A 72,089-nucleotide genomic window follows, 5' to 3' on the forward strand; every position below is an offset into this window, starting at 1 on the left:
ATTCATTTGGATGCATTTGACTGGAAAAGGTCATGTAGATCCAGCTCAACCCCTAAATGACAGATCATGCCCACACACCATCAATATATCAAACAGGAACACATTTCCTTGGTTACAATGCATTCATAGGCCAAAAATCACTCTCTGTCCTCAGCACACCAAACACCCATTATGTTGTGGTCATGACTATTTCGGTCATTTTGCAGAGATGCTTTCCCCATCTGCCTAAAATATTAAATTTCTGCCTCCTGCTCCCACTCACATTCCTGCTCCAATATTTCCTTCAGGATGTCTCTCTTCTTAGGAATGTGCAAAAAAAATGCAGGCACTTATCACATGAGGCACATCATGACGAGAAACACCCACCCTTCTCATGAAGTACCACCTCCCTCCTATCCATCTTCCTGAAGTACATGCCAGCGATCATCTGCAACCACTTCACACAAAGCTAAATAATTCTTCCTTCATTCTGAAACCACCAACAAAGAGCTTCCTTGGCCAGGGAAACAGAGCATACACTGAATCCAGATGCCCAGAACAAGAAGAGGAACCATAATGTTCATATAATCTCTAGAAGCAAATAGTCCTTCTCCACTCCAGCACCCCGACCTGATTTTTGCAATAACACAGCATGATAGACCTTTCCACTTCACATTACTGTCAGTGAATATTTTATAGTGATCAGTCAGCCTCTGCAAACCCATGGAAAATACCTTTTCCTACTGGCAAAGACTAGTCATGTGTGTTTATCCTTTACAACCCTTTAAAGCCAGCACCAACACATTTCCAGACATGATGGAGCAGAAACCTCCCCATTTCAAATCTCTGTGACAACATTTGCTGTAGCTGATCTCCCAAGCCCAGCTGGTGAGCTCATGATAAGCAGTAAGATGCCAGAGGTAATGGTGGCATTGTTGCCCACTTGGCTGGGCACATTCATGGTTATGCTCTTCTCTTGTAGCTCTGGGCTCTGCTCACATCTGGCCACTGACAGTGACCATCCAATTCTGCACCACTACGTACATCCCACCAGTTGTTGCTGCCTATGTGAGTCCTGAAACAAAAATTTCATCAAGTAAAACTGTTTCACGCAAGTGCTCCACAAAATTTGATCTCATCTTCCTACCGCATCATTTCCTACATCTGTATCACCTCAGTATCCAATGTCTTAGGAAACCCCAGATACAAATTCTTCTGCTTGCCCAACTACAAATGCATGTGCATAATCCCATCCATGTTAATGAATCTCATAATCATAGCACTTAGCAGCATGTCCTCCATCTGCTGCCCAATAGTAATTTGAAAATGGTGCCAGGAACATTAATGGATGGCAGGAAAGGATGTGAATCATGGGAGTTTGGCAGTTTAATACACTTACCCCTCCAGAGCAGTATTCCTGTAGTTTCAGAAAGGCATCGCACAATGAACAATTTGTGAAGCACAGAATAGAGCAAGGAACTGCTGGACCTCAGGACATGTCCCAAGTTCTGAGAAAACAGTGTATGCACAAGGATTGTCAAGAGAAGCATTTTAGACTAGCATAACAAGGAGGGTGGACCAGAGAGTTTGATATAGTGTGTACAATGTACAAATACATATACAGAAAAATACCATCACTGTACAGACACGGCCAAAGCTCTAAAAAGTCAATGCCTTTTCTAGCTGGCCCAAAGATATTCTTCAAAATTTAGAGAAAGATGTGAATAGTAGAGAGGGAGAAAACTGCAACCTGTCTTCCCAGTTGATATCTAGGATTAAATCTGGAATAGTTTTTTTCCCCATTGAGCTATATGACTATATTGTGACAGGTATACCATTTGAATCTACTCTTTCATGGTGGGGAGAAACATAGTTTAATCAACTCTCTGTGAGAGTAAGGCCTCTCTCTGGCTATATTAATATGCATACTGGTGTACAGCAAGCATGATTTGAAGCAAAGGTCTGCAGAGAATTAACATTCCAGATAAACACTTGGGTTTTGCCTCATGCAGCACCAGGATGAATGGGCTGTTGTTAGGTTGAATTATTTTCTTGTTACCAAGCAGGTCTCCCAGTAGCACTTGCAAAGATAAGGGGATCAGATCTCCAAATTCAGGGTGAAAGCTGATCACTAGATCATGATGGAAATTATTCTCTTGCTTTCAAGGTATCAGGTAGTGGCCATTACTGCAGGCTATTGTGTATGTTTGGAGACATAAAAAATACCCTGTTTTCTTCATCCCTAATACTGAGATTGATGCCATCCCATTAATACGCCCTTCTTAACTTTTCTCACTTTTCTTCATTTGATATGTAACTTTACACTTTGCTTTGCTTGACACTTTACTATGTAACCTATATCCCAAGAAGAACACAAGTGACTGTGGGTCATACTTGTTTGGTAGCAGGTCTGGCAGCCGATCGTCTTCCAAGTTGTCCATACAGGATATGTAGCTGGTTGGCATATAGCAATTTCTACCTTGTAAATCTGAGGTCTCCTCCTTTATCACATTGCTTCACAACAGAGATAAGTGTGTCCTGCAAACACATTTCTGTTCATCTGAATCTTTTTAAGGATTTGCTTTGACTGTGCTCCTTCCTTTTTCGTGTTTGCTTTCCACAGTTATCCTAGGGAACACATTTTCTGGTAGGAATATTCACCAAGTGTGAATTTAGCGTGAAAACACATTTCAAACTCATAATAACAACAACTTACATCACAAAATAATTCCAGAAAGTTACACTCACCCACTTGGGAAAAGAAACATATCACATCATCAGAATATCAACATCTCTCAAGGAACTGGCTACAAATGAGACACAGAGCACAGATTATTCCAATAAATTATTTAGCAAGTCTGAACAATAAATCCACATGTAAATATTGTGATCTCTTCTCAGTTAATCTATAAAGACAAATTATTTAGCTATGTGTCATATGAATTATTCAGCCAAATACCTGGAAAATAAGTGAGATGCAAAACATTTGCTCTTAAAGAAGTCCTCCTTTTAATCAACTAATCTTGTCAGCAAGTTGGCTTCTGACAAAGGAAAAATGGAAAGAGAATGAAGCAGAACAGTTTCTTCCTGAAGAGCATTGCTACATGTCAGCAACATCCTTGTTTTAAATCCGGAGAAGTAGTCTTTGAATGCTAGTAACATTCTTAAATCTTTCTTCAAGTTTGTAAAGTTATGCCTAGGATCCAGACGCTACATCTCAAAATTCTGCAGGGATGCTTAAGGTCATAGTTAACATGTTTCTCAAAGAGATTCAAGAAATTAGCAAAAAAGGTTACTCATGCAGCTCCATTTGTTTCCTCTGTTGGATCACAAACTCTATTTCCCTCTTCTTGCACCTCTCCTGAGTTGTATCACAGCACCCCACTAAGGAAAAGATTAATACATCTAGTGACTCTCTCTTTCAAAACCACATTGAAATGCTTCTCCAAGAAAAGCAGCCTGCATCTCCCTTGAGCAATGAAGTCTGCCATCTGGTAGGTTTGTTCTTTATAGTCATTTAAAGGGTATTAGATCTTCTTTTGTATGCAGAGAATTAGGTGGCGGAAGGACTTAGCATTCCATTTAAGAAAAAAAAAAAAAAAGGAGAAAAAACAGTTCGGAAAGTCATTGTGTCCAGAGAAGAATATTAGAGAGACACTAAGTAGAAAGACAAAAGGCAAGCTGGCATCAGCTCCTTTAAAAGCTGTAAATCATTCCGACTCCTCGGGTGGCTGGTTAAGTTCATTGTTATTGGGTAATTATTGTCCTTCGTTAGAACCTAACCTTCTAAACATATTTTGAAACAAAATCATCCAAAACAAGCAGCCAGGAAGACCTAATGGTGTCAAGGGGGAGTCATAGAAAAATTATGTTCAAACAGAGCCTTTAAAGAAACCCATAACTTTCCATTTGCGTAGCTAAATTGCTTATCTTTGGAAAATTAGGGCTTTTCCAAGCTGTTTTCTTTGGTCACTGAGGAAGTGTTGAAAGTAGCTGGTTCCTAAGGAAGAAAAAGCCTTTAGACAAGGTTTTTGGTTTACCCTGGAGACTTTCGATGACCCTCTAACCTGGAAACTAATGGAGCAGGCTAATGCTTCCAAATCTGTTGTTTCAGCAGATGCCAGGAGCGCTTGCCTGGGTGGAGTGCCCCTTCTGTGAAGTGGATGCTGTTTGCAGACTCTTCCAGCTCGAGGGATCAGGTAAATCCAAACAGAGAGTGAAGAGGCAGCAAATCTATGGGCATGCTAGAAATTCAGGAGACCTGTGCAAGTTCTGATAATCTAAAGCAAATGATATACGGTGATTGATGGCATGCTATTGATTGATTGCAAAGACATAGACCAGCAGCTTCCAAAACAGGCTTCACAACCCTAGAAGGTTTAAACAGGGCCATAAACCTAAGTCAGATTTAGGTTAATTTTATTTTAATGCTGTTTAATGCTGATAGTTGTGGTCATTTTAAGTATGTCTGTAAGTGAGGATTTAAGAAAAAGAAAAGTTGAAAACATTGAGCTAAATAGTGTAACCACAAAATGCAGAAGAGCCCTGAAATTGAAACCCACTGTAGCACCTGCGCTGGTAAAGTGTCCAGTGCCACACAGAGCAGCCCTGAGCTAAGTTCTCTACAAATGTGGCAAAAAGTAGTAGCCAGCAGGAGTGCCGTTTTGTGGCATCTGGGAGCCTCACACTGCAAACTCATCCAGACTTGCAGGACACAGCTGGCCCAGCTGCCTACCTGAAACTACATAGTCACCTCAGGGCTCGTGTAAGTCAGAAACTCTCTAAAATGGGAATTCAATTGTTCTTGAATCATGGCAAAGATACAAAAAGGCCTCAGAAAAATACTATACATCCACTTGAAGTGCTGACCCAGCACAGGGCAACACCTACACCTCAAAGCAGATCCATGTAAGCCAACCAGAAGAACCAGATGCAAATTGGAGAAGCCCCTCAGCTCACATCACTACCTGTAGGGAAAAATAACCCTGTAACTAGCAGCAGCAGCAGTAGATCTCCAAACCCTTCCACTATTCCTCCAGATTCACAGACAGTCAGATTCCTACCAGACTCTTGTGTCAGCAGGTCATAAAAAGTTTTAAGTCGCCTTTTCTTTTTCTGGTGTTCTGGAAGAAGTTGTACTAACAATGAGCCACTGCTTGACAGCTCTAAATCCCAAGCTGTTGGGATACAGTGTGACTTCCAACATATTGCTTCCAGCCCCCACCACCCACTGGGAATGGCCTGGCAGGGGGAGCAGCACAGCCTGTTAGGAGGAGCCTTAGTCTAACAAAGAGATCACTTATTCCCTGCACTCAGCTAAAGGGCAGCACCCACATCAGTCAATGCATGGAAACCAGTTCAGCTTCTTGCAGGTCAAGAGATCGGAAGAGTGGTGATGACTTTACACAGTTTTTGTGCTGTGTGGCCCAAATTAAAGGATGTCGAATGAAAGACACCACATCCAGAAAGGATGGTGTGTTTTTTTACCTCAAACTGCAGTTTCAGACCCTTGCAGGAAAGCTAACCCTAGAGGGCTGAAGAAGGAAGAAAAAAATTAAACGCCACCAACTGCTGTCATTGGACCTGGCTTCGCTCCAAGGTCTGTCAGAGCTGAGATTGATTAGGATATATGGTATCCTGGAAACAGTCGGTACCTTCAGCTGGTTATAAAGCCATTTTAATTGTCTCGCTACAACCATGGCAACCATACTCCCAACCACAGCCTCCGGGAGGGGAGACGGGCTGTTGGAGGACAGTCCTGTGCCTATAGACCACATCTGATGACGATGCAGTGATTCAGATGGATAAACGCCAGAAGGGACCAAATTTGGAGAAGGAAACAAAGCCAGTACTATAATACATAGTAAATCATTATCACAGCTAACATTAGGCATAATCATTTAAACGAACTTTTGGTATTACACAGGGAGGCCCCCATTATGACAATCCCTTCAGCTCTTATCCCACGAACAACCCCTTCAGTGTTGCACACCCATGCGTGGGGTATGCAGGGCCACGTTCCCTGCACAGCAGCAAGGGATGAAGATGCGTGGCCTCGAAAGCATATCAGGGAGTGAAGTCTGAAGGGAAGGGGAAAGGGTGTAAGTAGGAGCTCTGCAGCCAAGGAAAGACAGGTATTTTAATAAAAAGTCACTCTCCTCCTTCCAGTAAGTTTTTGATACTAATATCAGAAAGATCTGTGTTATTCTTTCTTATTTTCTGAGCCCGAAGCCCTGGCATCTGAAGCCTCTGTGATTCTCATGCTCAGTGCATGTTAATACCCCTTACCTTCTCTGGTACAAGCAGCACCATAGCATGACCAGATTTTCTGACCCAAAAGTCCTTGTATCAGCTGTGAATTGACCCCTTTTGCTGCTGCCTGATTTGTGTGAGAGTGGAGCCTGCCATCGGCCAGCTTGCCCATGCCTGCTTGGACCGAGGAGCTATGCTGCCTGGGTTTTCCTTCAGGACATGTAGCCATGGGACTTTATGTATTGCGAGATGCTTCACAAAACCACCTTTTAAGATAATCAAATATCTGCAAATGAATTGGAAACTCTTCTCTTCCCTGTCTCTGAAGGGACATTACTCAGTTGAATGCAACCAGAAAATTGAAGGACTGAGAATTTTCAATCAGGACTGAGGTGATTAATTGTCTTGGAGCACTCAAAAGGTCACCTGTAGAGCAAACAACAAGCTATGACATCTCACGATTCACAACGAGAGGTGTGTCCAGGAGGGACAGCAGCAATCCACAGAGAGAAGAGAGGTGGGAAAGGTCAAATTTACAACACTAAATTCACAAGGTTAATAACACCTTAGCATGATGCATGTTTATCTGATTCCTTCACTTTGGCTTAGCCAGCACGGCTGTCCCTGCTTCTGATGGTACCCTCCAACAGAGGCAAAAGAATTTGGTTTCTTTTAATCTATAGCAAAAATGTTTATGGTAAGACACACCATTGTATACATGCTGTGTGGATGGGCAGTTGCCACTGCTCAGCTGATGCACTGACTTGTTAAGGCACATGAAAAAAGCAGCATACACACCATGAAGAAGCAAGGTGAGAGCTGCATCTCTTGCACACAGCTCTATGGGCAGATGCAGAAGACGGGCACATACGTGTGCAAGCACTGCTGTAGACACCCACTTTGTGGAAACCACACATCTAACCTGGGTGCCTTTGGCCATAATAACAGATCAGAATTTGGGATAGGCTCAAGGCAGGGGCTTCTCTGATGCAGCAGTGCTGGCACTGGGGGCTTGCACATGGTCCCCTCCCAAGAAACCTGGGGCGGCACGTGCAGCTGGTGCCACCCAGGGCCTCAGCACCAGCACATCTCAGCGAGCCTCCTAACCATGGGTTTTCATCTTGATTTGTCACTATCTCTGTGAGGAGCAGGAGCAAAGCCTCACCACACTCTGCAAGGCACGATGGGGGCTGAAGACAGACGGTGTGTCCCACCATACCCACAGGGCTGGGTGCAGCCCCTGTGTGTCACCGAGGCACATCTGCCACCCAGGACTGCACAGATCCTGTGGTGGAGACAGAAGCTTGTGCTTTTCTTCCTTGTGGCCACAAAACCCAAAATAAATAGTTGTTTCTGCAAAACTCAAAATAGCTTTAAAACATCTTTTATTCTGACAGCAGTCACCCCCTGTCCCTGCTCTTCACCCTGCCTTTTGCAGCTCCTGGTGCAGCAACTCAGGAAAAAGTGCAGGCAGCAATGCTCATGGTAAGTGGAGAGTAGAAGTGGAAGCAAAGGGAAAGGTCCCTTGGTGGCACCGCACTGTCCCCACCAACCTCCCTGTAAGATTCTGGTGCCGTAAGGTACGGAGGGCAGCAGCAGCAGCAGTTTCTCTGTTTTATCCAGTGGAGCAGCTTGCCCAGCCCCATGGCTAGATCCTGCCACATCCCAACCATCACCTGCACTGCCCAAGTGCCTGATGGGGTACACAGGCTCCCTAATATCACCCTGGGGTTCTAGTCACAAGGACATCTTCTTCCTAAACATTTCCTGCAATTCCCAGTGTTACTGGGAAGTCAGTTTTAACATCTACCCTATAAATCTCCCCTTACAGCTGTTCTGTCCTCAGAAAAGAATAACTCGCTATTACGAGTCTGGGAACAAAAGTGCCAGAAACAAATGGCCAGCCCATTGCCACGGCAGAGTTTGTTCTCAGAACATCATGTCTTTATGCCCTGAAGCTATATATTGCATACATAGGTTTAAATGGATAGCTACATTTTATACACACTAGCAAAAGGAGCGTTTAAAAAGCACCCAGTGTGTAAAAGCTTACAGCTCAGGAGCAGCTCCCGAAGGAGAGCTGACACAACCACTTTTTGGGTGGCTGTTGAGTTGGGGTCCATGCCCATAACCCTGGCACTGGAAAATATCCTGGTAGATAAACTCTGTATATCTATATCTATATCTATATATATCCTTTGGGAAGGAGCTACCTTCAGCCCCAAGTGGGTTCACTGAGTATTGGCACAGATCCGTCCCATCTACTGTCCTGGGTGCATGAAGAGCTGAACGCAGCTGTGCCAGCATTGTCCCACTGCCCGAATTCGATTACCTTCATCATTGCCCGCAGAAACAGGCAGGTGTCTTCCCTTGAATCAGCAGCAGCTGACATTTTTCTCCCCACCAGCCCAGCATGAATCACCCTGAAATGGAGGCCAAGCTCCTCGTCTCCTCACAACTCAATGTTAGCCTGAGCAGAGGAGATCAAAGAGGAGGTTACACATCGCCTGCTCGTCCCCTGCCCACTGCTGGCCGGGCAGAGGCCCCAGCGCCTTCAGCCTGGCCGTGCCGAGACACCCCGGGTGCTCCGCGTGCCCTGGGCCCTCCCCGTGTGCTGGCGCTGGTTTCACAGGACCTCACACGATCCAAATGGTGGAAGGGCCTCGCGTGGCTGACACCCACCTCCCCTTCAGTGCCCACGCTGCTCCATGGTGCTGGAAGTGCCGCTCTTGGGAAAGGCACCAGGAAAGGCCTGTTCCGGCAGCCGTGGTGCGTGTCCCTCCTCGGAGCTCCGCTTCCCCCGGGGCCAAGAGAAGAGGGGACCCCCATGGCTGCATCTCTGCTGGCTGAACCCGCAGCTCCGATCGCTGGGTGCGCAGAGGGAGGAAGGCAGGTCTCGGCCCCCCTCACACCCCTCAGCGCCTGCCTTTGAGCTGCTTCCCAGGGGGATGCCCAGCAGCAGGGAGGACCATGCCCCTTCGTGCAGCCCTCAGGGCCGTGTCCCCCCACCACTTCTTCCCAGGATCCTGCCACGAGAGTGCCTCACCCCACCGCCACGTTCTCTGCCTCTTTCCCCAGCAACACAACTACAAGCAGAGCTTCGAACGCTCCCCTGACAGCCTCTCTCCAGGGGGTTCGAGGTGGGCTCCTGACAGCCCCCTGGCAGGGGGGAGCCCCTTACACAGCCCCACATCGTCTGCCTGCCAGCCCCAGCTCTGTGGCCGCTCTGGACAAGGTGGTGACGGGATGCTGCCCACCGGAGAGTGTGTCCCTGCCGGGGGCAGGGGATGCAGCTCGGAAACTCACCCTGGGGTGAAACACCCGCCCCCGCCCCCCCCCAAGAATCCTCCCAAAAAGAACAAAAAAAAAGTTTGTCCTCCCGAATTCAGCATTTTCTCAGCAGGGACTGCTGCGGGGAGGGGCCGGGAGCCCGTGTCAGCCCCGCACCTGTGAGCAGGGCAAGGGGGGATCCGCTCCAGGGGAGTGTCCCCTCCCGGGCCCCCCTGTCCCGCGCGTGGGCCGGGGCTGGGTGGGGCCCCGCGGTTCCACGCGTGTCCGCAGAAAGTGCGGGGACAGCGAGGGCTGCCGGCCCCACTCCCCCCTTCTCCGCGGGGCGGCCCGGGGCGCGGCGGGGGGCCGTGCCGAGCCGTGCCGTGCCGTGCCGTGCCGGGGGGGCCGTGGCTGCGCGCCGCCCCGCCGGCGCTGCCGGGGGAGTGGTTTCCCCGCGCTGGCAGCGGCGGGGCCGGTCTGCGGGCGGGGAGGTGCCGCGGCGGCGGCGGTGCCAGCGCCGGCCCGGGAGGATGCGGACGCGCTGACGGAGCTGCCGGCTCCCCTCTGCCGCCGTGCATGGGCGGCGGGCGGCTGCCGCCTCGCCTCGCCTGCCCCGCCGGTGAGCCGGGCCGGGGGACGGGGGGTCTGCGCCGGGCTCGGGGGAGGTGCGGGTGGCGGGGTCCGGCGGCAGCCCGCGGAAGGGCCGCCACCTGTAAGTGCTCCGCTTGCTGCCCCGAGGCGTCCCGGACCCCGGGAAGCTGCGTCCCGCCGCCGCGGGGCAGCGGGGCCGGTGGCCGGAGCCGGGCCGGGGCGGGCGGGGAGCGGGGAGCGGAGCCGGAGCCGGAGCCGGCCGAGCGCGGTCCGGGAGAAGTGTTTCACTTCCCCGCCCGGCTGCGGGGAGTTACGGGGGAAGGCAGGGCAGAACGTGCGCCTCTGCGGTGGTTGATTCTCCAGGTGCTTTTATTTGTGAGGAAAGGATGTTAAGGAGAATTCGCTGAAAAACGGGTTCTCCTTTAAAAAAAACCCCACCCAACTCTTTCGGCAGCCGAAAGGGCTGTGTGAAGGAATCCTGGTGAATGAGCGTAGCGCTGAGGGAGTTGTTGGTTTGTGGTCTGCGATCGCCTCAGCTGTTCGTTTATTCATTTTTTTTTTCAAGGCAACTTTTGAGGCGAGGAAGCGGGTAACAAAGCGCAAGTTTAAGACAGTGATGCTTTTGCTTGCAGCCTAGCTGAACTGGGTAAAAGAACACTAAAATCCTGCTTTTTCCATCAGGTAGCAAATACCATGCATATGGTTACTTGTAGAGAAAGAAAGAGCCTACTTTGCTCTGTAAATGAGGACTATGTTTCACTCTGAGCAAGGGGTGTGAATATTTCCCTGCTGCCAAATGAACATACCACAAAAATTTTCTTGTCATTTGGGACAGAGCCGTGTTTGTAGATCTCTGAATGTGGCTACAGTCGCGGAGGGGAGTTAGGTTAGCCTGGATGTAGCATTAACCCCTCAAGCCACAATAAGCAATATACAGAGAGAAATTTGTTTCCATTCGTTTTTTCCTGACTGAGATCTTTACTGCAGTCGTATAGTCAGTGGTACAGTGAAGGGAGCCCTCCTGGCTGTAGTTTCAAATCCTGCTGAAAGACCCAGAAGTTGGTGTTCGACATCTGTCCCGTAGCCTGGCTCTCAGCACAATGCCTCCTTATGAGTAGCCTGAAAATGAAGGTGAAGCGGGGAAATCTGCCTACACACAACCAGGCTCAAGCCAGTGTTTTCCATCTCTTAAATTTAATGAGCAACAAATTTTGTGCCCAGAAAAGAATCCAGCTCACAGCTCAGGATTTTGATAATTAATATTCCATTTAAAAACATGTTTTCAGAGTCAACATTATGATAACAGACAGAAAACAAGCAAACAGGGAATGACTTGACCTGGTTTCCTTGCTTTCCCGATCTAGCCTGACAATTTGTCGATCAAGTGGAATTTCCTCTAACGTCTCTGGTACATTACTTTAGCAGAAGAGATGAGTGTGCAAATATAGTCACTACTTTCCCTCCCTTCTCACAATGATCTCTTTGTATTAAGCAACAGGCTTTTGCATAGATCAGGTATCAACCCCACAGTGTCACAGGCTGAAATTAATCCTTCTCTCTCATTTCTGAAATTATGTCCCTGTGCTTGAGCCTATTTAACCACATCTGTCTATTTTGGAGGGGTCAGTCAGAGAAGCCTTGATCCGGGGCGGATCCTATGCCATGTAAGGCAGGAGGAGCCCTGTCAGGACTTCAAGGAGACCAGCATCTGCCTCAGCAACAGCCCTTCCCTTTGCTCCTCAGGCGTGTATACATTCTCTAGAAAAATCTGTAAATGAATATTTCCTGTATTTTCTGTCTTCAAAGGAAGGCTTTATTGCAACCCCCAGGAAAACTGCTGAGCGGTAACAACCAGGTAGAATGAAGAAGACTGATTGATACCAACAGGTCCTTAAAACCTTGTCTCAGTCCCCTGTTTCAGCCTTTGTCTCTCTTTGATCGCAAGTCCTTAGGGGCTGGGATCACCTCTCCTTCATGGTTCGGGGAGAGTGTGACCAGTACCATCCTCTGCAGAGCAGATACCAGTGCTGGAAGAAGCTGTGGTCCAGCAGGACAATCCCCTGCTCTCATCAGGGTGCATTGACTGATCCCACAGCGTTTTGCCCTATAGTGCCCATGTCCCTATAGGACTAGGAGAAAATAGTTCAAGTCCAGCTCCTCTGATGAGACCACTGCAACTTCTGTAAGATGTAACCTGAATTTTCAGCTGAGTCCTGTCTCTGAGATGTATACGCATAAACTGCCACTGTGCAAATATTTAGGAGACCTCTAGATCCGGAAGGTGCATTATAATTGGTTGGCAGGAAGACTCATAGTCTTATTAATGCATATTGCTCTCAGTGTTAATGAGTCATTCCAAAAAAAAACATACTGCATTTTTATTTTTTAAATAATTTCTTTATTTTAGCCGTGTATTGTCCTCACCCTCCATTGTGCCCATTCCTGCTGCAATAGCACGTGGTGTTCTCATATCTTCCATCTCAGACTAGGCAACTTCCCATACTTGGAAATTCAATTAAGGTGACAGAGTTTTAATTCCTAGAGAAAAGGAGCTGCGTCTCTGGTGTTAGGTTGTGATGTCGTGACACCTGCAGTTGTGCTGTTAATTACCAAGAGGGAACATTAAAAGTCTCTTCATTGTCTTTGTTCTCTTAGGAGTGTCTAGTGGGTGTTTGTTTGCTTGTTTTTGAAATCTAACACTTCTGCTGCGTTGGCTTTACTAAATTCTCTACTAACTAAATGCTCAATATTGCATCATATTACAGCACTGATAGCACCATATTCTAATTTCCCCAAAGTTACAAGGAAAGAACTAGTTTATCTTTTAAGTAAATACTGTTCTACCTGACTGTACATAATCTCTTACCCTATTCTGTTACCTAGAAATGAGCCCAGTGATAGACTGTCCAGAGTATTCTTTCACAGTGCCAGAAAGACGTCGGACATTTTGCAATCCATTTCCCATGACACTTCCATCTAAGAATCACCTACTCTGTGTTGATGCTCTAAGATCTGTTTTTTCCCATTCACCTTCTGCTCGAGGGACTATTGCCTGAATTCAGGACCATCCAGAAATACCCAGGGAATAGTAGAAAGAAGCACAGGAAGCCAGTTTTCATCTGTCACCAATTTCCACAGGTGCTGTAAGGTGAGGGACAATCGTGGTGTGAAATATGAGGGATGAGAGAATTGTCATCTTCCGGAGAAGATCCTAGAAACAAAACCATTTCTTTCTGAGATCCTTTAGTAACGGTTGCTCTGAGTTAGAAGGAATTATATACTTATTTGTAAGGTGCTGCCTTCGTAAGGTTGTTTTGAGAAATTGAAGCCAATGCAAGGTTTACTGCGTGAGCAGAGCTCAGAAACACTCTGCTCAGCACAGGCATTTCTGATCCCGAAAGCACGTTCTCAGATGAGAGTATTTGCACCGCTAAAAACATTTAACAGCTTCTTGAGGCTTATCTCTAATTTTGATGAGGCTGTTTTCTTAATGAGGTCCTCTCACATTAATTAGCTGCTGAATATGATGTTAAAAAAAAGTAAATCCAAACTTTCATTTGGTGCATGGTTCCATGAGGACTCTGTGGAGATTTCCATGATACCAAGGTCTACCGGCGTTCAGAGGAGCTGGCTTAGTCATTCTTCCCATCTGCTCTGCTTCTTCCTCCCTCCACTGCTCTGCACATGCTTCCTGGCTGTCTGCTCCTCATCCCTATCTCCGAGCATCCTGGCTGGCTGCCCTGCTCTCCTCCCTTGCCGTACCTATCCCTTGTGGCATCTTCTGCAAGAAAGCTCAGGTAGTTTAGTGCTGAGATCAAAGAGCTGAAATAAATGAGCTTCTTTAAAGCAGCCAGGAAAAAGAAAAACTAAAAAGAACAACCCACCCAGTAGCAAGCAGCACTGCAGACATCATCTGCAAAAAACTTTCAGTTAAATCACCCCAAATCATGAGATTGCTTTAAAAATTGTGATAGTTAGGCACATTTTAGTTCTTTTTCCTTCTTCTTTGACCATTTATGAGTCAATTTTCTAGCTTCTTTTTGCAAACAGGGCCAGTAGGAACTTGGACAAGTACAACAAACTGGAAATTGAGAAGCTGAGGATGTCAGAAGAACAACGGTTCCCTGATGCCTCACTGTGCAACACCAGGAGTCAAGGAGGCTGAGTTAAGAGTGACCTGCCAGTACCATGCCCTTTGTGGGCCTGTGTTTTCTAGTGTTGGTAGTCCACAGATGAGTGTTTGAGAAATTCCCCAGGGTGATATTTACCCCAGTAGCTTCTTTGGAGCAGGAACAGTAAAAACTGCAGCTCGCTGCGAAGTTAGCGGTGAGAGGCAGCATGGTCTGGAAATAGCAGCCTCCTACCCCTTTTCGCTCTCCCCAACTACGTGCTGTGTCTCATGCTGAAATGCCTGCTCCTCCACATCGAGAGTCATTTCATCTTGCTGCTTCCTGAGAGAGATCAACATCTTCTACAGAGCACACGCTGCCAAGGAGAGGAAGGCAGCTTTGGCCTGCGGAGAGCAGAACTCAAGTACTGCGTGGGTGGCCAAAGACAAGAGCTTCTGAAATGAGGGAACAGAACAGATCTCTAATCTCCAGACTCTGACACATATCACACTTTTCTCAGTTGCTTAGGAAAGAGATTTGCATCCAAAAAGAAGTGGGAGGTTTAAATAGGAGTTCATACACACGCGCATTTATCTTCTGTGGTCCATGCGGTAATTTACATTTCGCTAGTCCCATGGAATCCACAACACTTCATAAAGTGCATCCATTACAAATGTGCAACCAGGGGAAACAAAGAAGCTGTCCAAGTTCCTATCCACAGTGTCCAAAAGCTGAGCTCAGTAGGCAGTCATGGAAATTGGAGGCTGCAGGGTGTCACTGAGGTAAGTGCTTATTTTGGGTTGTGCCAAGATGCTGAAAGCGGTGTCCCACCCTCAGCAGAGGTAGTGGGCATGGTTCTACATATGGATGGTCCAGGACACCTCTGTGGCCTGAAGCACTGCAGGGTCTAAGCCATAGCTCCATCCTCCTAGGACACTAACATAGACTAAAGCATAGAAAAGTTGGATCCACAGAAGCACCTGGCCCTAGAAGATGCCAACTGAGATTTCGTTGCAGGGACATGCACCTTCTGGTGCCGTGTGAGCAGCCCCTTCATGGCTTCATCTGCCACAACAACCATAGCTCTGTCCTAGATCTCCCACTCATCCACCCTGGCTGAACTGACAGCCCGATCTGCTGCAGCAAAGTGGCCCAAATAAGACACCCTTTCTTCTAGGGGGAAAAACCTCCTTGGGCCTGTTTGTTTATTGGGAATTGCTGAGCAGGGTTTACTGTGTCGTGTCGAAATTTTCCACTTCACAAAAATCAAGCAGTAGACCATTGCTCCTCCTGCCTAACACCATTCTTATGCATGCCCTGTCCCAATTTTCCTTGTAATCAATAGCAGGGGTTTCTTTTTGTAGCACACACAAAGACTACACTCCTTGAATGAAGAAAAGTTTGCATTTATCCAGAGGCTTTAGTAGGGTGAAGCGGGGGGGACCGGACGCCCAAGGCTGAACTCCTGGTTTGTTTGAGGCACTATCTGAAATCAGTGGGAACCGCATGTGCTGCAACTGCATGGGCAAACTCCCAGAGCTTGGTCTTTACAGTCTTCCTGCATGCAAGGCTGAGCCTGCAGAGCTGTGTGGGGGATGTCTCTCCACCACAATTTAAATACAGGGCTGGTAAAGCCCCTGGGAATGTCCCGTTGAAATAAGAAGGGGAAGGCTCCTGTTTCTGCGGTGCCAGAAAAATGGTAAATTGGCATGCGGAGCAGTGGTGCCAGGCCAATTTCTACCACCTATCTACACTTACCTGTTAGAAGGTGCACCTTCAATGTGGTATCGTTAGGCTGTTATCATAATGTATCCATGAGTGCTCAGTGGGGGGAACGATTAACTCGGGAAGCCCAGGAGGGGAGGAGGCTGTCCTGCAGCCCCTGCTAATCAGGGGCTGTCCCATCAGCCCTGGCACCCTGAGGTCAGGTCTCCCTCTGCCACCCAGTTGTCTCCAACACTGTGACAGCTGGGAGAGGAGGGGTGATGCTTTCAGAGTAGAAGGCATCTCTAAATAAAAGTGACCTGGTGTTGGAGGTGCTGCTGCCTCCCGGGGAAGCATTCGAGGCCCGGTGCCTCTGAAACACAGGGCTCCTTTATCCAGTGGCCGATCTGTGGGCTGCTAGGATTGCAACCTGTGGCCGGTTCCTATTTCTGTTTTGCCCGATGAAGCGTACTTGCCTTAAAAACATCTACTTTGCAATTCACAGTGGATTTATTCCAAGGAAAGGCCTCTGCTGCTGTGCATGGTAGAGTCCTCTCCCCACACAGCAAGGCCAAGCACGACACAGGAGAGACAGCCAGGCTGGGCTTCCCACACACCCCAGCTGGCCAGAATTGCTGCACAACATCCTGCTTCTGCTCCCTGGCGCCGGTTGTCCTCCTGTGGGTGGTGAGACCACCCCACCATGACAGACCATGTCCTTGTGGTGTAGAAACTCCAGATACACAATGGTGCTTTCCAAAGTGGGAGAGAAGCCCAGAGAGCACCTTTCGGTACCTGGGCTTTTGGCCAAGCAGCACAGGTGGAAATCCATCCGTTTGTGTGGGGTGGGAGACTGAGGGCCCTTGATCTGGGCAAACGGGCCACCAGTGAAGCATTGCTTGGTCTCACTGGTGGAACATGCTCTCTTATCATTCCCTTGGTTGTATCTCCTCACACTTCACTTGGTGCTATGGCTCCTAAAGTGGCAGGACATGATCAGCTCTTGGAGTAGTCCCTAAATCAACTGTTCTTTACTTGGAGGTGTAGCAGGGCTCTCCAAGCCCAGAGGAGGGGCGGACAGGCAGCATCACTGGTTTCTGAGATTTGAGACTTCTTGTTTGCTGTTAGTAGCAGCACAACTGTGTTGGTACTCCTGGAGCCAGAGAAGAAACTGGTTATCAAGCTGAGGCAAAGGAGGGCAAGTTATTTTGGGGGTGGAAGAGGGTTAGGTTGGGAGAGGGTGCATTGAGTAAATGGGGTCCAGGCTGGGCTAATCAGCAAAACAGCAAAGGTGGGTAAAAGTAAGAAGGGACAAGAAGAGATAGGCGTTACTCAAGTGATTTCCAGACTGTTTCTACTGCAGTAAAGGCTCGTTGCATGGTCTCAGTAGCCGTGCCTTGTTTTTAAAAGATTAAGCAGTATCATAGAAGGAAGGGTATTAGTTTATGTTTCCTCTAGTGTCAGCCAAAGAAGATAATCACATCTGTTAGGTAGATAAAGTGAGTATTTCCTCTTCAGAGAATAAATACATTCTGGTAGTTTTATATACTGGAAACACTGAACTCTTCAACAATCTTGAACTGTGAAGAAGTTTTTCTGTTTTTAAATATGGCCATGGGGCTGGGAGAAGGGACTTCTTCCATGCCGCAGTCCTTAAGTGATTTTCTTTTTATCACAGCTGAGCTCCAGGGGCTGACATCCCCTCTCAAACATTGCATGCACCATAGGACAGACTTGCCCAAAACATTGGAGAGGAGATTGGTCTTGGATCAGTTCAATCCGGAAGTCCTTTGCTGAGACTGGAAAAGCAATGGATGTGGGTTTAATTCATTCAGTACTGCGTGGATCCTTACATACCTCTGAAGATACCTCTAAACGGCAACTGGCCTGGCTTGGATTCCAACCAGTGGCCATGTGGTGCCTGGTCCATTATCTCTTATACCATTTTGTCTCTCATTGACAGATGACTCGGTGTAATAACTGTTGTTATTACATCCAGTCTTTTCTAAAGGAGAGATTGAAGGTAGACAAGCTCGTGATGAATTTTCATAGGCTTAATAGTAGTGGTTTTGTAATGGGTAGTGGGATAAAAATCTTCTTCCCAGAGTATTGGATAACATGGTATATCTGGTTTCCATACAAGAGACAAGCACTGAGTGTAGTCATGAATTTTTAAGGGACAAAAAATTAACATCTCTGAAGTTGGTTTGATTATTGGTTAGGAAGGAAAATTGCTAGAGAAGCATTAAACCTTCTGAATTGAATCCTGGGGATGGAGATGTGATTTCCTGCTTCCCTAATTTGCAATAAGCATGGCCTGTGGCATGAGAAGAAACTCCAGAATGCAATGCACAATTTTTCCTCTGTCACTGTTTTTGAATAAAATCAGTGTGCAGTTAATCCAGTGTTATAAATCTTGGTAGGAAGGCTTCCAGAGCAGGTAGATTTGTTTAATCACTTGGGCTGGAATCCAAACCACTGGAGGATATAAAATATATACACTAGTGCCATTCACTTCACTGAAAACACCTTTTTCCCATCCAAGGAAATAGCTGTGGCTGGCATGAATACATATTTGGCAAGCTGTAGAGCTAAACAAATTTCTCAGAAAATCATCTTTGGCCAAGATACTGACTATATTTCAGCACTGTAACCCCTCAAGCTCTTCAGCTAAGACTTTCTGAGAGAGAAGTCATCAGAAATCAGTGATTCACACTTCGAAATGGTGGGAACCTCACCTCTGCTCACCAGGCTCCCTGTCCTGATACCAGTCAGAGTATTACCCTCAGTTTGGAGTAGACCTTTGCAACAATCCCATCTCCTGTGATATCTGAAAGAAACGTGCAGTAATGTAACCCTAAGATATCCTTCTTTCAGCGTATTTTGTCTTTTTTGTGTCTTGACCAGTAGCTTCTTGAGCAGGAATCTTGTTCTTTGATGTTTTGAACCGTGTCTCACTAAGCACACTGATCCTGCCAAATAAGGGTATACATTTTTATTTTCTGATTTTCCAACTATCATCAAAATTCCTGTATGGGAGAATTTCAGAGTGTCCCAGTTTCAGCAGTTTTTATATAGCTTACACTAAGGAATAAGATTTAGCATCACAAAAAGAGTCAGATTGCAAGGTATTTCAGCTAAGAGCTTTGGGTGTTTTCGGAACATTAATTGCCTTGGTAATTCACAAGGTATACTATGAGCTGCATCCTTAGTGAGATCAAGTCACATCTGGCATTGAAAATTATACAGGCCTTCACAGTACGAGTTTCTGCAGCAAGTTTTCGGTAGTATTCTCTCATAGTGGTCACTGCCAGCGTTGTCACTTTGGTTGCATGCTCTGACTGTTTTATTGTCTCTTTCAGGCATTTTTAGGATTTGACAGAATTTGCACGACACTTCATCGACGACGTGAACGCCTGCAGCAAGGACAGTTTTTGGAAGTGACATCTGTTGATGTGATTGAAGGTAACATGCTCTCTTCTGCCATTGCCCTGTACTTGCTGTTTATCCCCCACGGAGCCTCATGCTCTGGTCGGGCATCCCCTTTCGCTGTCCGTCCTGGTTCATGAGGTGAGAGCAGGATCAGGCCTCAGTTTGGTGCATGTCTGAGCATCTTCCAGGTTGATCCTTGCTTCAAATAACAACTCTTCCTAACCGTGGCTCAGCCTGTCCCATAAAATGTGGTTTTGTCCCTCTTCTTAAGGAAATCTTTGCTTGCGTCATGCAACCTGCCTATTTTCCATAGCCACATAAGCACTTCACGTTTTTGAATCCTGAAGCTGGTCTTCATTCAAATACTGTTTTGCCACATTTCACAGGTCAGTTTTGCCCTCTGTTCAAAACCTAAAATAAAAATGTCTGTATTGTTTCTGAGTACTTTCTCATGGTAGGTGGTTTAGCACTTGTCAACTTATATATTGCTCTGTATGTTATTAACCTTGTTAGTGCCATCACAAACAGCAGAAAGCAAGCTGTGCATTTGCTCCATGCCCCTGGAAAAAGATCAGCATAGTGTGGTCCTGCAACTGCAGCAGTTGCATTTAAGATAATCTTCTCTAAATGTAGTTTTCTCACAGAAAAGCAAGAACAGATTTTGCTTTTTTGTTCCTAATTGGTATATTTGCGCTTAATTAAACCTAGGGGAAGTAAATGCATTTCTTAATTCACTGCCACAGGAATTTTAAGGTTCAGAGTAGGTGACTCATCCACCAGAACAGAATTTATTTGTTTGTAAATGCTGTTTGTTGCCTTGTTTTGCATCACTATGGCTGGTGTATGTCACTGGTGATATCAGCATCTACCATACATAAAATGGATGCAAGACCAAATTTAAAAGAGATGTAGTTCTTATAATAATTTGCTTGTATCGGCCACTTTTTTGTTGTGTGTTAGTACACCTCAAATAAAAGCAGCACTAAAAGTGGCTCAGTATTTTTCCATCAAAACTGGCTGAAAATTAAAAAATTCCTCCTGCACATAAATCATATCATAGTTAAAAAAGCCCTAAGCAGCCACCAAACCCTTTTTTCAGATTCTGTGTCTTTATAAACAATTCAGTGATGTCCTACAGGTGATTTTGAAGTTTCAGATGAAATGATTTGCAGTGGCATTCTCATTTATTTTACTTCTAGTTGTTTTTAGCATTAAATACCTAGTTAAGCTTGTTAGAAGCATCACTGCTTTCACAGCCCATATAGATTTTTCTGCTTTCCTTTACTGTTTCTAAGTGGAGACTGAGAACAATTAATTTATTCCCGTTAAAGCCTAATTCTTTTGCCAATTGAATGTCCCCATGTTCTTTTCTGAAACACATCAAGTACAATCACTTCTGCCATCCTATTCAATCAAAGTCTTAAGTTGCATGGATTTTGTGAAATGGCCTGAGCTTCAACAGCTTGAGAGCTGATTCACTGAGGCATCTGCTGTAACACTGGCAGGACTGTCACCATTTTCCTAGCCAGAATCATTTGTCTTTGTCATTTAGAAATAATCTGCGGGGTGTAATGTGGTCTTAGGGAAGCACAGAGCCCCTTATTGCTCAATAATAGAATTTCATGAGGTCTTAACAACATCTTTGAGCTCATATGACACATTTGACAGTGCGTGTGTGGATGTATATCTCTAATGTCCCATGGAACAAGGACAGAGAAGTGTTTTAAACACTTGGTATGTATTGAAAGGCTGCTAAAATAAGTTAGCCAGATGTGGGCAACTGCAGGAGTCTGCTGCTGGCTAGCGGGGACCAACCCCCAGGACATACAGCAATGGGATATGTCTTCTCCGTGGTAGCCAAGCCCAAGACTTCATGAATCCCGGCCCCCCACAAAGCCTCCAATATTATTTCCATCCAGACACACACTTCCTCATTTCCCTTTCCCTGCAATCTAGGACAGCTGGGAATGGAGCACTGAACCCCAAAAAGGATCCAAAAAGAAAGATACTCATTTTGGACATGGTCAGAGCAGTGGACCCCATGCTCTTCCAGGCTCACGGCTGGGTCTGGCTAACAGGCAGTCTGAAAGTCCCCCAGACCAACTCTTCCTAAAGAGTTAGAGTGTGAGAGCAGGCTCCTGCTATGGCCCAGCATGGTCATCCTCAGAGGCAGCGCTGGAGGGGCAGCAGGAGGGATGCAAAAGAGTCCCTCTGGGACAAAGGGAGAGACGAGGACCGGGGGAAAAAAGCAAGAACTGCGTGAGCACCAGGGGTGATCAATGAGAGGAGGCAGTGGAGGGAGTGCTGCTTTCCTTTTGGGCAAGGCAGGGTCCAAGGGCACAGCTCTATCCTTTTAAGCACTGTCTCAGGTGGCATAAACAGCTAGCACAGCTGGGCCCATGATCACCACTCCAGGAAAGGGTCTTCTTTCCTGTGCTGTCATCCATGGGTGCCAAGTGGTATGGCCTGCTGGATGCTGCAGGAATAAAAGCACGTGTTGAGAAAATAAATGTATTTTACTGATTAAGTGATTTGTGGTGTCCTGATGTGGTGTCCCTGGGGAGGGGTGCAGGTCCGAGCAAGGGCAGGGAGCTCAAATATCTCTTCCGAGCAGACAGAATTTGTCACTCTTCTATCGTGCCATGTCTCTGGGAGGATTCAGGCTGTGTGAGCAGAGGGATGCCCCGATCAGGGGTTTGGTTCAGCCTCTTGCTGAGTTTCAGAGCCTGGTTCTGCCCTCCTGTTGTGTGTGTGTGTACCAGGAAGCGTGCTGTTTAATTCAGCATTGGTTGGGTCCAAGGCTGGTGCTTTGGGGCTTTTCCCTAAGCTGATGGATGTCTATGGAGTCGGGTCCTGGCCCACAGCTGAGCTCAAGCGTCTCCTGGGTCTGCTGTGCTCTTTTTTAAATGTGATGCAGTGGGAGTGAAAGTCTCTGCGATATCACGCTGCTCTTGCTACAGCTAATTAAAGTCATTGTGAAGGGTTTTGTAGTAATTGCAGATATTGTAAAATTTAGTTTTGTGGGGTAATTGGTAATGTAAGCCTGAAACAAGTTATCCTTCAGATGTTTTAGTTTGCATTTCTCAGTAGGAGCAGCCTTTACAAAGAAGGCTTTTGTGTGTGAAGCAGGACCAGAATTAATGGCAGCATTTAGTAGTGCCTAAAGGGTGCTTGCTGTGGCAGGGCGATGTAATTGAGGATGCCTACATTCTGCCTGCCGCAGGAGGCTCTGGCAGCCAGTAGCTGCTGTACCTGACGAATGCCAGCTAGAGAGTGAAACGCCTGGGGCCAAAGCCATCCAGGGCTGAGGTATTCCCATCCAAAATGAACATGGTCCCTTCAGTCTGTTGGTCAAACAAAGTGGTTCAGACTCCTCCTGAGTGAACGTAGGTTCACTCCTACGTGCTTAATACATGTTATGAAGTTTTCAGGCATCCTCAAATTTTTTCAATGGAATGCTGTATCTATAAATCTCAAATGTGAGGAAATTCTTAACGCCATAGAGACATGCAGCGACCCAGCCATGGGCTGGGCTGAGCTCCCTGCAGTGAGGGCTGCAGCCGGCTCTCATCCCTCTGCTCCTGGGTGCTGAAGTACCCAGTGGAACAAGGAGAGTGCAAGGGCCAGCGCTGTAGTGCCTGCAGGGGGATGTTTAATGGGCACATAAGCAGCTAAGGTTCCTAAGTCCCTGTTTTAAATGGGATTTAGGTCCCAAACCTTCCCTGATGCATTTGAAAATCCCACTCAACACCTCTCTGAACACTCAGAGAAGTAAAGACTACTGAAAATCTGGCCCTTAGACACCGATACAGCTGATATGTCTGGAATTAACAGTTTAGAAAGAAGTGCTGGCTCATGACTAAATGGAAGAGACATCTGGGAAGAGCAAATATTGAAAATGTTATGAAGAATCAGAATGAGAATTTAATTCAAGGCTGATATTTCCACAAGTAACTTTTTTTAGTCAACAGATGCAATTTCTGAGCTCATATATCAGTAATAAACCATTTGCTGATAACATTGGAGGACTCCCATTTTCCTGCTGCTCTGGGACTCTATGAGGGTCCTCTCTGCTGTCCTGGGGAGCAGCTGGGGTCGATGCCCTGCTCTGTGTCATGGCACGTAGCAGTAGCAGTTGGCTTAGAGGGCCAAGGAAACACTTCTTAGTGGCTGTTTAGAAAGGACAGTCTGTAACTCAGTTATTTTAACAAATATGAAAAGCCAATATCTTTTGTTAAATTAACTGTGGGGCTAAAGCTCAGAGCTGAGTTTTCCCATTCTGCTTTAATATTCACAGCATGACAGAGGTGATGAACACACGGGAACCGGTGATGGAGGAATTCGCGCTCAGCCAGACTCCTGAGGAAGAAGGAGGCCCTTCAAGCCAGGTAACTTTAGAAAAACTGGAAAGTATCCTGAGTTGCTTTTCAAAACCAATTTAATACAACTAATAACTGTCATATGTGTAGATGTTGAATCGCAGAGCACAGCTGCCAGAAGAACTAGCCCTGAAATACATGTTTGATCCTACTTAGGTATTTTCAAAAGGTTCTTATTTTTAAAAGGTTCTGGCAGGAGGGTTTTGTCAGATTCCAGGTCTCCAGGGCACAGTGACAATGATGCCCGGCCCCTGTGGGGATGCAGGCAAAGAGGCTGTCACCAAGAGTTCAGATCTGAGCAACCATGTATGGTGAAGACATCCAGCCAATACTGTACCACAGCTTTTATACAGCCACCCTTGTAATGAGCTAAGTTTCCTTAGGCTCAGAGGGAGCTCCCTTTTTAGGAAAGAGACCATTTGAAACGATTGTGTAATTCACATAAATGGCTGTGGCACCATAGCAGCAGCGCTGGTTGGGACCATTAGCTGGCAGGTGCAAGAGCACTTTCCGTCCCTGGCGGTCTCGCACACCCACTCATGTACCCGCCTGCAGTGCTGATTCCAGCAGGAGGGATCACGATGTCCCGAACCCCGCTTTGTGACAACCCCCACACCCCTGTTTGTGCTCTGTGGTTGTGCTCGTGACTCTCAGTGACACTGCCAGGGACAAACTACCTAAACGTGTCCTGGTGGACCTGAGCTACTCCTCAACACAGGGTGTATTATTGCAAGCAGGCTCAGAAAGCTACCCTAGGAGCAGCCTATTGCAGATTGAAGTCAAGTATTTGGAAGCCAGGGAAGTCAGAACTGAAATTTTGCAAATTTCAAATCACTGTGCATGCAATGAAAGATTGTATGCAATTAAAGAGTGTACCATAGGCTTTTTCATGCCTCATTGACCACACAGGATAGGTCCTGCTCACTCAGAGCACATTTTCAATATTCTCTTTCCTCTTTTTCACCGAGTCCCAGGTTTTCAATATTGTTTTAGTGTACACTGCCCAAACCCTGTGCCAGCTCTGACTCCACCTATGTGTTTAGGACTGTTCTATGGTGCCCCTGAGCATATGCTCCAGAGGTTTTCCCCCAGCTCCTTTACCCTTCCCCTCTGGGAGAAGGTGGTACCATCCCCATTTTAGTGATGACCTCCCAAGGCAAAAAAACCAAAAAGAAATGAGAGGTAGTGCAAAGTCAGTGACTCAGTGGGAAAACTAGGTTTCTTCCAGCAACTTCCAAGCACTCTGGCCAGGAGACTGGTCCTTCTCTTCCTGCAGTCTCCTGCCCACTCGTCACACACTCCAGCTTCCGCAGAAAAACACAGCGAGGCCCGACAGGCAGCTCTGCTTCCTGCCAGTCCTGACTCATTTCTGGAGGGACGTGGTAAATACTGGGCTCTGGTGGAAAAACACATTATGTGATTGGTGTGAGAAAAGACCATATGAGAATGACACAAACAAAAATAGCCAAGTTGAGGCTGCACAAGTGCCTTTCCTAAATTTTGTTGCAGCCATAATAATCAGCTTTTAGTACATTTTTAGATCAGTGTGTGTCATTCCCTAGGGCTTCAGAAAGCAGATTAAAAAGCAGAAATTTTGTTGCATTGGATCCCCCATCCAGGGGTTGCCAGCAGGCTTGGGGATGGGGTGGCTGTCACACAGCTCTCTGGCACCCAAGCAGGCTGAGCAGCAGCCGGGAAAAGAGGTCACTGTCACCGGCATATGCAGTCCTGGGAGGAAATAAGCCAATTTGCCCACAATTTTATGGCTATTTTCTGCCAGCTGAGCCATGAGACTCAGGGAGCTGGGCTCCACCATGGGTCTGAAGAAGAGTGCACTGCTGCTCAGGGGTGTCTCTGGACCTGTCCTGGCCAAGGAGATTTTACCTTGTCTCATATTTGGAAATAGCTGGATTGTATTAGCAACTTCTTAAAAATTCCTCCCAGTCAAGACAGCTGCCATGAAAATGTCTTTCCAAATTATAAACAGCTCAGGAGGAGGCTGTGTAATGGGGAAGTTGGGGGATCTTTTCTGATAGGCATCATGAGTAGCATCGCTTGACCAGGACGAGTTACACCCAATGCTCAGGGAGGCATTAGAAAGCTTTTTCTTCAGTGATTCACTTGGTCTAGTTGAGCTGAAGGGGCTTTCTCACAAAAGAAATTTCTTCTTAATTATGTTTCACTTTGCAACACTAACAATAATATACCACATTTTTCACCTTCGTGTAGATTTGCAAACAGTAATGAATCCCCACAACACTACCTCAGGGAGTGAGACCATGAGGATGATAATTATTGTCCTTCTCCAGAAATCAGATACAGGTATCACATCAATGATAAAAATGTTCTCACTGCTTCCCAGACATATAGGAAGAGAATTGCCCTTCCCAAGGGCTTGCCTCCCCATGCCAACTCTGATGCCAAGTGGGATGACTAAACCCTAAGCTCTTAGAGAGAGCAGCTACTGGGATGAAGGTTGCAAAAGCCATGGAACAAACATCTCCAGTGGGTTATGACACCCTCAGGTCCCTGGCAACATCCTGGGGGATGTGCCCACTTTTATGGTGATTAGGGAATATCTGCATGTTTCTGCCTGTGCTCGTAGCAGGAGCTGTGCTGAGACTGGCTCACATAACCAGCAGTGCTCAGTCTAACCAGAGACCCTGATTCAGTGGTGAACGTGTTGCAGATGTGTGGGGAGGTTCCCACCAGCACACAGCAAACCTGTGGCAGTGACTGGAGTTAAACTGGGATGGTTCTTGCTCTCAACTCCTAATTCAGTCCTCTAGTCTGCACTTTATTGTTACAAATAAAATAAAACTCAGCTAGCATGGAGAAATTTGCAACCCATTAGTGCAGATATACAGAAGTTTGGGAAGCCAGGAGATAAGGTTTCAGTGAAGCAACAACAGAGTTTGTCTTATGTTAACATCCTGGAGGAGCTGGAATGATTTTTAGCTAAAAAAAAAAAAACAACAAACAAACCAAAAAACCAGTAAAAAACCCAATCCAAAACAAAGTACCCTGAGAGATTTAAATGAACCAGCAATGTTGAAAACAAGAGAGCACTTTTATGTGTTACAGTATCCTTCACTAAAAAGACCTAGTTCAGCTTCAAGCTCTAATCACTGAATAGTGTTTGACCTGCAGGTTCAATGTGACAAATGACAATAATAGCTAACACCATCATCTGTGTAAAGATGATCTCTGGGGCTACCTGTTTTGCATGAATGCATCATAAAATACAGTGTTTCACGTTACAGAAAATAGCTCTGCACAATGGTGGCTTCTTAATAAACTGTCACTGCGACAAAACATGAATATCATATCAGAGTAAAAGGACATCAGCCAGCAGGGCTGCAGCAGTCATTTAGCTTACTGTTACAGCAATGACCTTTGTGTCCTAAAAACCCACCAGAACTGAAACACGAGTGTTTGACAACAAAATGAATTTTGTCTCCTAAGTCTCCATTTTTACTACACATGTCAGATCACACAAGTCAAGGCAATCATCTGCCACACTGGCGAGCAATGTCGGCTCTTTGCCCAGGAAGGGACAGCATGTGCAGAGGAGAGTGTGCTGAGACCTATAGCCCCCCTGCATCAACATCTGGTCAGCAAGGAGCTGGATTCAGCTGCTTTTGAAATCCTCCCTGTGCAGGATTCTTGCCCTGCACCAGTTTGAAGGGGGTTTTTGATGGATGTGGGAGTGCATTTCAAATGTAGAAAGGATGCTAAGGTGGAGCGTGTACTCTGCTTGCTCTGAATATGCATCCCTGGGTAAGGCTTTGATGGGATTTCGTCTCTCACAACACGTCCCCAAATGTCTCACCAGGCCTTCCCAGACTCACGTGAGAAGTACCCCAAGCTGTCCAAAAGACTGCCGTCAATCGTGGTGGAACCGACTGAGTCCGGGGAGGTGGAGAGCGGGGAGCTGCGCTGGCCTCCTGATGACCTGAAATCAGCAGAGGACAAGGGTCTTCATGGTGACCAAAGAGTCTGTGTCCAGCAGCAGCAGCAGCAGCAGCAGCAGCAGCAGCAGCAGCAGATGGATCTGGAAGGTCTGAATGAGTAATTTTCATCCTTGTTCCCCACAGGAAAATAGCAGTTTCAGGCCATGCCATGCGCTAAAGTTAATTGTGAACCAAAGAGCAGTAGGTTATTGAAGGTCCCAGAAACGCCTGCACTGGAGAGGGAGTCCTGTGGACTGAAATTTTCCTTGTAGCTTTTGAGCACATGGTGTTTTCACCTGCATCAGGCTCAGTGCTGGCCACTCGCATGGCCAACAGGCAGTTTACTGCACATTAGCCGTTCACTCTAAGTAACAGTGATCCTGTTCAATAGCATATATCTACCTCTCCATCTCCTGGCCTAGAAGCAAAGTGTTTAACAGCTGCACATTTTCAAAGCATCGTGGTGTGCTGGCAATACGTTAGTGTAGCAGGAGCTCACAAATATATAGATATGACTAGTAGTGTCACTGTAGGGTAAATATGGCTTAAAGATAAGAGCTTGTTGGAGTGCAGCTTGCACAGGGAATGCTCCAGTGTGGAACTGGTTTATTTATTTCCATTTTTTTAATCTCAGTGATCTCCTTTTCTCTTAAAGAGTGATTTCAGTGCACCAACATTTGACACCCAAATGCCCAGAGTCAGGATGGGGTGCAAGATGCATCTTCCCTTCCCTTTAAAGGGGCAATGACAAATGGTCTGATCTGGAAGTGTCAAATCACCTGCTATTCCAGTTGGCGTTTCTGAGTGGTGGCAACCACAGGGTTTGATCATTCAAGAAGAAATATCAGCCAAATCTATGGGTTGACCTCCAGGTTGCACGTTATGGCCTCTGTGTCGGTTTTGTGCATTGATGTTAGGACCCGTTCTGTCTTCAGCTCAGTCCTGAAGATTTCACTAAGACAGCAGGTAGCCCTCCCACTACAGTGGCCATCTGTAGGGATCATCACCTCATCTCACTAATATCTGCCCTGAGGTCTCAAGTCCCCTGTAAAGTCAGACTGTGATGCACTCAGAGTTCCCTGCTCCAGGTTTAACTACTGGTTTGCAAGTACAGCAAATTGCTCATGTCAAGTCTGGTCACCCTGACGGATCAACTGCCTGGTGGAGCAGGGAATCAAATGAAGGCTGTTGTATCTGTATGGGGAAATAAATACTGATGAGCCATTTCATTGCAGATACTTTAGCGCACCCAGCTCAAGAAGTGGAAGACAGTACAGATACTCTGGAAAGCAGAACTGAAGAGGATGAGTAAGGACTCCATGGCCTCAGAAGTGAAACTTCATTTTGAACGTTGTTGGAAAGCTAACACACTCTGAAGACATGTCAAAGTAATCTGTATTTAAATCTGCAAGGGTTTTATTTAGCTAGTACCTGGTAAGAAGCATCTGGGCTTTAGAACTGTTCTTTTCAACATTTTGATTTTCAGGCTGGGATTCATATTATTTGTTTAATTTATCCTTGGGAAACAATGGGATGTATTAGGAAATATGAGATTATCAAGGAAAAAATGCTCCTAATTTCAATTAGCACATTTCATTGGTTTTACCTTTTTCAAGCAAGGCTGCTTTCAGGTATCAACAGCAGGACAAAGGGGTTACATTTCTACAGGAGGGATGTCTTAAATCTGAAACCTTTCTTGTTTTTAGCCATTTAAAACTAGCACTGTGATATTATGGACAATAGATGTAATATAATGTCACCATTTGATTTTGTAACTTTTGTATAGAGACGCAAGTGTAAGATCTGCCTCCAGGCTGTGGCCCCAGGGCGGCCCAGAGCAGTTCTCTCCCTTTGGCTAACGTGTGCAAATTTGGATGAACCAGCCTTTTCTTAGCTGCCTTTTCAATAATGCTCAAGCCTCTCACTTTGCTGTACATTGACAAAGCGGATTAGCTAGTCGCTGGTGTTTGTGGAGTGAGGCTGTCTGTTGTAGGCTTGGTCGGGTGGATCGTGCTGTTTGTGCACTCTTCAGGCCCAGGTCCAACCGTGGCGTGGCGTGTGCTCTTCTCTCTTGAAGCCAACGAGATGGCTCCCGCTTCTGCCAGAGCTGGATTTGTCCCACCTTGTTAATAGAAATTGTTGTAACAATTCTTCTTTTGGTATGTTTTGTGTGTAACATAGGTGCAGAGGCCCAGCTCTTCTTCCCTTGACCTGAAGCCAGGCAGTGGTTGGGGGTGGGTGATGGGAGCTCCATAGCACAGCCCAAACCTGCCCTCCATTTTGCCTGATGCTGGGTCCTCTCTGAGTCACCCGCAGTAGGAGGGGGGTGGAGGAGGGCGAGGTGGTGGGACACACCACTGCTGACAGGAGCACATGTGCTGGGGGGTGCCCTCACCTGCAGCACGGCCCCCTTGGCTTTGCTTGCACAGCCACCTCCTGGAGACCAGAGCTCACAGTGGGACAAGCTGTCTCTGGACATCTTGGGCCTCCAGTGGATTTTCCTTGGGGATTTGGGAGCCATTTTGACAGGGGTGAACCCCTTTCTGCACAGGGACCTCCCAGAGACTCCCTCCCACTGTCCCAGGAGAAGCAGCCATCTCGGCCCAAAATGCTACCCTTTGGATAGTGTTGGTGGAGATAGATAATGCATGTATTCAAAAGGGTTTGACTGTGTCAGTGATGAGTGTCCCGTAAGCTACAAAGTTGGCTTTCTCCGTCTTTGCAGGGCTGGATGGGGTCTGTACTTCCAATTAATGTTGCAGCCGGAAGAAGCGGCTTGCTGTAGGTGGAACGAAATAACAGGATTTCTTCCAGCGTTAACTCTTAAGTTGACTTCCAAGTGCTTTCTTTTCTCCAGTAATAATTTTCTCTAAAGACAACTTTTAATTGTGTGATGGTGGATAAAATTTACTGGCCAGATGTATTAATAAGTTTATACCTTCTTAGCAACCAAATTTAATATATTTACTTACGAAGAATTCTGTGCAATGAATGTTTAATACAAAAGAAAGAGACTATTTTACTTCAAAGCAACATTAATTTATGTACAAAACTATAGCTCATTATTTGGGGTGTTTGGGATTTAGGACCCTTTTTATAAGCAGTGTAGTATAGTATAATGTGATACTTAAGTTAAACTTTGCTCTCTCAACCTATGTAACAATCTCTTTTGCCTTCTTGATGTAGACTTTCTTACTTACACTGTCACAGAATTATTTTGTTGGATGAGTGGGATTCTGGTCAGAGCACTGAATTTCACCAGAGTAACTGAAGGTTTCAAGAGCACCTCCTAAATCTGGCTGCTCTCCTTGTCACCCCCTCCACTGGTGACAGTGGTGAAGCCAACAAAGCAAGAACAAGCTCAAGCTACGTGTTTGGGTAGCACACGAGCAGCGAGAGGAGGTCCCTGACTCAGACCTGTCTGCAGCTGGTCATGGCAGAAGGGAGCCATGCTGGCGAGGCGGCCGGGTGGATGCGAGGTGCTCTTTAAACGCTGCTTTTGCATCGATGGTCAAGAAGTTTTACAAAGCTCTGGGGGGAAAATGATGATGGTGACGACATATTTTTAGCTGTGTGATTTCCTTTCAATCTGCATCTGCCCAGCTCTGTGAGGAATGACGTTAGACATATCACTTAATTTGCTTTTTGCTTTATAAAAGGAAAAACAGTTGTTTGAAACACTTCCCCCAATTTTATGTGCTCTCTATCTGCTTTCAGACACTCCCTCCCTTCCTGCTCTGGATAGCCCTTATCCTATTTCCACCTGAGGTCAATGGCACTTCCCTAAATAAGTTTCCCAAAGAAACAACAAAATTCTACATTCATCCTGAAAAAACGCCACACAGCACTGCTTTTTTCATCCTATTACATAAAGCTGCAGCCCATATAGAAATGCCAGATTTCCTCCTTCCAGGCTAATTACTCCTGTCTTTCCTGTTCCCTCTTTTGCATTGCTCCCTTGAAGTATTTTACCTGAAGAAAATGGATGCTTCAAACTAAAGCTTTCTCCTAAAGCTGTTTGGCCTCAGTGTAACAAGCATGCAAAGCCAAACTCCTCCTCCCATTTTTATTTTTCTGAACATGGGCCAGAGGCCCTAAAATAGGAAAGCAAGATAGAGAGAAAATTGTTTTATACAAACAAGCCCTATTTATTCAACTTGCAGGTCTATGAATGTCCACTTACTTTGTCTGTGTGCAAGTGTTGTCTCTCTAATAAACTCAATAGTTGTTTTGTATTTTTTCTGGATTAAAAGCTTTGTAGAAACTAAAAAGGAAAAAAAAGACATTCAGTCATATTTTTCTAGTCTAGCTTGTAGAATATTTCATGTAGTGCAGAAAGGAAGTTTTATGGAGTAAGACATTGTTGGATTTTGCTCTATTTCTGTTCTTTCTAATTTTGTAAAATGCCACCTGTACATAATACTCAACTAATGTATGTATGTCCTGTAGATGTATTACACCATTTAGCCTATTAAATGCCTATACTGGACCGATTAGAAGAAGTGGTGTGCCCACAGTGTCTTGGTTTAAAAATGCAAAGGATTATTTGTGGGGATGTGCAGCTCCTGTCCTACCACTAATACAGCTAATACAGGGGAACGAAGCCCACCCTAAGCCTGCCTTTGCCCTGTGGCATGGAAACGCTCACAGTGACCATCCATCCCACATGCTCCTACACAGATACATTCAGATTTACATCAATGGCAGTTGCCATCTCCATCTCTTTCCTTTGAGGCCTCCCTAGACCAGGCAGCTCAATGCTCACTGCTTCTGTCTTGGGATTTTCTTGCTGCCCTGCTTGGCACAGCCCCTTCGCCCTGGGTGGTACCCTGCCTTGCATGCTGTGCTAGCAACGAGCCAGTTGGCTCATCTTCATTCACCTTTTAATGCAATGCACATTTTAAACATTTTCCTGAAAGGCTATTGTGGAGCCCAGCAGGAACTCACATTACTAGAAACCTATACCCTGTGCGAGGAGAGCGGGGTCATGTGGCAGAGAAGATGAGAGGCAGAGATAGTCTGCCACTGAACAACCAATTTTTTCCCAAAATGTGAAGTTACCAAAAAGCAAAGGATTGAATAACTGGAGGGTGAGACTCCCTCTTACTTTCCCAGTTCAAGAGCAGCTGCTGCTCACGGGGATGGGTATATCAGCATGGCAAAAACCGTTGCTTGGGGTCAAAGCCAGTTTCTCTGCAGCTGGGCTGGGGACCTGCTGCTGCAGGGCTGTGCCTGGTGGGCAGTGGTGGCATGGTGAGGGAAATCTTCTGTATCCCAGGCTGGAGGCATTGAGCCCAGCTTTGGCACTGCAGTGCTTGCAAACCTGATGCTTAATGTCACTCAGTACTGGAGTTTCCATGCACTGCACATGGAAAAATCTCATATCCAGGCATATATTACCCTGGGGGTGGGGTGGTAGAGGGACTGACACTGCCTCCTTCTCACTTCCCTAGGAGCCGTCCCTTCCTTCTGGGGTTTTCCTGCATGGTGTATGGTGTTCAGCCACATAAGGATGCAACAGGTGCTACCTGATGGCTCCAGGGGATGCATTTTGAACAGGTGCTGATTTTAATGTCCCTGTGAGATCTGTGCTGAGTCCTGGCTCTCCTCTTTCCTTGAGTCTGAAGGCAGGGGGAGTTTCTCTGTAATTAATTATATAGGGCAAGCATGGGAACACTGTTGTCTTGCTCCTAACATTTATATTTTAAACTTAAATCCACTGGATCCTCAGGTTCATTTAATGTTATCCCATTGACATAAGACATTTTCTTTTATCTTTAATCAGACATCTGCTTAGTTCTTTCTTTTAGATGTATTCTGCTTGATGTATTAGATGTATTTAGATGTATTTAGATGTATTCTGTCTAAAGGAGCAAATAACATTTTCAGTGGAATTAGCCTTTATTTAAACCGCTAGTAAGAGATGGCAATTGGCTTTTATGACGTTAAACTAAAAAAAGTCACGTCTAAATCAAATCAATCCTAATGTGTGTTTTTACCATTTTTTTTTTTTTTCCCAAATCCAATATTTATGTGAATTCTTTTGTGGAGAAAGGTGATCCCTGGCAGCTACAGGGAGCCATGACTCCTGTAACAAAGAGCACATCCCTCACATTCACCTTATAAAATCTGTTACTCATATGCACTGCTTCCACCACAAATTAGAGTAGGGCACCCTTCTTCCCTTTGTTTTTGAAAACACATTGCAGCTTTCATTTCAGAGACAGTAACTCTCCAAAGTTTAAATTCACTCAGTTCTGGAAAACTAGGATTTTAGCAAAGATTGTGTTCTTCTCTCTTAAAAAAAAAAAAAAAAAAAAAAAAAAAAAAAGAATTCATTGAAAAAATAAATTTGAAACATTAAAAAGTTGCAATTTTCCTCTGAGAACACTGATAAAACATTTTCCTCCATTTTCTCCAACATTTCTGTCATGAAGAGCCCAAAAAATTCACATCTAACCTTAGCAAACTTCCCTTCTGGAGACCCTGAGGAGGGTGGGCTGGACCAGAGAAGCAGAGGCCTCCAGGGAGGTGGGGACATGAACCAGGAGTTATTCTCCTTATGCTCAGCTTTCAGACCCTAGACCTTACAGTACGAAGGACAAGGATCTTTTTATCTTGCCTAACAATTCATGCCCACACACCAAACAAAATCTGTTTAAAATGCCTGCGATTGCAGTGAGTCCAGCCATTAAATGGATGTTTGCAATCAAGCCAGCATTCAGCTTCAGCATGGCTCCTGGAGTGCGACAAATTCTCTTTATGAATTAGTCATTTAATTTGTGAAACATAGGTTGGATATTGTCACATACCCACGTGTCCTCCATACCCCTGACAACTGTACCCCCACGCATTACTATTAAGTAGGCGATGAAGCCATGAAAGCTCCTGAGACTAGTATGCTGCTGGGATGTACAACCAGACCCAGGAGCTGCGGAAAGCTCCAGATACCACAGGACTGGAAACCTGAGAATAATTTATTGTTGCTGTTAACTATTCACTGATGATGATTTGAGCAGAAAGAAATAGCACAAGCACCTATCTCATCAGCCTAGCCTTTCCTTGGCAGCTCTGTACATCCTCCTGGATTAGCTCTTCAGGCTGGTGAGGTCTTGCAAGTACAGAACTGCAACCAAAAACACAGGAGTAGAACAAAATAAACTAAACATGGGATGAAAACCAGCAACTCAGGTGCTATTTCACTGATACTGGTCTTTAACTCCTAGCTTGGGTGTGCAGGGGGAAGCAACTAGCTGTTTTTCCCAACTTCACAATTGAGGCAGAACAAAGTGAATTGGACACAAAAATGTGTCCCTGAGGGCTGGGACCTGCTGCAGAAGAGGTTTCTCTAAATCTCAGGTGTTCCTGTCCACCTTGGTTTAGGTTAATTTGGCCCAGTGCAGCCCGGAGGTGCTGCGATGGCATCCCATGGTGAGACACCTGCTCCTGCGAAGAGTCTCTGCAGAGAGGGAAGAGTAGCTCCTGGTGCCTTTTCCACCATGAAGCCCTCAAGGTACCACAGGAATGAACAGTCACCATGCTGAAACCAATTTTTCTACAGCAGGAACAAGAAAAAAAAAATCAGATGGAGTTTGGGATGCTAAACACCAGGAGGACTTGGTGCTTAAAGCACAACCAGAAAGCACGAGCAAAGGCAAAGCAGCCATTTGACTCCTGCTGGCCCCAGCACCTCCTTCTAGCTCAAGGCCTGTCTTTGGACCAAACTCGACACCCTCTGTTACTTTTAATGACCCTTTAGTGTAGGGACACATCTCAGATTGAAGCTGTGCCTCTCAAGTGTGATTGTAACTGAGGAGACACATCTGAATTCCCTAGTTCACATAGAGGCTAAGGTGCTGCTTCCTATTTATAGCCAAGCTGGGTTAAATAAAGTGCTTTATTCATCCCTGAGGTTTTAAACAAATTCCAGAGAGGACAAAGGGCCTTGTGTCTTTTTCCACACCCTTTTTTTTTTGGCCTAGTTTGTACATGCAGAGCTAAGACTTGTTCCAAGAGTGATTCAAAATAAGACGAGAAAATTATTTGCTGGCTCAGCATGAACCACTGTCCTACTAGAAATCATCTGTATTATTTTCATACACATTCTGAAAAAAGAAGCTATTAAATTAATACAAAGTTTTGACATGTGGTTACAAACCCTGCTTGCAGATCCACTGACACAAATCCTCTAAATTTGCTGGCATTGCTTCGAGTCCACTGCAGCTCAGGGATGAGATTGGGTACCGGGGGGAAGAAAATAGGAATAAAATGAGGATATTTTAAAATCCTGCTTTACAGAAATGCTCAGTAATATATTGAAATAAGTGGAGCAAGAGATGGTGCTTATCACATTAAGCCGCTGTCCCAAGCAAGGCCAGTGCTCTCAGCCAGTACAGATTTTATTGCACTCTTCAAAGGTTTTCTGGTTTCTAACAGTGATGTGCTCCCTTCTCACTGTGCAGAGCCACTGCTGGAGGTGCTTCACTGTCTGAACAACGCAGCAAACTACAGTGCCTAGGTGCTTGCATTTCATTTCAGCAAATAGGAAAGAACTGATTCAACTCACAAATAACCCAGACGTGTAATTACCTTGTTTTTGCAATAGGTGATTTTGTCACAACCTAGCATCTGGCTCCAGTTGTGATAACCACTAATGTAACTGAGCTAAAGCTTTCCTTCCAAGTGATTCGATTTTAAACTCTCTAGGGTAGCAACTGCCTTTTGGTTGTTTTGTGTTGGAAATACCTGCACAGTGCCTGGCGGCAGCAGGCTCTGGTCTGCAAGCAGGAGGATCCCCTGTGGAGAGAGGAAGCTGGCAGGAGATGCCTGCCATGCCCATACCCATGCAGAGGTGCCTGGTCCATACTCTGCCGGAGGCTCGAGCTGTGTCTGCCCCGCTTTGGAGCAGCTTTTGGCATATTGCACTGCTCCCCGCTGCCGCCAGCCCTGTTGCTCCCTGCAGCCCACCCAGGGAGGGGGCTGCCAGCAGAGACCAGTCGGGTGGGCGAACTGGCTCTGGTGAGGGCAAAACCAGCAAGTTCTTGCTGCGTTCCCCACTGCAGGTGCCTGGGGCCAAACTGAGAGTGAGCTGAGACCAAAGGAGGCAGGGGAAATGGTCCAAGGTCTGCCCAACATGTTTGCCTAAAAGTACAGTAAAAGCAACAGCTCTGACTCTCTCCAGCTACTCTTGAGTCTCTCCTGGTTACTCTTGAGTTGCCAGGAAAACCACAAATTAACCGATTTGTTGTGTTGAGCTTTTTTTTTTTCCCTCCAGAAAAGCTCACATGCATTTATATGAAGACATAAAGTGTTTCTGCCATGCAGAACTCTGCCAAGAGTTGTGCTTGTTATTCCAGTTTTACAATAAAAATCGTTGTGCAAATGACCTAGATAAGTAGAGTACAGCACTTAAGTGGGGATTTGGCAAAATCCAGCACACATATCTAATCAGAATATACAGGCTTGGGAAAACACTGCAATGTGATCTTACAGAGTCTTAATATACGGATGTGCATAGGTTACAGGAGAAGAGACAGGCAATACTGCATTAATGCTGGAAACTATCTTTTCTATCAGTTTGTAACATCTGCAGGCCAAAGGAGAGAACTGAGAGCATTTTGAGATGTAAATCAACCTGATCCACCAACTTGGTGCCTGAACTGAAGTCATTTGACTTCTTGTGTCTCAGTCTTAGAAAACTGGATAAATGACTGATTCCCAAAATGAGAACCAGATGCTGCTACATTTTAGCAAAATCTTCTTGCTGGTGGAACTCTTCTTACCTAGAGGGAAAATTCCACAGGCAACACTTTTTTGTGCCGTGAACACAAGAGGATGCGAGCTCTTAGCAGAAGCATGACTGTAGATGGCAGGATAAGGCCCATGCTTTACACCAGAGCAGAATACAGCTATCACTATAATGCAATCCTGCCTGGAGTGTTCATAAACAACAGAGCTTCTGTAGCAACATATGCTATAGGCGATGCATCGCAGTAGGTAGGTTTGTAAGTACTGTACCACTGCAGAGTAGTTAATTTACACAAGTTAAACACACACAAACCAAATGAGACACGCTGGCACAGAGCATATGATGCCAAACATCAAATATTAAACATTCCTAGAGTGACCATCAGCTCTGCTCCAGAGAAAGATTTCAGAAGAAACTGGAAGAGCTCATTTCCACTCCAAATTTACTGTGATTAGCACTGCACTCAAGATACTCATGTTGAAATTTCAGACTTTACAAGGCAACAGTATTTATTTGTTCTACAATATCACCTTCCTTTTCAGTGCGTTTTAATAAACCTTAAGATCATGCCTAGAATTCACAAATTGAATTTTATCAGGACTGTATATGCTCACACTAACTTAGAAAACCTCTGAGTAACCGTTTGCTACCAACTCAAAGCAAAATGCTTTGGACATAATATACATGAAAGAGCAGGAATCTCCAGTGTCTAGTATGAAAACAGCTAACTCAGATACTCAACTTTTATCATAAAGTTATAAACCAACACCAGCTGTGTCCATGCTGCTAGGCTAGGTTTGGTGAAGTTGTGCTCTGTGTGGTGGTGTAACTCCCTGCCTCTCTTGGGCTGCTCAGTGCTTGGTGCAATTTCCCTACCCTGGACCACATGCCAACCCAAGATGAATTGGGAAAGGTAGGGAACGAGACTGTTAAGGCACTCCCTTAAGCATGCCTAGTTCCTGACCCCTCCCCTTCCACTTGAGAACAATAATAACAAAGGCAGTGGACCAGAGTGTTGAGGCACACCTTAAGGCAACAGGCTTCTGCCTCCCCTCCTGCTTGGGAACAGCAATGACAATCAATTACCTCCTGACAGCCTAGTACATCTGTACCTGGGTCGTAGCCCAAAGGGGGTGATACCACAACTTCAAGATCTAGCAAGGGCCTGCACAACCGGTGGAAAGTGCCAGAATATTTTGTCATCTGAGTTGGGCTGAAATGGAAGAGTACCTGATGAATGTCAGTTATCTTGGACCCTATAAACAACAATTCTAAATGGGACCCTTTGAGCTCTCCTAGATCTCAGCAGGCTGTGACCAGCATCTCCCCTGAGTTGGGACGCCTCTCAGGCAGACTCCTCAAGGTTTGAAGATCATCTGCCCACAAAGCTGATGAAAGGCCAAGGTTAAGTCATAGTTCTTCTTGAATCTCCATTATTGCCTGTTGAGAAATACCGATGCATTGCAAGTATTTGCTCCAAACTCAAGAAGAGGGAAATTTTAACTATAGACTATCCTCTTCCATCCGTCTATGTGCTTAAACATGCACATTTGCCTTCACAAGTGTGGACGTCTACATATTTCACTGAATATCCAAACATTTCCATGCTGTTTGTGTGCATACATTTTGTGTTTATACGTGTACACATATATATACTTTGATTCAGAATACCTTGTAGTAAGTTAGTGTGAATCTCATCATTCTCGAATCTGTAATTAAGTTGCTATTTTAAACATAACTTTTTACCAAATCACCTTGTTAATCTTTAAATTGATCAATCATTAAGTGCTGCTAAAATTCAACCTTTTGATCCACCTCACACCACTAATAAATCTTGAATTGCTGCTAAATCATAACCATGTCAAATATTTTCATTCATGACTCTCTGAGATCAGGTATGTATAGAGGTAATTCTTTTGACTTTGTTGACCTGCTTCTAGATGGGTTTGAATTTGGGCATTTGGACTGTTATTGGAGCTTACTTTTGAAGTGGTTGTGGCCCCGTTCATCTGGTGTGCATTTCTTGGCAGCTTTGCCGGGCCTCCACTGAGAACTTTCCTCATGTGTCTTCTTGGAGAGATCAGGTAGTTCAAACAAAGGAAGGATTGAAAAACACAGGTTGGGATCCCTTATGGTGATGATGTGTTTTCCTCTCCTTTTTGGAAAAATTTTGCCCGAGCTGGTCCCTTGTGCACCAGAGGCTGGTAGAATTGGCCCACAGCCTAGAGTAGAAGTCAGCTAATATGCCCCGTCTTTGCTAAGCAGCTTATTTTCTGTCTTTGAATTCCTACATGACAAGCACACAAAGAGCATATTAAAGATTAATGCAAAAGGCCCTGAAGATTGGAGCTTCCTGAAAGGCATCACGCAGCAGGTCTTCGTTAGCACACGAGAGCAGATGGACACACTGCCGGGGGGCTGACAACACATGCAACGCCTCTCTGCACTTTCTTCTCAAGCCTAATGCTTCTGAACTTCATAAGCAGCCTAAAAACATCCATAAATGATTCAGAAGAAGATGCATTAGCCAGGGGGGAGAAGTGTCACTTGCTGGGTTGTAGGAGTCTAGACCTCTGTTCTGGTTCTTGTTTCACCACCAACCTAGATGTGGCCACTTTGTCTCTCTAAGCTGAAGTCACACAAGGAGATTTATATGTTCAGTCCCCAAATTTTCAACCCCTTCATCTTTAGTCCTCTGGGAGTATCTACCTTTCCTCAGCAAAGCGCTCTGCATTTTTACATCTGACATCCACAGTCATGTACACCTGTGGGATTCACACACTTTCTTATCAGTGGGGTCTGGTCCAGGAGACAGTGTCTCCACAGGACAGATTTTGGCTGCCTCTTCTCAGGGCAGGGTGAAGGTTGTTGAGCAGTTGTTAAGTGTTTCCTGCTAAGAGCATGACATCGAAATGATACACCAGTTAAAAGCAGTGACACTCTTCTCATTTTTTTGCCTTTTCACCCCAAACTTAAAAGCAGCAAATTATATACCTAGCATTTCAGAAATGTTTAGAATTTAAAAAGACTACCAAGTAATACTTCCAATGCCCACACAATGTGACACTGAAGACTGCTGCTTAGCAAATTGGACAAGACTCATTATACATGATATAAGAGCATGAGTATAACAACAGTGTTTTTACTTGCAGCTCCTGGAAACGGTTTGCATAAAACATACTGGTGAGGCTGGCATGGTTTAGGGATTACATCTTCAGACTAATGGGTGGAAACATGCATGTAGTTACCAGAAGCTGTTACTCCTCAGTTCTTGACTCTTCTCCTTTTTGACATTTGCTTTTGTGTTGCATTTCTGACGCTGATGCTGAGCTTTATACACAAAAAGTGAAATAGCTCAAATATTCTACATTCCTATCAGCAGTCGCCTGATGTTGCTACACACCCATCTCTCCTCTCCAGGATGCAGCTGCCTCTGTTGGATGTGAACAGCCAAGAAAGAGTTGAGGAGCCAAACCTACAGCTGTAGCAACGGTCAGCCAAACGCTGCTGCTGGCGGTAATCTTGCTGCCTGCTTCGGGCAGGTGCTGGTGCTCAGCCTTCCCCAAAGTGCCACCAAACCAAGACCTACAAACTGAATTGTTGCCCTTCCACAGCCCACGTGTGCCTCACACCTTTCTGCTCCACCTTCTCTTCATCCCCATCTGCCGAATGGGCTGACACAACTGCAGTTGCCCACCACCCCAGTCATCGGCAGATGCTTGTGACACCCCTGGGACCCCTCTGTGGCTGTCTTGAGCCATAGTTGCAGGTTACAGAGAGGAGGGACAAACAGCACAGTTTTTGTCAGAGCTATCGGTGGAACCTGCCTCTCAGCTCTGTGTCCTGTGCTTTAATGCTGAGATTTGCTTAGTGTGGCTTTCAGGCCCAGCACTGCCCAGCACCCTGAGTGATGCCACGAGCTCTCCATCCCTCTGCTCTGTGACGATTCACTGGAGCTGCAAACTCGGGCAATGCCTGGTTGTTTTCTGAAATTGCATCTAGTTTTGTGGCAACACTGTATCTTGCTAAATAATCACCCAGCCGCGCAATTTAGTCCACAGCCCATAGTATCATGCACATGAATTTTTATTATCAAACGTTCAAAAGGGAACTTTTTTTCAGAAGAACATGTTTCAAAACATCTAGCAATCTCCACTTTTTTCAACACAATGATTCCAAAGAGAGGAAAAAAAAATACCTAGCCCAGCTTCCAGAAACACACTACTCACCATAGAAACTATAAACTAAAACAACCCTACTAGTGATTGCAGATCAATGGAGCATTTTAGTTAATAGGTTATTTGAGTAAGAGGGATATTTGCAAAACATTGCTGCTAATCCTGCCATTTGCTGTATGTGGAAGGGCTCCAGCCGATTTCAGTGGAACTCCACCCATGCAGAGTAGGCAGCAGAACGAGGGATACAATGAACCTTTTTTACCAAAATAACCTGTCAGCAACCACCTTTCAATGTAAATTAACCAGGAATAAACATAGGATTGTTTCTCCATAGCAGTTTAACTTTTTTTTCCTCTCGGTCCCAGCAGAGCAGTTCAAGATTTGCTTTCACATCAGTTACGCTGTATGACCATCACTGGCTATGGGTTAGCCAAGGCTGGGTGTGAGTCATGGGGTAACCAGCCTCCTGTGCTGCCCCAAACTCTTTCCCTGGTCTGTAGTGTGAAAACTTCCCTGTCTTTCTTGGCACAGGTGAAAAATTACAGGAGTGCTCCAAGCAGGGTTTTTTAGCCTGCATCCTCTCTGCAAGCTGACTCTATTCCTACTCACACCAGCCTACCTGGCTGGAAGTGCCACCAAACTCATGCCAGAGGGTCTTGTGTGCACAGATGAGTGAAATGATAACACTGGGTTCGAGCTCAGCTTAACTGCACAACAAAGAACATGTCCTTTGGATCAGATTTGTCTTTCTGAAGTCTTACCCATTCCATTTAGCACAGGTTGATTTATACCTACCCATCCTCTCTTTCCCATGAGAAGTCACAAGCTGAGTTTTAAAGGCAAACCTCTAAGTAAATTTATAGCCTACATCAGGTTTTTCATCTTGGAAGAAGCAAAGCCATAAATTTCCCATACATGTACTTCAAAAATCATCCCCTTTTTGATTCACTGTGCTTGAAAGTTTTTCTGAGCCAGAAAATGCAGACGTCTCTGGGATATTAATTTTGAAAGTTGAACAAAGGACTGAGGCATCATTTAGTACGTCTGCTCACAATCCACAAGATGAGCAACCCAAATATGCAACTGCATATATTATCTTCCTTCTGACCGAGTGACAGCAGCCTCTCCATCACACAGACAAAAAGCACATGAATACTCCAAAAGAGGCCAGTGCTTAGGAATGTGAACATTCAAGGTATCAAGTGCCTGTTTCAAGAAATTGAAACAGCTTTTGCAAAATATATTACAAATTGAAGACACATGTATCTGTGCAGATATTTGCAAAGGCTGGGTGGTCTAGGCACAAGGACCTCTGGGCTGTAGGATTGTCAACTCCACGTGTTCGAAAGTTCTACAACTGGCTTAAAATTCTAAGATTTAAAATGACTGGATCTGGGCTCCCTAATTGCTTTTTGCTTTTTGCAGCATTTTCAATCATTTCTCTGCAGCACAAATGGCTGAGAACATCCTTTAGAAAATCCCCAACTTGAGATTCTCCGATAGTCTCATGACTCTAGGTGCTGGATTTCCAGAGAGAGAATGAGAGAACGTGATCTAGTGAGCAATAAACCCTAAATCAGTTATTCTGACTTGGAAGCCAATCTTCCCCCACCATTTCAAGCCTAGTCTGTGATGCTGGGCCAGTCACTGGGTCCCTCTGTGCTAAACCCACACAGGGACATTGGCCCCAGGGCCAGACTCCTGTGCATCCTGCAAACCAGTAGACTCACCAAAGGAGATGTGAAGGGTCCCTGGGAGGCACATGGGAAGACGTAGTGCCTGGGAAACAGGACTCATTACAGCCAGCCTGATACGCATAGGGAAGCCCAAGTTATGCTGCAGGAAACCCTGAGGAAGGAGGTGGTTCAGGTTTCACCTCTCCCAATGACTGATACACCAGTGTTGAGGGGTGTTTGCCTCTGCTTAGTCCTTGCAGCCAAGAGCCTTCTTGGGGCCACCTGAGCCTTCCCCTCATCCCAGCATGACAGAGGGGCAGCCCCCACCAGCAGGGAAAGGCATTTCAGGGCCTCCCCTCCACCAGGTCAGCTGGGAAGAACACAGCTCAGGGGCTGGTATCTGGGGAGATTTGGGAACAAGGGAAAGTGAGACTCCAGGATTTCAAACCTTGCTCTAGTGAATCCTCACTCCAAAATATTTTTTAATTTGCATTTATCTTCCAGCTGGTTGCCCTAAGCAGCAGCCTACAGGGTCTTTCTCTTCCCTTCTCAGACAAACAGCTATTTGATGTTGCACGCAAAGTGCAGTAGGTTTTTTGGGTTTTAAGGTGTTGAAAATAAACTGCAGCCTCACAACTCCCTAGTGCATTACAGAGCAATCACCTCTGAGGCAGGAAACATGGTCAAATCCCCCAGGCAGATGGGAAAACTCCTGAGGCTTCCTCACATCCCACTGTGTGCACCAGACAGCTGAGCCCCTGTGTCTGAAAGTGATGGCTTCATCCTGATGCTGCCTCCTTGCAGAAAACACTGAGCTGCTCAGACAGGATGAGGAGCATGCCAGTGACCTTCTTCAACTCAGAAAAACTGCAGAATAATTTAGACTAGGAGGGATCTGTAGACTTTATTTGGCCCAACCCCTGCTCAAAGCATGGCTAGCTTTGGTGGTAGAGCAGGTTGCTCTAAGTCCCATTGAATGTTGTACACCTTCAAGGATGGGATCTCCACATCCTCTCTGGGTTCCTGTTCTTCTGTTTGTCCACCCTTTCAGAGAAGTTTTTTTTCCCCTTATGTCCTATCCCTTTCTACAATATACGACTGTCACCTTCTGCCCTTTCACCTGAGAAGTGTTTGCCCCTTCTCCATCTAATCACCCACTGGTGATTAGACAAGACAGAAAGGAGATGCCCCTTTAGTCTTCTGAGGATTGGAAAGGTGGGCTTAATAAAAAGATGAACCATAGACCCAGGCCTGGTGCTCAGGACGTCTTGGTTTAGTGACTCACTCCAACAACAGCCTCCCTGACACCATGTGCAAGTAGTCAGAGGAATATGGCTCCAAAGTGTCCAGCTCTCACAGGAACAGATTCTCTGTGTTCCTAGAGGAGGTCAGTTTCTTACAGCACCATCTGGACACTTTGGAGCAGATTTTTCCCATGTGGTGATCACCTGCCCTGAAGATCATGTTTGAAAATACAGGTGTTTCTTTGACACCTAAATAGCAATTTTTTAAAAATTTACTGGATGTGATAGGTGCGGAGCAGATGGTCTGCAAAGTCTCTGTGCTTAACCTCTCCAGCCATAAACTGGACATTATAAAACTCCCTTTCTCTTACATTTATCTGTCTTCTCCAGGGACATTTTCAGGGTCTTTGGGCAAAGGCTGTCTTTCCTGAGTCCATACAGTGTTTAGCAAAAGGAAACTCTGGTCCTATTTGGGTCCTGTATGACACCAACTATAGAAAGCCAGAAGCTGGGACATTCTCTCCATGGTTGTTGCTGTAGCAATGTTACCAGTGACTCACAAATCAATACGCTCCACTTCCACCGGGTTTTTCATGGGCAAAGGAGGTGTTTCCACAACACAGATGTGGAGGAAGCCATGGTGACAGTATGTGTAGGAGTGGAGCTCTGCAGGCGCCTCAGCTGCTCCTTGTCACACCAACTACATTGTGCACTGGCGTTGCTAAAAAGTGATAGAGGACAATAGCTATTGCTATTTTCTCCTGTTGGGACAAGTACCCCCTTGTTTAAAAATCCACACCTCTATGCACACCTACACAATACTCCAAATCATTGCAATATGTAGACTCAGATGATATGAATAATATAAATATTCCTTTGTACTTGAAAGAGACTTAAGCTCTCCCCTCCACACAGCAACCTCTGCATGCCTCTATATATGAGATAATATGGGATTATAAAAGTGTTGTTATTCCTCTGGGATTTGATTATTTAAAATTGTACCAAGCAAAGTTATCAGAGCAATCCTAATGGACCAAAATAACTCTTTGTTTCTGATGTAGTGTTTACAGAATGGGAGCCAAAAATAGCTATTGGCTGGTTGACTTGAAATATTGCTGACCTTTCAGCACATCCAGCAGAATCTGCCAGAGTACAAATCCTTTTGCTCTGGCTGTGCAGAGCAAATCACCCTTCACCCATCTCTTCCATTTGACTCCTACTAAACTTGGGTCCAGTCCTGTTTTCTTTCAGCCCCCTTGGGTTGTGTGCAGAAAGGGAGAGAGATGTCAGCCCCACCTTGGGAAGACTTTCTGGTTTTCCAGTAGAAGAGAGGTCTGTAAGAGCACACCACCGCCTGCCCCATTTCTGTGACTGTTTTAGGTGACACAGAGGGTGTCACATCTGTAAATGTCTTTTGAACTGTTTCCTTGTCCACACATGGAGGCAGACCTGGACCTGGATGCCAGATGGGAGCCAGGAGACCATTCCTGGTTCTACTCAGATAGGGTGTCCATCTTTCTGACCTGTGTGGCCCCTTTTTCTCCCTGGTTTACACTCCTCCATCCTCCTCAGGGCTTTGCTGGCCAATGTACTGATAAACACCTAATGCCCCTGAAGAGGCAAAGTGTGTTAGATGTTTATCAAAGTTTAGACCCATGAAGCTCCAATCCCTGCAACTAATTTCTTCTTATATAATCAACCCTAAAACTCTTCTGTTTCCCCTGTGGTTAAAGAGTCTCCCTTGATCAAGGACCATTTTATCCTGTCTCATGCTGAACCTACAGTCCCATACCAAAGGGCAAGGACTTAAGAAATTTCTGCACAGGTCTCATGCCCTCTTCTCAGCCATGCAGATGAATGTGAGAGGTGCCTCCTGCTCATCTTTACTCCTTCTCACAGTGTCTCTTGTCCATCCTTACTCCTTCTCATACCTTCTTAGCTGAGAGAAAAAACCCAGGGCACACATGAATTAAGGTACCTCATAAATCAGGGAGCCAATTGAACATACAGAGACATCAGGAGCAAGTTCAGGCAATAGCCAGAGAAAAGGGGAGAAGTGCTCCTTGTCCAGGGATCTGTTCCTGTCCCGGCCCATGGGACCACCAGTGGGCAAGTCCAAGAGGCAGGGAAGACCCTGCCGGGCTGCATGAGTCACATTCAGAGGAGAAGCATTGTGAGAAGCAGCTCTAACTTTTCCCTAACCACCCTTTCTTGACTTGCCATAAGGCACACTGCTTGGTTTGCAGGATATAAAGTGATGTAAGACAGGACATCAAGCGAAAATCTCTTTGCTGATCATGTTTGAAGAAAACATCTGCTCGTGCTGGATCTTGAGGGAAGCTCCAGCTGACATAGACTGGACCCAGAGCTCTGGTGATGTGCAGAAGTGGCTGCGGGGAGCTGAGAGTGCAATGCTGCTTTGACAGTTTCAAGGCAACCTTCCCTGCAGTGCACAGAGCTCATGGAAAGAAGAGACTCTTGAGGAATTCAGCTGTGAAATTCCTGCAAGCCTTTCCTGAGAAAACTGTGATTATTTTGAAGGTTCACACATTTAGCTTCATCTAGGGGAATTTTCACAAAGAAAGACAGCCTTGATAAAACACACCCATCAAATTTCAAATCACTCCTGCAATTGTTTCATAAAATGGGTAAAACAATAAGTGTTTTTATGCTTTCTCAGAAACTGCTACTTTAGGCTAACATTTTTACATATGCAGTAAATATCAAAATACCTGTCTCAGAATGCTCTTAATGTTACATTTCAACCCAAACAGGAAAAGGCTGCAAGCTAAACAAAAGGGGGGAAAGGGTCTTATAATCAGAAGCATCGAGCAAGCAGCTTGCATAACAGGTAGCATTAGCAGGACAGTCCATAGCACAATGCTGATGGGCCTTTCCAAACACAATGCTGTCAGCAGAAGTATTCATAAACGTGCTGTAGGAGTACAAGAGAAACAGCAAAAAGAAGGAACCTGAAAATATTAATTAGTTCTACTGATTTGGATAATACTTACTCCTCCTGTAATACTGCAAGAAGTGCACAGCTACCAGTCAGACACTGTGAAAAATACCTTCCCTTGAACCTGCTGGGAAGGGACTAGTCCTACTTTTTAATTAATTTCTAATGGTGTTCGGATCAAATTGGTTGTTTAAGGGCTATTCCTTGACAGAAACAACCCCACTAGCCTGCCTCAAATTTGTTTTTATGTAAAAGAGACAAAACTTGGGGAAAGAGAGTGTGAAAGCAGAAAGGGATCAGCATCTAACCTTTGAAACAGCTAGTTTGAAACCTGGTTTGATTCACATCGGTGCTGTGGATCACCATGGCAAAGTTCTTACTCCCTGCCTGACACCCCTGCTGACACCAGTAGGTATTTTGCTTGCAGAGTATGAGCAGGAATGTGCAGCAGATAGATACTTCATTACAGACTGGATCTTTCATTAACCCTTTCAGTGGTTATGACAAATTCTTGCTCTACTGCTTTGATCGCAAGTTGTCTTCAGGAATTATGCACATCAGAATCTGGCTCAGGCAACATCGATCTCAGATTTGACCTGCTTGTCTTTTGTTGCTTCACATCCTTATTTTATCATTCTTCAAAGACAAGCATATTTTCTTTGTAACAAGACCATCTTGTTGAGGGTTAGCATACAAAGGGCAGATTACCGGAGAATCAAGAGCAAAGCCCTTTGGGACACTTGTGTAAATTGCAGCTGAAGCAGATGGTATTTAAACAGAAAGTCTGGGCATAATTAGCGGGGGAAGAGGAAAGCCACAGAGGACCTGGAAGGCAGACTGACAAGATCTTGTAGCCTTGGCAACACCTTCTCTTGATTGCCCACATCAAATGCAGAGGATAGGGCATGAAGGAGGTCGCTAATCAAGTGCCATCTTTGACGATCTTCTTTATTTCTGTCATTCTACTCTCAAGAGCTCCTGCCTTTCTCCCAGCCCATGGAGAGGCGGTGTGGATTGGCCTGGAGGATCAGCGAGCAGCTTAACTACCAGAATAAATAACTGAGAACCTCCAAGGAGCTGCATGAAATCGTGTCGATGGCAGGACAGAAATATAAAGGACACACAAAACAAAGTTTTTCAGGCGTAACTGTGGTCAGGAAGGGTTTTCTATCTGCATACCTTGTTTGCTCACTCCCTGACCCATGGTGACATGCCTTGGCAGCACACCGGTACCTGGCCACCAGCTGAGCTGGGACCAGCAGCTTTCAGAGGCGGCTGTGCAGTGCACCAGCAGCTGGGAAGAGAGGCTGCTGTTGTCAAACCCACTGCTCAGGCATCGATGGGCTGGAAAGCTGGAAATAACAAACCAGGGTGAGCTTTGCCTTCAGCAAGTGCTTAGGGAGGGACAGAAATAGGCTACTGAAGGACTCAGGCCTTATTATCCCCAAGCACACTGAAACACAATGATTTCCTAAGAGAGATGGCCCCAAAACACAAACACAGAAAAGCAAAGTCAACCTCTCTTTAGTGCCTTTGGTAAAATTGATGGTTGAGATATGGAGCAAGCTCTTGGGAAGCAGGTAAAGAGGAGCCCAGAGAGGGCAGGCGTCCAGGCAGGCAGGCAGGTCCCCTGTATTAACTTCAATCATTTGCACACACCAAACTATTCCCTTTGTAGTTAGTGGAGAAAAGAGACGTTCCTAAAGGAAGTTCCATCTCATCTTCAAGTAGATGTTTAAAATGAAGGGAAACAAAGAGGCTCACTGCCTGAGACAAAGAGAACTACATGCAAAAATTGTGACATCAGGGGTCTTAAGGGATTTCCAAGAAAACTGGAAAAAACACAGAAATATTTTCTCTCTGCCCTCTCTAGCATTACATGGAAAAACATTCATTTAGATGACAGAGAGATGCAATTTTAAATCTGATATCTCTAAATTTCAGAATAAAACTTTCTGCATCACCTGCTAATTTACCTAAAATGTGCAGCTTCAGTATTTAACTTACAAAAGTCTTTCTAAGGCTTAGTCTGTTAAAGAAAGCAGTGGATAAACAATCTGAACTCTAATGTAAGCAATTCTTATTACCCTGGGATTGTAGGAGGAGTAAATAAACAAGGAAAATCTACTCCAAGGGTAAGCATTCAGGGGAAAAAAATGGGTAAAGAAGGAGATGAAAAATCTGAAAGAAAAAAAAAAAAGGATTTGATTATTTTCAAAATCCTCCTCATCTTACACAAAGCAGTTGAAGGGGATGTGGATTCAGGTCCATTTTGCAGGCTGCAGTCCCTACAGGACCGAGCAGCCACTGCTCTTCACCTCTGCTCTGGTACATATGGTCCAGGACCATCTGGCCAGCACAAGGATAGAACTCTTGCATGAAATTTCCCCATACATTTGTCTTTCCTCCTTCAGTGAGATCTGCTCTGATCTGTTCCTCTTCCCCCATGAGTAGCACTCTATCAGCAGCATAGATGAGCACATTTTGCATTCCACAACAAGTCCCAGATACAGAATCCTGGTTGGCATCTGAGCTCTCATCTTCACTGGCACTTTGGTCTCACTTTTTAGGACTCTCCTGCTGCTTAGATTTACATGTGTCATACAGTGGCTGTGGGATGCTCTGAGCACACCTGCAATCCACCCCCCCACACACCCCACCCCCATACTTTAATGCTGGAGTCATACACAGCTTCAAACAAAGCTTTTAAACCTTTTCTGAGAGCCAATATGGTTGTAAACAACTCTTAGAGAGTTGAGGACTAAATCTCTTAGTCCTCCCATTATGGACTATTGACACAGCTGTTCTCTTTCATCGCTTGGCCTATGTAGCAGAAGTATAATTCCAACATGAAAAGAAAATTATTAAAAATTTCTCTGCTCCTCACTAAACTTCTCTTTCATGTTAACGATCTGCAGTGTTAGATTTGAATAAGTGTCAGTGCTCGCAGCATCTGGAGCTTGGAAGATGCGGACATCCCTCCACAGACAGCAAGGAAGGTGACAGGCAGAACGGCATGGGAGCAGGGGCAGAGGAGGAAAGGCTGAGAACACCTCCTGCAGCTCAGGGCCTGGCTGTAAATAGCTTTGTGTGGCTTAAAATCCAGGGAGGGGAACTGGGGAGTCATGCAAGCAGACACCTACAGTCCCTGTGTCCAGCTTAACTTGGGAGGTCAGCTTCCTCCCTTGCAGAAGTGGTCCGGGGATATCTACATGGAAACAGGATAACAACATGAGCAATATTGAAAAAGGGTGCTTCATTAACAAGAGGACTTGCATGCAGACCTATGCCGAAGCAGTGAGCCAGGCATCTCGCAGCTGATGGTTACTTCTGCGAGGCTGAGCTGCAGATCTGTTTCTGCAGATGGAGGATCCAAGAGGCCCCGTGCACCCCGCTCTGCCTTCACTCTCCCAGCAGCTCCCTGGCAGAGAGTATCCCTTCATTCTCTGGGCACTGTCATACCCAGCACAGCACCAGTGTCCCTGGCCCCAAAGCAGGATGACACCCTGGATGTCCCAGGAGCAGGAGCAGGGCTGAGCCGGCACCGTTTTTGGGATATCTTATCAGACTTTTTATTTTTAAAACAGGAGAATAATATTTCTCTTTGCCTGTGTCGGGAGCATTCTGGGTGGGTTTGCAGCACTGCTTCTGGGAGAGCATCCAACGTCTGCCGTGTTTGGAAAGGGTGGCTCCCGCCCCACCGCCAGGCCTGCCGTTGATGACATTGGCAGCTGCGTCAGATTGGGCCCATGAACCTTGCTCTCCTGGTTGGGTTTCATCCCATCTCTCATGTTTTTTTCCCACCCGTCCTCTTCCCTCCAGGGCAAAGATAAATGTCTCTCTGGCTGCTCCTTGCGGTTGCCCTCACTGTCCCCCCCAGCAGCTGGTGCCACGCGTGCGTCCCTGGGTGCTAGCAGAACCCCTGGAGCCACCACAGCCCCTGTTTTCCAGTGTGGCAGCCAGCCATGTGGGATGCAACCTGAAACCCCACAGGAAGCTCACGCCTGTTCCCATCCCTTGCTAGTTGGGAGTCGCCTGTTTTTAGCAGCTTTCTGTACTGCAGTGCTGTGAAGGTAAAGAACAGCCTCTCCCCAGACCAGGACTGGTCCAGGATCCACATCTGTCCAGTTATAATAGCGTGAAAATACTGATTACTGAGGTTCACAGCAGTAGGAGCAGCCCCATCCAGCCAGCAGCCAGGCAGGGGGAGAGCATCCCTAGGGCTAGGGGAGCAGGCAGAGAGCAAACGCTGGTAAAGTGACCTGCAGCCTGCCCAAGACAAGGAGCAGCAGGGAAGGATGGAGACACACTCTCTGCAGGCACGCTGCAATGAGGAAAACCAGAAAAAGTGGGTTAGCCCCTACATGGATGGCTCTGCAAGCCCCCTTGTGAGAGCATGAACATCCTGCCTCCCTGAGGGACTGATGCTGTGCTCAAGCAAGCATGTACAGGGTGTCCAAGCAAGCTCTGAGCATGTCCGTGCCAGTAGCAGAAATGCCCTTGCAGTCTGGACGCTCACAGAGCTCCCAGCCACCTGGAGCAGACCAGTCCCCACTGGTGCTGGTGCCTCTCGTGGTGGCCCAGCCTCAAGTCAGACAAATCTTCAAGGGAGCCTCTTGGCCTTTTTCCCCACCCTGAGTTCTCCAAATAAACCAAAATTCAAGAGCCAGGTTTTGTGAGCAGAAGAGAACAAAGAACCCTTTGGTGTAGAGAAGAATCAAAATGAGTCAGAATAGAAGCAAATGGTATTTGCAATTCAGACTGCTGCTGCAAAGATGGTTTTATTTCCTGGGTTTCCCCAGTCCAGCAGCTGTGTCTCCCTGCATGCAGACCAGCCTTTCCTTGGGACCAGTGCTCTCTCTTTCCATCACCTCCAAGGCTGGGCTGTGTGCCACCCCTGCCCATACCAAGCAAACAGAAAGCTTTCTGCTCTCTGTCATCCCTCATAGGCTTCATAGAAATATAACATAAGAACAGAAATCTCCCTGTGAAAAGACCATAAATCGTCTGTCATATCTCTGCTACACTTCAGCACAGATTTAGCCTGATACCTGCTGGTCACTGAGCCCCCTCACCAGCAATTACCTGTGTTAGCTGCTGCTTTGAAACCACCTAATTCTCAGACATTTGCATTTCTCATGATAGCAAACCCAGCTCCCTTCTTTCCCACATTCAGCACTCAAACCAGCACCAATACATAGTACAAAGAGGTGAAATCAGCACTGCTGTTCCCCCCCTCTTAGGAAGCCCCTTCTTGGCATCTTCCAGATGATGCACTGTTGGTATGACCATAACTGCTTGGAGCAGTTCGACACCTCCAGTGCTGTCTGATGTGTAATATCAGCAACACCAGAAGTCCCAAATCTGTTCTTCAGAATTGTGGAGGTGGCTTTAAAAAGTCAAGGTATGGTACACTGGGTGTGATTCAAAATACATTTAAGTTCCTTTAAATTTGATAGTTTTGTTTCTGTGCAGTTAGGAGCAGTGCTTTATATTTTATACAACTCTGACAGCTGGGAACTTCTTTTTCATTTAAACAGAAGTGAAGCTTCTGCATCTAGGAACTGAGGCTTTAAGAAAACAATGAATGACAATCACAAGACTTTGCAACACTCCTATTAGTAACAGCCATTTTCTGAGAACACCAAATGGTTGGGTAGCCAAAGACCAGGTTATGAGATCTGTGTAACAAAGGCATCACCTTACTCACAAAAACACTCATCTTCCATAATTCCTTTCTGTGTGCCAGTTGGAAGGATGCTCTTGTAAGGAAACTATTTACCTGGATTGCTCAACAGCTCAGGATTTGTTTCCTAGCTCTGCTGCAGATTTTCTTCTTGAGCTCAGGAAACTGATATTCAAATTCTCTCTGCTTCAGTTTCCCTATTTGAAAACTAAGGAAACTAGTGATCTCTCAAAAAGGCTAAGACTCTGAAACTATGTCTTCTTTTATTCAGGTTTCCAAAGAACTTAGAAAATGTCACACAATCAGAACCATAAATTACAAAGCATTATTTTTCATATGAACTTTGTCTTGAACCAAACTTTCCTCTTTGACTCATTGTCCTTAATTGACACTGGCATGTTCCTTCCTTCAGGCCTTTGACTGCTTCAATGTTTCATAACTACAAGACTTATAAAAATTAATTAAAATGTAAATTAAATGATAGCTTGCGGGAAGATTGCAATTACCATGATTTCATCTTTCACTGTTATATTCCGTGGTACCAACAGGTCTGTGCAACAGGTGTGCCAATAGCAGGCAATAGAGATGTCTGCAGTCACTTACCTCGCTGTGCTTCAGGTTATTCAGTAACTGTTGTCTTGCGTAATTACTATACAAGTACCTATCCCAAGTCTCCATCTCCATCAGATTGAGAGGTGAGCGAATGAGATCTTCGTTCAGCAAGAAATGAAAAAGAATCATGTCCAAAACAATGGACAAACCTTTAAGAAACTTTACAAATTATTTCCTACATGATAAACAGATGGGTGCTGAGATAGTTAAATGAAGCAGGATATTTAAAGTTTTATTTTGTCACCATGCTTTCACCTTGGACTAGCTGAGAATGGATCGGCCTTTCTATTATATCTGTGTATTTAGAGCTGTTGAGTTCAACATGTCTTTAGGCTGAAATTACCGAGTATCAAAAAGAATGTCAGTAATTAACTTGATTACACCAAATCTGAAAACAGAGTTGGGGGAGTCATGTTTTTTCATGCTTACCTGGAAAATTAAACACTTCGAACAGGGACATGAAAAAAAATCACCTGGGCATTTCCAATGAAGTGTAGTTTATTGACAGCCATCAAAAAAACCATCAGTCTTTCTGAAAAAGGGGAGTGGAAACTCAAGATGTTTAACATTAGAAAATCCCAGAGCTTGTGCTCTTCACTGTCTGACAAGCCAGAGATGGCAGCGTGCCTTCAGTGGGGCGATAGGTGCAGCAAAGGAGAGTGTTTTCACACAGAGCTGGCTGGATACAGTGCATAGGGGTTTCTGGAGCCACTCGCAGAATGGGTGAGGCTGACAGGGACTGCTGAAGACCATCTGTCCAACCCCCTCCTCAGGGCAGGGTGACCAAAAGCAGGTTACTTAGGACCATGCCCAGTCAGGTTTTCCTCTCCAAGGATGGAGACACCATAACCTCCCTGAGCAACCTCTTCTGGTGTTCAGTCACAGTCAAGGCTGAGCTTAGGAGAGAGTGGGAGGAAACAGATGCCTTGTGTGCAAGATGTCTTTTGATAGAAATGTATGAATACAGAGTTAAAATTTCCTGCTTGTGGGGTGTGGAGAAATGGAGGTTCTGACTGCAACACGGGCACTGAAGGAAGCACTAACCTGGAGATGCAATAGTGAAACTACAGGAGGTGAGGGTATATCTTTTGGTCATGCTGTGAAAGACTGTAGAGAAATAAGGAAGCAGGATATGCAACAGACCTGTATAATTTTAGGCAATGATGGTCTACTGGGACTGTTTTGGGCAGCTATTGCAAATTCATCTGGTCATGGACAAATATTGCTGTAATGATACCAGGCAGAGACATGCTGTAAGAGTCGTACACTATGGGGGGCTCTACTGCCCCCGCAGCATCCTGGGAAGTCAGTGCAACTGATGATGATATTTTTGACTGTCATGGCTCAGAAACCAATGAGGATTGCCAAGAATCAGGCTGAGTTAAACCTTGCACAGGAAACAATAATACAGAGGTCATTCAGGTACATAAATAGAAGGAGAATAAGGACAGAGCTATTCTGTTATGTGGTGAGAGCGTGGTAGGTAAATGAGGTATCTCCCCAAAACCAAGAGAATGCTTTGCTTGAGTGAGAACATTGATGCTAACAGAGAAGGTGGGCTAGGTAATGGGAATAAAGACAACAAAATGGAAATCATACCTAAAGTAAAAGCACAAATCCAAGATGTTGCTGTGTTAGAGTCAGCAAATGTAGTGCGAGGAATGAACAGAGAATAAGAGCAATTAACCTCTGCTGGAGCCTTCTGGCATGTGAAGTCATGGTCCTAGTAGCAAGGTTCCTCAGGGACGTCAGAGCAGGCACACCTGACTAGGCAAGAGAAAATGTAGTACATACATGCCAGGATGCCAGAATGGTAGTAAAAAAAGTATGAAAGGCTTTAGAACACATTCTGGAGAAAGAAACAATTAAATACATGGATAAAATGGGATGAAAATGAATAAAATTATTTTACTTAACATTGGGACAGACTAGCCTGACCTCTTCCATTTGTGTAAGATTTTCCAGCTATACATTTGAGGCTGGAGAGCAGCAAAACATTCTTACAGAATCACACAGAAAATACAGAAAATGTTTATGGCAGACAGACATCAGCAGAAGAACAGAAAGGCCATTTTTTCTTGAAAGACAGTTCCATCCAAACTGTGGCAATCCACCACAGAAACAATCCCCACTTCTAAAACAGTGTGAAAACACACATGTCTTTATTTAATAATTTCCTGTACTATGGTAGTGCAACAACACTATTGTGTATTATCCTGGATCCCACTGCCCAGGTTTGCAGGAGAACCTGAAAAGAGGAAGATATTTCTTTATAGGCATTTATCTGAGCACCTCACAAATGAGAGGGTGAGAAGAGATAACACATGGATATGCTCAGTCACAGTTTTTTGAGAAGGTTGCAGAGGTCAGCATCAGTGACGTATCCCTTGAAACAGGAAGGGTACTAGCCCTTTCCTCCCTTGAGGGCTATGAAGGACCTTGCAAGGGAAGCCAGGCAGGTAAGATACAGTGACACAAAGAAGAGGAAGGCATGGGAAGGATGCCAAGGCAGTGGCATACTCAAAGTAATAGTGAGGTCAGTGATCTCTGCAGCAGCAGCACGAATGGATCAGGGCAGGGCCACAGACCATTTGTCTGGATCAAGAAGAAGGGGGCTTGCAAGGAGCAAAACACAAAATAACATGTATCTGGGCAGGAGCTTTGGTCCTAGCATGGCTAGATGCACCCTTCTGTAGAAATGTAACATGAGAAGATATTCAGAGGGTTTAGTCACGACCTGGATGCTGGGGCAAGAGAGATCAATAACAAAGACAATGCCCTCTTGGCCATGGCCTCTGTGGAGGCAGGATGTTAGAGAGATTGCTAAAGCAACTTAACCAAATACTTGGTTAAGCACTGGAGGACGAACAAATCCAACCAAGGTAGACATACATTTCAAGTAGGCAGTCATTTCAAGTGGTGAGAAACTGAAGAGGCCTCTCAAGAACCAATGACTGGACTGTGATTTAGACCACTGTAATAACAGCAGGATTTGGCCAAGTAGGAGTAGTTATTATAGTCTTTTATCTGCCTCTGTATAGAACATTTTTGCTATGAATTGTGAAAGCTTCAGTGCAATAAGCTCTCCCTGATTTCTTTACTTGGTATGGGGGAAGAGGCTGAAGGTGATAGTACAAATTGGCTCATAAAGCACAGTAGCCAGTCTATGACAAACAGCTTGCTCGAAAAGCTGGTGTGCTTCCCCCTGCTGCACAGAGCCACCGGAGCAATGCCAGGGCACTCTGGAGACATTTACTCTTGTGCTACCACTGCACAGAAGAGCTCCATGTAAGAGCACTGAAGAGTTCAACAGGACCTACCACCTATGGTGAGGTGTTAATATGTAAAGAGCCAACATTAGGACAAATAGTGGTTGAGAAATAAGACTGCAAACTTCTTAGGGAGCACCTATCACAGTAATACTGGATCAAAATAAAGGATGATGGACTGCAGGTGCTACCAAGAGAGCTCACCTGGGGACCAACATTTGGGGCCGTGGGCTGGGTCAGGAGGTGGCTCTGTGCAAAACACCACTCACATGCCAAACATGCAGCTCTGCACCTTGGCACTTGTAGGGCACAAAGAGAAAATCTGCCGTATTTATGCACTCCCATCTGAGCAAAACAGGGCCTTCAGAGAAGCTGACAGTGAGTCAGGATAAAATCCACGAGATGTTCCCTTCTCTCTCCCATCCCCACCCCCGCACACAAGAAGCTGCATCCTTGCTTCCCATTTTGCAAAACAAGGAAGGTATTTCCATCCGTCAGGAGGATAGGTCTCCTTGGTTTGCTTTTTTAAGAACATAGACAGGCCTTGATCCAAAACAGCGCAGATTTCAGGGAAGCTTGGGGTGTAGGTTCTCAGTTCACATCCATCTTATATTTTTAACCAGAAAATGTTTCTAGTTAAGATATCCTCTAAACAGCAAGCAAGGAAGGAAAAGGAAGAAAAATAACCCATAAATAGCCTCTACCTGAGCCTGTGGAAGGGTAGAGAACATGGGGACATGGAGAAATGTTTCTCAGAGACACTGTCCTCAGAAACTGGGACCTACTGCAGTGCAGCCCATCCCACCGTGCTGCACTGGTGCAAACTGGGACTTTGCAAAGTCTAACTTCTGTTTCAAGGTGGGAACAGGAGCCCTGAAACCCTGCCACCCCTACAGTCATCCTTGCAGCTCGGGCAGCGTAGTGAGTGCTCCCTGTGGGAGTGTGGGCTGTATGTACAGCTGCAAGCTTTAGTGCAGGGTCCACAGGCAGCTCTGGACACATTTCCAGCAGATGTCCCAGATAAAGCCCTCCATGTCTCTGGGTGCATGTGTCCGCACATGGAAAATCAGCATTTGTGCCATGGTGCTATCTACGTATGCTGCAATTTGTCCAGTTCCTGCAGTCAGACAGGCCTATTTTTGTAGGGCTGCTGAAAACATGGCCCTTAATTACTGCCTTCAGCAGGGAGTGGGATTATCTAGCAGATGAGATTAGCAGCCTTGCTACTCGCAGGGATGACATGTTGGCCAGCTGAACTCCAGTCAACAGTCCTGCTCTGAGTCACGTTTTGTGCCCTCTCCAAAAATAATAGTGCTCTTTTTTAAATTTATAGAAGACTTTATCCCTTGTACTTTTGTAATCAGTTCTTTCTTGGCTTTTTGCATGAAACATTAAAAAAAAAAAGGTTTAAGACTGGCTTTTATACTGTGATATGGTCACTGACAACCGTTAGTGCTGCTATGGTATGAAAATGATGTATTTAGTCCTACAGAGATTCATATGAAAGGGAGATTATGACTGAGACCTGTTTCTCCACCACAGGCACCCCCATGAGAAATAGAACCAGACTGAGGAGATCAGCCCATCAGAGGAAACTGGTCAGGACAAAGAAAGGGGGAGAGAGGGGAAAATATCAACCCTTTTCAAATTTTATGCATTGCCATGTCAGAGCAGAACACCTCCCCTTCCCCACCTTTTAATGCACTTTCCTTTTGCATTGCTTTCCCTTCTTCCCTGTTGCTTCCTCTTGGCCGCTGACTGACATTAATGTTACTTTTTCTTAACTAGGACTCTCCTACTTGTGTCCCTGCGCAAGAATGGCTCCACACACGTCCTAGAAAAATCAGCATTTTTGTTTTCACAGTTCTTATTTTTTTTCTATTCTCTAACTTCTCCAAATTGAAGTTTTGAAAGGTTAGACAGTGGAAAAAGGAAGATTTGGAAAGCATATCTGAACATTGTACTTTCCCTGGCAAGCAGATGGAGGAAAAGTTGAGGGGAGGTGGTGATGAGAGTATGGAGTGGAAAATAAAAACCTGACTGAAAGGAAAAAGAAAAGAATTTTTTATTTTGAAAATTGACAAGCGGAGACAAAATCAATATTTTCACATTTCCTGCAATTTCTCATGAAATTGTTGTTTTGCCAAAAATGAAACTTTCCCATGACTTCCCTCCCTCTTGTAACAGTATAGTATATTCCCATTGGAAAATATATATGTATCAAGGCCAGGATAAAGAACAAAATAATGTTGTAGCGCTGTGCCCAGGGAAGAGGGTGGGTGCAGTGGTGAGCTGGGCTGCTGCCATGCCCATAGGAGAGCTGGCTAGCACAGCAGGCAGGCTGCTCGCCAGCACTGGTGGGCTTGCAGCTTCCCTAGACAGGTCAGTGGTGCAGGAGACCCCCGTGCTGGGGATCAGTCTGCAGTAACCAGACAGCTAGAATTAAGGGGTACAACAGTACCCTATGACTGCACTCAACTGTACTCAGTGATCAGTCGCTCACGGTAAGACTGGAGGTATTTACAGGCCAAAAGACATCTTTGCAGGGTCCTACATCCTTTAGTATCTTCATGACTAATGTCAATAATGTGATAGAAAATATTATATTCACAGATAGCTTCAACGTGGGGCAGGCTGCTCCATGCTGGATCCCAAGTGGAAGTAACGTAACAGCAAAACATCAGAGAAATATTCTGAAAAAAAGATACGGATGAAATTCAGTGAGGACAAATTCAAAGTCCCAACTGTAGGAAGGAACAGGCACTCATGTTTATGGGAGATGCTACTTTGGTATCAGCTGGGTAGGAAAGGATCTGAAGGTTTTAGTGAGTCACAACTTGACTGCAAATCAACATTGCTGTTGCAAAAAAGTTAAATACTGTACTATGACATACAAACAGGATTGCTGCTGAAAAGACACATGAAGTAATTCTCGTCTGTCCAACACTGGTAAGATTTTAGCTTGAGTTACTGCATTCAGTTTGGAGGCAATTTAAGAAGGTTGTGAGCTTGCTGGAGGAGTTCAGAGGAGACAACAGCTGCGTGAGCAAGGAACCAAAACCACAACTTGCGTGGGAAGGTCAGAAGTGGGTCTGTTCTGCCTGGAGAAGAGAGGATGAATTCAAAGGACTTAAAGAAAGGAAGAAATACATTTTTCCCATTTCTACAGTGGGTTGGACAAAAATAATGTGCTTAAGTTTTAGTGAGGGAGATTCAGACAAAACCCAGCAGAGCTTTGGGTTGGTGGGAGCAGCAAAACACTGGAGCTGCTGAGCCGAGGTGCATGGGTCTCCATCTCTGGACATTTAAGAAGAGATTGGACAAGTACCTTGAAGAACGGCACAGGTATGTCACACAAGATAACACCTTGTCAGTGCCCTTCCACCCAGTTTCCTGTGATTTTTATGACAGGTGTTATAACAGTTCAGCAAGTGATGATTTTTTAAAATAGCTCCCAAAAGACTTGGATCTTCCTGAAGACGCCCAAACCTTCTCTCTTTCTGCAAGCTTTTCCCACTGCCTCGTATTTCCACTGGCTTCAGTGAAACGAGGGCTTGCTGGCTGCAGCTCTTGGACCACATCAATGACTGCTCACAGTCAAACATTTAATTTACCTCCCAGCCACACTCGGAGGCTCTGGAGTGAACAGCTATTTTTAAAGCCACCATCCTGCCACATTGGAACATTTGCTCGGCAGTAGAGAGCGAGCTCGAAGAAATAATGACTGCCTTTTTATCCAAAGACTATTATAGCTAATGTTTAAAGTTCACTAAAAAACATGTTTCGGTATATTTGTATGGAAGGTATATTTAAGGCAAACCTCCCTCAAACTCTACTCAATAAGCAAAGAGCACACAGCAATACTCCACTCTTGACATTTTAAAAAGCCCTCTGATGTTCTTTTATTCCTTTAACAATGGGGCCAATTTTCCCTTTCCTGGCTACCAGCCTGCCCTCGCTTTTTCTTTTAGCACCTCTTGAAATTACCTTGACCTCACCTTTAAGCACACTCTCCTCCAGGACATTGAGCTCAGACGGGGTGGGAGGTGTTGCTGATGGAGGAATGAAAGATCAGACAGTAGCATTAAGGGTGAGAATATTATCAGCACTCATCGTTTTCTCTAATGAGGACCCAGCAACCCCCTGGGGCCACCATTAATATCGATCATGGGCCTTGCCTCTGCCCTGTCACTTCCCAGGTCTGCAAATCTTTGATGCTTTCTGGCCACCTTTCTCCTTTCTCCGTCAGGGCTGACTGACTGCCATATGGGCACTTATGTTTGGGAGAGGAAAGCAAATGGACCAGGTTCAGTCTAAGCCCCTTCCCAGCCGTCATCATCGTGACACAGCTCAGTCTCTTGTTATTCTACTGCCGACCTGACAGAGACAGACGCTGTCTGCTGCTGCCACACCCTCATCCTAACCAGACCAGACCAGACCACACCAGAGGTAGCCACCTCTCACAGCTGGAAAATAAGCAGTCTTCTCACTTAGAGGTTTAAACACCACCAGGGAAAAAAAAATATGAGCCTCCCCCTGACAAAAATAGAAAAGTCATCTACCAAGAGGAGCCCAAAACTGTGACTGTGTCTGTGCTGGAGGAGTTGCGTTCCCAACTCATAGGCATGTGGCCAGCACAGATCTCCAGCTGCAGCTGTCTCACTTCAGGCCAGGTCTGCTACAGGTTTGTCACTGCCCAGAGACACCTGGATGATGTGCTTTGAGACCAGGAGCAAACAGTCACGCTCTACCTGTAACTGCTTCAGTAAAGCATTGCATTGAGGTCATCTGCTCATCAGTAAGCCCTGCCATGTCTAAAAAAAGATTTGGCTTCTGAAAAGAATGGGAGACCTGAAGCTGGTAAAAGACTTCTCCTTCACTATCACTATGAATTAAACCCTCTATTTATCTTTCTGACACCAAACACCACTGATCCAACCCCATCAGCACAGCTCAGTCCCATTCCAGCAAAGACTTCACTTGGGCAACTGTCTCCACTGGTTCCATAGATCCTGGCCTGACTTTTGGGCCATGCCTATACTTGAAAGGCAAATCAGATTCAAGTAGGGTGTTAATTGTAAGTGCAATCCCCATTCTTAAATATCTCAACTCATCCAAAATGTGTTAAGCTAAAACAGAAAAGGGCATTCAACCTAGAATAAAATGGATCAAGCATAAAAACAGATAGCTGCTATGGAGAAAACTAGTCCTGAGTTACTTCAGAGAGAGAAGCTCTGAGCATGCCAGTGAGCTTGGAAAATGGCACATTTGTAAGGTGTTGGTCAGAAAGGAGATCCAGCCCATATTCACTGGACCAAAGAAACTTTGTAGGCCTGGAGGAGAAAGGCTCTGCACCCTGTTAGCAAGCAGTCAGTCCACTTCTGAGGGCATTCTTCTGAAGGCAATTAGCAACTCCCACCTTGCCAAGGCTCATACAAATGGGTTATCCAATTTTTTTAACACTCTGGCCTTCTGAAGAATAACATAGGGCCATTGTCTACAGACAAGTCCTACAGCTGGTTGACAGTGGGGTGCTTCCTCATCACCAAACACAGTAAAACATTAATTCAACATGTTAATGAAGGCTCATGTACACCTTTTGCCATGGGTGACTTGCCCTCCATGGCGAGCCCCACGTGTTGCCTCAGGGCCTGGCAGCCTTTCCTTCCTCCTCCCTGCAGTAGCAGCTGTGGCTCCAAGCCCCAGTCCTACCCTTGCAGTGTGCTCTTACTGAAATTTTTCACATGCAACAACTGAGTCTCACTGGGTGGTGGGACAAGCAGCCCCAGGGAAAAGTGCTCATCCTCACACAGCTCCTCCTGTGCCCCAAGGTGGTGGGCCATACCTCCCTTTCTCCAGTGCAAATCCCCACTGCTTTGGCTGCAAGCTTCTTCACATCAGCATCCCAGGCTTGTGAAACCCAATGGCCTGTGTGTGATGCTGTGGTCCTCCCAAGGCATTGTAGATCCCTGTGTCCTTGTCATTGCTTTCTCACACAGCACTACCAACTTCTCTTTTTTTCTTCTAAATTTTCTGGTCCAGTCACAAGCCCTGTAATTTTGGTTTGTGGCTGTGGGCTGCTTGCTGTATAAAAGGAAGCAGGAGGAAGGTCCAGCCTGAGTGTGACGCAGGGGTAAAGAGCTTGTAGTAACTGTAAGGAAGAGATGTGAGCGTGCCTGCTTATCACCTTCCAACTGATTCAAATGAGCAAGGACAGTTGAAAAAGCAGCAAAGCACACTGCTTCAGCTGATCCTAAAACAGTGGTGTGCCAGCAGTGGGACCAAGCAGTAACCATCTCCTTTCTAGGGAGAACCACCTGCACATGTGGCTGCCACCATTTCTGGGTGACCCTTTTTGAGCCAAATCAGCTCCAGAGGGTCTGTATTTTTATTCCCAGGAGATAAGCACCAGCAGTTTGCACAGCCACCAGCACTGTGGTCTGAGCTGGGCCATGAAACTACAGAAGATGGGAAGAAGTGAAGAGAGAGGACAGACTTAGAAATCCAGACAAAATTTTCACAGCTGCACAGTCACTTTACCATACTTTCAGCTCTCATGAGGTGCTCAAGATGCAAACATAAACACAGCCCAACCTGTACAGAGTCAGTAGTCTCACAATCATGGAGAAGACAGAAGACCTTGAGAGACCTGGCAGATCCACATACGATGTGTGACATGGAGTAGCGATACCCTGTGGGTGACAGCAGAGACATGTTATGGGCAGATTTGAGCAATGACACTTCTGTGGCTTGATTAATTGTCTCTCTTTCCAGTAGACAGAGGCAACACCCCAATCCAGAGAGCTCACATTAGAGCCGTGCAACAGCTGAGTTTTTTTGGCTTTAATCCCAAATCAAAATATTTTAAGAAATCAGAATCAGAGCAACCTGGAAAAAAAATTGTTATTCTTTTGGGCTAAGTAGACTAGTTAGAGTCACCCATCCTTCTCCTCTCTCCCGTGATACTGCAGAAATATTTGTGTATGGATGCATTTATTTTAGGACACTCAAAGAAAAAGACAAAAAAAAGAAACAAGAGGGCTGTCTTCCGCTCTGCTGCAAATAACTACAGGCACCTTCCCTCCCTGAGCCCTTCACAGCAAGTGGCTGGTGTCTTGGGGCTCTTGGCCCTCTCAAGATTTTACCACCATGCAGATCAGGGTCAGAATGCTAGAGCCAGGAATAAACTCACACAGACATAGAAGGTAATGGTAACCTTGTAGAGAGTCCAGAGAAATGGAGAAATCAAGACTGAGCCCATGCTTAAAAGGAGGTCCTAGTCTCACTAAATCAAAGACTAATGGAATTTGTACTGACTTGACCCAGGAGATGTTGCAGGGTGATTATAGAGGAGTACTGGTGTGAAGATGTCAGAATTGGGCCAGCTGAGGAAGGCAGCTTGTCAGTACTGGGCAGGAAACCAAAATTCTGCTTTGTAGCAAATGCCCTCAAGAATAGACCTGATTTCGATCAAAACTTTGAGTCAGATATTTAAGAAAGAATTTTAGAGCATTCATTTTGATATAAAAACCAAATTTGAGAACAAAGATTTTCTGAACCGTTCTCCATCCTCAGCAATTCCATTCCAGTAATATCAGTTAGATTATCAAAATGCTGTCATTAAAAAAAAAAAAAAAAAGTATTTCTGCAAAAAATTTCAGTTTTCTGGTAGAAAATAATCTTTTGGTACTTTTTGAGCTTGGTCTAGTGCTAGGAGTTATTTGCTGTTCTGTATGATGAATGTGCAGCACAACTGGGAACCCATGACAAATGCATGCATATGACCTAGTCAACAGGAAAGTACTACTAGGAAGAGGGAAAAGCAATTAAAAATTTTAATTGTATTATCATGAATTGTGGTTAATTTTATGGAATAATAGGATTTTGGCAACCTGATTTTTTTTACATTGTTAAAAAAAATTCAGTCTCTCAGAAAACACCCTTTTACTGGCATTTACTAAAATTTAAGTTACTTCTTTAAAACATAATTGAGTTTTCACTTCCTCTGGAGGTCTGCAAGTATCTTAAGCATAGGAGAAACCAAGCTGGTGACCAACTGCACCACGGAAGCAGTGAAGCAAACTGCACCCACTGCAACTACATGGAAAAAACAGACTGAAAAATAGGAAAACCCTCCTTTTTCTGAAATGACTTCTCAGTTCTAGTCATGCTGAATGCTGAAACAAAAAAATAGACATTGACTTCTTTCATAAAGATCTTTGAGGTCTCTCAAAGAGGAAAAAAGCTCTATAAAAGCTATTTACATTGTTTTCAGAGAAGTGTGATTTCTACCTTGTCAGCAGGCCCTTATATTCTCAGGCAAGGCTTGCTTCACTTGGAGCTTTGCAGCCCTGTCACTTAAGAGTTGAAAAGAGACCTTTTTTTCCCTTCTCACCATTCAAGTAATGGCAACGGATGCTTAAGACTAGGGGAACAAAATGTCTTTTTCTTCCAAAAAAACATCATGTTCTTGTGTGGGAGAATGGTGTGGGGGGCACAAACAGCTTCATGCCTTCCCCTAAAGCAGCATTTATGGACCTTTTGCATTGGCCCCATTTATGGACCCCTTGGGGCCCTTTTTAATTGCACATCCATCACCTTCTCTTCTCCCAGGCATTGCTGTTTCCCTCAGACAGCTTGAACGGTCCATGTACCTTCTCCCTGGACACCAAAACTCCTTCCTGGCCACAGTTTGCCTCACTTGGGACCCACACCACACCCTGCCTGGACCTGGCTCATTGCTTGCTGTGTTTGGGACTGTTGATGGACACCACAACCAGCCCTGCTCTGTCTGTGCCTTTAGTCCCCGGGGGACCATGTTGCTGGGGAGGGAACATTCCACCTGGGGCCGTCTCAGCTCCTGCTCCACTCCTGCACAGGCAGCCTGGCTCTGACTGCTCCCTGACACAGGAGCACATGATGAATGCCTTTGTATCAGGAGACTACCATACACAGCACCAGTACAGTCTGAATTACAGATAATTTCAAATTGCAGAGGGAAGAAAAATATTTAGCAAAATTATGTAACCAAAGTTCAAAAATAGCCTATTGCCATCTGGTTGTGCTATTTTGAAGACCAAAAACCCCTCAAGTCTTTTTAAAGCTAGCTATACTGTTTGCAAACTCAGCCAAATTTTTTACAAAATCTCAAATTTCACATGCTTGATTTACCTCTGGAGTTTTTTGAACCAGCTTTGCCTGCACACAAGCCATACCCAGTCATACAGCTCCATTCCATGTCTGCCACACATATTTTAAAAACCCTGTCACATTCCTGTAGAAGTGGGTGCATGACATTAGGAGATTGTAGAAAAAAAATCTAAAATAAAATAAAATATTAATAAAAATAAAATAAAATAATAAAAAACAAAATAATAAAAATTAAAAAAATTAAAATAAAATAAAATAAAATTAAATTAAAAAAAAATCCCTCAAACACTATGGCTTAATCCCCAATCCACTGTCCAGCCTCCATTGGACATCAGGAGACAGCTATTTTAACAACCCACTCTGCAATGAAAACACCACCCCTTAGCTGTTACGTTTGTTAAAGCAACTGGGAACCGCAGAGAGCTTGAAACAGTGCCCAGACATGACCTTCCACATTAAACAGAGGATAACTTCATGCCATTTGCACCCAGTTGACATGTCAGCATGGAAGGGAACATCGCTCTGAAGCCCCTCCAGGGCAGCAGCTGACACCACGGGGATGGAGTCAAGCACCTGGTGGTGTAACAATGTGCCAGGAGGTGAGGGTATCCAGCCTATCCTAGATCAGCCACATATCACCACTTCCAGTATTCAAATAGCCCTAAAATATAGTCTAGTATTCAAATAACCCTACTGACCACTAACCTTACCCAGAAATCTCTAGAAATCACTTTCCTACAACTGCAATTGAATCTCAAAAGTCGTGCATCAGTGAGAGCGACTTGTATGGAAACCTTTAGCATTCAATATTGGTTATGTATCATTCTCCAGCATATAGAAAAAAAAAAGCAATGCTTTCAAATGGGTTCTAACATCATCTAGCCTGAATCTGACCCCTGCAGCAGGGGTGAGGGGCAGCACCTACTTGCTCTGCTCTCGGACTTGCCACCACAGCACTGAGCTAATGACTTCCACAGCCATCATACCAGGGAAAGATTGTTTCCCTTCAGCAGTTTTATGTGTATTGCCTTTCAGCCTTATTACATAAGGTTAATTATTTCTGACTTGCTTCCTCTGTACACGTTGGCATTACGTGCCTATTGCCTGCCCTGATGCTTTGCAGTCCTGGCCCCTTTTCACACTTGGCTTCTGAGACTGGGACACAGGGTAGTCTCCCAGCATAGACCTTCATCACCTCTGGAGACACTATCTGCTTCCACTGATGCTCACAGATGCCCAAACCTGGAGGGAAATCTGGCCTAAAGCAAAGCCTGGGACTGCCCCATTTGCCTCCAGGAGCCTGGTTGAGGTCCTTCTGAAGGAAGTGCAGTCACAGAGCTGCACGCCCAGTTGTAGGTAAATGCTGAAAGCAAGTTATTTAACAGCATTATTATAGCGTTAATCTCTTGGAGTCAACTATTAGCTAATAGTCAGGTCTTCATAGGGTTGTTTCTCCCTGGAAAAATTGGGAATCCGATTAAGATATGTCCCAGGTGCAATTCTGTTTATGGTGACTGCGTACAAAGCCTAGTTTTGTCAAGTGTGGAAGAAAAAAAAAAAGACAACAGCAACAAAAAGAGCTTAGTCCCATTTGCCAAAGGTGCCATTTTCCATGGGAGTTTATAGCTATCTCAATGGAGGCTGCTGCTACCTTGCCTCCCCCATCCTTGGTCCCAGGTTGTGTGGGGCTGTCCCCTTCCCTAGGATATGTAGGGTCTGATCAGCCTGCCAAGAGGGTCATGAAGGAGGTTGCCATAGGAGTATCAGCTTCAGCTGTCTGAAGCTTCATTCCATTATCATGTCTGGGTTTCCAGTGAGCTCTATCCCTGATGGACAGCAGAAGTATTTCTTCTGCTTTCTTTCTCAACCACATGAGGCTATGACTAATTAATCCCTCTGACCTTGCGATTACAATCCCAAAGAAAAGCCCTGCCACTCACTGTTCCCCTGAACAAGGGTCCTGCTGGCCTGGGCTTGACTTGAACGGCCATGCTTGCTGGTCATGTTGGCCATCAAGTGACAGCACCTGGCCATGCCGGGCTCTCAGAGGGAAAGAGGTGCTCAGCACATCTGTCACCCCTACCAGTCTGTGGATAAAGATCAAAGACCTGCTTGATCACAGCCATTATGTCCTGCAGTGCGGTGTTTTTTCAGCCTTGTTTTCCACATCTCTTCAGCAGCCTAACACCCTTCTCACTGCGCCCACCTCACTACTGCTCAGGGAGCCTGAGCTGGCTATCCACAACAACACACTGGTTTGTTTTATCCTTGGGCTGTCACAGTTAATTGGAAAACCCAATAAAGTATAAGCACTTCATATTAATCTTCTGAAGAGCCATTAGTTAGCCTCTGTCAACACTGAATTTCATCTGAGCCTTATTTGGTCCCTTGCTAACCTAGATACAGAGCTTTGTCAGCTCCATCCTTGCCCTCCCTTGGAGGTCACTCATCAAGGTGATGAACATGAGCCCGTTCAATACCCTCTCTCACCCCTCATCACCAGACATTTGTCCTGGCAGTGTGCTGTGCCTTGCTGCACTCTCATCACAGCCATCCCAGGGGCAAGGCTTCTCGCCTGCCTCGTTAGCCTCTGAGACAGAGGCTCTTTAGTCAGAGCAGCTCAGAAAAACATTATTCAGTGAATTGAAAGTTTGACATGTTGTGCTGCTCCAAATGAAAACATGCTGAGTTCAAGTCAACAGTTCCAGCTGAAAAAAGGTACTTTAAAAAAAAATAAGAAAGCTTTATATCAGCATTTCTGACAAAAAGCATCTAAATGGCATTTTTAGTTTGAAACTGACTTTTCTTCCTTGAAAAGAGAAAGTCAAAAGGTGAAGAACCACATGGTCAGACAGAAGTTTCCCTCGCTCCATCTGTCTCCATATCACGCAGTCTCTGCAGTACATCACCCTACAGGAGGGAGAGGGGACAATCTGAGTTACCCATTAAAAAAAAATAATTAAAAAATCAAAAAATGACAAGGCACTTAATGTGCTCATAAAACAGCATCTTTCCAGCAAATGCTCCACTTCCAGTTGTGGCTATTAAAGTTCTTGATGAAGTGTCTCCTTCAGTCCAGGACAGAACCTCCCGTCAAAACCAGACATCTCCATGACAAACCCGCATTCAAGCCATTGTCCCACTGTGGGCATGGAAAATCCCCACTGTAACCAGGGTATTCCCTGCCCTGAGCTGGCTCCTCTCAGAGCTTTCCATCCCCCTCTATCTTTAAAGGGCTTGATTTTGTTTCAGAAGGGAATCATGTTTTCATTCTGGTTTCAAGCTAGATCCAGCGCACATCATCTCCATGCTCCATAATTGTTACGTGCATCGCTTCCCCCTCTGTAAGGCACCATCATCTCTTCCACTTGTAATTAAGATAGATGAGTGGCAATTAAGAGTGCAGAGGTTAACGGCAATTCAGTTCACAGTACACCATGGGCAGCGCAATGGCGAGTGGATGGATGTGGCCACGCACTCATCTGTCACCTCCTCCACCAAGCAGCGCGCTCCCGGTGAAGGTGCATGCGCAGTGTGAGTCCATCTTCCCTTAACTGTTATGCCTGACTTGCACCTGCTGTTCCTACCTTTGAGACAGTAGTTTGGTGCCTAATATTAGGTGGGATGATCCCAGGCTGTACACGAGGCTCTGTCTCTTATCTATCCACTGTTCCCCGCTCTGCCCTCCCCCGGCAGGTAGATCAGGAAACCCAGGCACACGCAGGCTGGATGCAGCATCCAAACTGCATCTGTACCAGTGCCAAACACAGAGGAAACACAAGCTCACCACTCCCACTTGCTGTCTGCTTTATGCACCAGAGAATTGCGTGAGCTCTCAGTCATCAACACAGCACACACCCACACCCCCTCTTATTGGGTGACCTCCCCTGCTGTATCTCCAGCAGCTTTCAGAAGTGCTGGCCTCTCTGAAACCCCCTCCAACTAAATAAGCTTGGCCCCAGCTCTTTGCCTCTGGATGAAGGTCCCTATATTTGGCCATGCTGACATAAACAAAATAACCTAATTTACCAAGAGGGTCCACTCAGCATCAAAGTCCTCTTCATGAGTTACCACTCTCCCAGCACCTACACCTGCAAGCTGTCAGGTTTTCTTTCCAAGCCACTCAGAAAGTTAAACAGGACAGGACAAAGCTCCAGAACTGCCCTCCTAATGTGGTCACCGGCATGATTTCCAGAGACTAGTCAACTAGGAAGGCACCAGTCACTGCCTCCAGCCTGCAAACTGGAGCTTCAGAGAAAGCATTTCTGGAGAGGGGTTCTTTGGACAGCCTTTGTGGTGGGTAAGAAGGGTCCATCCACTGGTGTACGCGGTCAGTGACAGGGCGATTTTTTGCCTGTGCTTCACAAAGTAATGAAACTGCTGTAAGGATTTGTGTGTTTAGCCTGCAAGCCCTAGAGTGACATCTGAGCTGTTCTGGAACAGGTCTGGGGGATGTGGGATGTTTGGCAGGTTGTACTATTGCTTGTGGAAATGTTACAGAAGTCAGGCTTAAAGCAGGTTTCACATAGTGGGACCATGGGATTGCAAGGGGTATTTGAGGAGAAAGGGGAAGAGCAGGAGATGCTGACATTTCATTTTCTAGCAGTAGAAGCACTGCGAATTGGACACATGCTCAATTCAGAGATGCACCAGGACTCTACGTTCCCTAGCTTACCACATATTGAAGCTTTTATTTTACTTTGCAGAACCTAATGAGGGTTTCTCATGGGAGTTTGATAGATTCATGTTGCTTCATTAAGGGTTAACTGGAAGCATTGGTATTTCTTGACCATCAGTCAAACTATGGTTGCAATGGCCCTATGAAGGAACAGTAGCAAGGGAAGGAGATTAGAAAGCCAATCTATAGGTGTGCATCAGAGTTTTCTCATGCAAGAAAGCTTTTTATGACATCCTTCAGGATGTCTAGAGACTGAAAATGAGGAAGAAGTGAGCCCACTTCACAAACAAATCAGCTTTGGGTTGTCCAAGACTGACCCTACAGCAGGGACCAGTTGTGCAGCATGAGTGAGATGCCAGAGCTGCTGCTCACCTGTGTCTGGTAAAGGTTGGAAAGAGGTAACAGCCTTCCTAGAATCTGTGGTCTGGTAGGTAAACAAACTTGTGGAAAAAAAGAGCTTTTGGAGGTCTTTTCTGCCATCTTGGAATTGACATTGCCTACATGTCAATGGGAACAGGATATAACTTCTCATGCATAGTAGGAAGAAAGCAAGCCTAGCTGCTGTTAGTGGTTAGGAGCCTGCAGTGAAGTTTCCCAACTGATAGCAGGTTTTAAGGAGAAGAGTTTCTAGACAGGAAAGAGAAGCAAAATAGGCTTTTAAAAAAAAGTAGTATTACAGATTCCTGTCACCAGCTCTGGCCTGGCATGTGCAGGCTGCTGCCCTGCAGACTGCTTGGTGGCCCTGGCACAAGCATCACCCCACACCAGCCAGGATCTAATTGCACAGGGCTCATTCAATTGTCCCAACTGAGACCTCACCCATGGACTAGCCTGGGTTGGGAGCCTCTTCCATTTCCTTCACGTGAACTTTGACCACAGCGGAGCAGGAGGCCAGTTCCCAAGGCCTGGGCATAGCTCATTTCACCCCAGTACAGCCTCTCCCCAATGCTGGCAGGTGACTGTGGGGCAAATGCTCTCTGCCTGTCATCTCCTCAGCAAGCCCTTGGGAAGCCCAGCCACGCTCTGCTTTGGAAAAAACCTCCACAGCCACAAATTGCAAGAGAAACAGTTAACGGCTACAGAAACAATGACTGCATGGGAGACCCAGAGTCTTCAATGTGGGCTGGTGGCATCACTGGAGTTCGTCCTGAGCTGTCAAAGACAGGATCTTGTTTGCTGCCAAACATTCAGGAGCCTGGGAAACCCCCTACTTTGGTGCC

The 72,089-nt window shown here is 45.5% G+C and overlaps 1 protein-coding gene across 1 annotated transcript; it reads left to right on the forward strand.

Annotated features, from left to right (window-relative positions):
- Window positions 1-9,972: 9,972 nt before the first annotated feature.
- LBHD2 (LBH domain containing 2) lies at window positions 9,973-32,171 on the forward strand. The gene is made up of 5 exons (XM_074825182.1): window positions 9,973-10,120; window positions 19,268-19,370; window positions 23,635-23,725; window positions 27,552-27,777; window positions 28,905-32,171. The coding sequence occupies exons 3-5, from the start codon at window positions 23,636-23,638 to the stop codon at window positions 28,979-28,981; spliced, it is 393 nt and encodes a 130-aa protein (XP_074681283.1). The 5' UTR covers window positions 9,973-10,120; window positions 19,268-19,370; window position 23,635; the 3' UTR covers window positions 28,982-32,171.
- Window positions 32,172-72,089: the final 39,918 nt, after the last annotated feature.

The sequence above is a fragment of the Strix aluco genome, chromosome 4 (genome assembly GCF_031877795.1).
Source record: "Strix aluco isolate bStrAlu1 chromosome 4, bStrAlu1.hap1, whole genome shotgun sequence".
Lineage (NCBI taxonomy): Eukaryota > Metazoa > Chordata > Aves > Strigiformes > Strigidae > Strix > Strix aluco.

Coding starts and splice junctions, on each gene's coding strand:
- LBHD2 (XM_074825182.1), top strand. CDS start 23,636: ATGACAGAGGTGATGAACACACGGGAACCGGTGATGGAGGAATTCGCG. Junction 23,726..27,551: donor AAGGAGGCCCTTCAAGCCAG/GTAACTTTAGAA, acceptor ATGTCTCACCAG/GCCTTCCCAGACTCACGTGA. Junction 27,778..28,904: donor GCAGCAGATGGATCTGGAAG/GTCTGAATGAGT, acceptor ATTTCATTGCAG/ATACTTTAGCGCACCCAGCT.